This window comes from Lissotriton helveticus, chromosome 11, assembly GCF_964261635.1.
Source record: "Lissotriton helveticus chromosome 11, aLisHel1.1, whole genome shotgun sequence".
Taxonomy (NCBI): domain Eukaryota; kingdom Metazoa; phylum Chordata; class Amphibia; order Caudata; family Salamandridae; genus Lissotriton; species Lissotriton helveticus.
Genome location: NC_136072.1, coordinates 845,230,586 through 845,302,674, shown reverse-complemented (window position 1 = coordinate 845,302,674; position 72,089 = coordinate 845,230,586). Strand labels below are relative to the sequence as shown.

At 45.3% G+C, this 72,089-nt stretch overlaps 1 protein-coding gene across 1 annotated transcript; it reads left to right on the top strand.

The window, feature by feature from the left end:
- Nucleotides 1-25,770: 25,770 nt before the first annotated feature.
- On the top strand, nt 25,771-26,115 carry LOC144791247 (cysteine-rich and transmembrane domain-containing protein 1-like). The gene has a single exon (XM_078665901.1). It carries the CDS (start codon nt 25,771-25,773, stop codon nt 26,113-26,115), a length of 345 nt encoding a protein of 114 aa, XP_078522027.1.
- Nucleotides 26,116-72,089: the final 45,974 nt, after the last annotated feature.

Here is a 72,089-nt window from a genome sequence, read left to right as displayed (position 1 = left end):
CACAAAGCGGTACAAAAGGGGTTGCCACCCCAGTTCATGTCTGAACTGGGGTGGCATAGTGGGCTAAAGTACGGTGATGGATTAAACCCAGATCTGTTGACTGGGTGTGAGTGTTTGATTGGTTCAGATACTCCGTCCATCACCACCCCCCTTTTGTACCGCTTCGTTCCACAAAGCGTCAGGAGTGATGCTGGCACCAGCTGTCGAAGCTTGTCTTCTTTTTCTCCGAGGTATCGGAACAACTTCTGCCTGCCTCAAGTGCAAGGTCAGTCAGGGACTACTGCCAGGTGCAGCTCGTGACTGCACGAGGAGCCGAAATCAGTGTATTATCGTCTCAAGACCCGGCTGCATTGTACATAGGGGTTGGAACGTAAAGGGGACCCGAGTGAGTTTGTTGGACTTCATTAGCACCGTGAAAACTCCATGTCATCACTGCACCTTTACCCTGAACATTGTGTTCCTTCTCCTAGTAATACTGACCAGGAGCAGTGGCTTCTGGGAGTTGAAGTTTCATCTGAGCCACTATGGAAGAATGACCATGTGACTTTGGGGTGGAACTCACTTACCTTCCAATGAGGGTTATGCAGGACACATTAAAGACGTGGGTGGAGTTAAAGCGCGGTAGCAGCGGCAACTGAGGAAGGCTACAACGCCGAAATGCATCTAGCCTTGCTGTCCTGAATAAACGGCTCCCAAAGTTCCCCTGAGTGGCCTCTTCTCCTTTCCTGCTGGAGGGGTGTTTTGCTTGGATACAATTTGCGCACTAGCCAGAGGTGTGCAGGAGGCCCCTTTCCACAAAGCGGCAAGAGTGATGCTGGCACCAACTGTAAAAGCTTGTTTTCTTTTTCTCCGAGGTATCGGAACAACTTCTGCCCGCCTCAAGTGCAAGGTCAGTCAGGGACTACTGCCAGGTGCAGCTCGTGACTGCACGAGGAGCCGAAATCACTGCATTATCGTCTCAAGACCCGGCTGCATTGTACATAGGGGCTGGAATGTAAAGGGGACCCAAATGAGTTTGTTGGACTTCATTTGCACCGTGAAAACTCCATTTCATCACTGCGCCTTTACCCTGAACATTGTGTTCCTTCTCCTAGTAGTACTGACCAGGAGCAGGGGGTTCTGGGAGTTGAAGTTTTATCTAAGCCACTATGGAAGAATGACCATGTGACTTTGGGGCAGAACTCACTTACCTTCCAATGAGGGTTATGCAGGACACATTAAAGACGTGGGTGGAGTTAAAGCGCGGTAGCAGCGGCAACTGAGGAAGGCTACAACGCCGAAATGCATCTTGCCTTGCTGTCCTGAATAAACGGCTCCCAAAGTTCCCCTGAGTGGCCTCTTCTCCTTTCCTGCTGGAGGGGTGTTTTGTTTGGATACAATTTGCGCACTAGCCAGAGGTGTGCAGGAGGCCCCGTTCCACAAAGCGGCAGGAGTGATGCTGGCACCAGCTGTCGAAGCTTGTCTTCTTTTTCTCCGAGGTATCGGAACAACTTCTGCCCGCCTCAAGTGCAAGGTCAGTCAGGGACTACTGCCAGGTGCAGCTCGTGACTGCACGAGGAGACAAAATCATTGTATTATCGTCTCAAGACCCGGCTGCATTGTACATAGGGGCTGGAACGTAAAGGGGACCCGAGTGAGTTTGTTGGACTTCATTTGCACCGTCAAAACTCCATTTCATCACTGCGCCTTTACCCTGAACATTGTGTTCCTTCTCCTAGTAATACTGACCCGGAGCAGTGGCTTCTGGGAGTTGAAGTTTCATCTGAGCCACTATGGAAGAATGACCATGTGACTTTGGGACGGAAATCACTTACCTTCCAATGAGGGTTATGCAGGACACATTAAAGACGTGGGTGGAGTTAAAGCGCGGTAGCAGCGGCTACTGAGGAAGGCTACAATGCCGAAATGCATCTTGCCTTGGTGTCCTGAATAAATGGCTCCCAAAGTTCCCCTGAGTGGCCCCTTCTCCTTTCCTGCTGGAGGGGTGTTTTGTTTGGATTATATATATATATATATATATATATATATATATATATATATTCACTGAAAAAACCATAGGTTATAGACCATATATAGTTAGGAATTAGCATTTACAAAACCTTATTTTACTCACACAAAACCATTGAAATTCCATATATAGTTAGTTGCACTAACTATATATCGCGCACCCGCAATCCACTGCTGATGATGTCACATATTACATCATTCATGACATGGTCAGTGACATCACTGATGACATCACTGATGACATCTCAAATGACATCACTGATGACATCTCACTTGACATCAATGATCACATCACTGATGATATCATTCATGTGATAATACAATGCATCTCCTCACACTCTAATATAACCTCTATTACACCCAGTGTTAAATAGAGAGTATAATTTTTGAAACCATTGACACACCAATACTAGTTACTACATACGCACTCACTGATTCCTATGTCTACACACACATTCACTCATACAATCATTCATACATACAATCACTCATCTTTACAACACTATCATATGCACTCATACACCTATACAGACACTCACACTCTGCCACTCATCCATGGAGTTACTCACACACCTAGTCAGTCCTGAAAAGAATCAATCACACTTCCATTTTCTCATCTATACAGTTAAACACAGAACACCTTACATTTTTGAAACATATACTAACACATACTTACTCTCTTATAGAATCACTGATACAAGTACACATTGATCTGCACAGAGTCACACACCTCCCAGCCAGCCATACACACACTCAGTCTCCCATACAAATACTTGTGCAACCAATCAATAACCCATATAGCTACTTATATAGCTACTGATCAACACATGCAGCAGCTTGCACAACAACAGACATACTGATGCACACTTTCAGACAGTTTAGTCACTAACCCGTGCATTCAGTAAGACGCATTTAATCACTCACTCATACAGTCAATCACGCACCTACTAAAACCTTCATTCAGACACTTATACATCCACTCATTCTTCAATATGTAAAACATATTTAAACTTTACAGAAACACATAATCACTGGATGTTGTCATCAGTGATGTCATCAGTGATGTCACTGACCATGTCATGAATGATGTAATATGTGACATCATCAGCAGTGGATTGCGGGTGCGCGATATATAGTTAGTGCAACTAACTATATATGGAATTTCAATGGTTTTGTGTGAGTAAAATAAGGTTTTGTAAATGCTAATTCCTAACTATATATGGTCTATAACCTATGGTTTTTTCAGTGAATTTTCAAGGTTTTGTAAATGCTAATTCCTAACTATATATGGTCTATAACCTATGGTTTTTTCAGTGAATTTCATTGGTTTTTTAACAGCTAATATCTGTAGCTGTAAAATGTATTCTTCTTTAAATCCAAAAATATATTTTATATGTTTATGAATAATTTCTTTTTTTTTATATTTTTTTTTCTTCGTTCCCGCTTCGCGAATCGGGAAGCTTCCCGTTAGCTGACCTTGATGCCGCGAAATAGACCGCGAGCCGGTAAACGTTTCTTTACCGCAACTGCCGCGTTACAAAACAACATCGTGACTCCTCCCGTCCGCATGACGTTTCACGTTGTCGCGTGATACGTCATATGACGTGCTACGTTAGCGAACTGGTACGCGAACCGAGTCGCAAAGCGCAGGTTTCTGGAAGCAAAACGGGAGGCCCTGCAAAGCGCTTAACGTAAACACAGCAGGTCATGTGACTTGGTAATAACACTTTTCATTGGTTCATTTCACTTTTGGTTTCCTAATGATGTAAGACTAGGTCATATAATCTAAAATGAACACTTTTCATTGGTTGAGAACTCTTGTTTTTCCCAAATGATGAAAATCCCTCCTTCTTTCCTCACTCTGACTTTCATCATTGTGAGAGAAAGACCCTTTGTGATCACTGAGCAATGGCTTCTTTAGTAGCTTCAGCTGGTGCTTCCCCACCACCTCCACCACATCCAAGGAAGAGTGGACCACCTGCTCAAGTTATAATTCAACAAGAAGAGGAAGAAGAGGAACAGGACGACGAGCACGAAGAGAGGCAGTTTTTGCCTGAGGAGCCCAGGACGTCTCACCGGAAAGAAAACTTCATTTGGCAATTTTTTAAAATTCCCAAAGGTGAGAAAAAAGTAAATGCAAGATACGTAACTTGCCTTATATGTCAAGATAGACTGTCCAGAGGAACCGAGAAAAAATACAGTTTCGGAAACTACACAATGCATCGCCATATGACTAGGTGGCATCCTAACAACTACAGTGCTGCACAGTTTCGGAACGACCTAGATAATCTCCCTATTATGGCCAGAAGATCTGTTGTACCGGAAGTAACGGGACCAGAGGGCAGGGAGATGGTGCCAAATATACAAATGAGATTTGGTGAAGTAAAACACACCTGCGTATTTTGCGATGGATTCATTTGCTACGGAGAAAGAAGCATCACTCTGATCAACAGAGCTATTGACTATCATATGCAAGTTTGTACGAAACGCCCAAAATAATAAATACTTTTTTTTTGTTTTGTTGCTCCTGTTGAGCCCTTTACAATGAATCGTTTTCATTGCCCCCTCCAAGAAAAACCCAAAAAAATATAAAACTGTTCAGAAAAATTCAAAAAAAGTAAAAAAATGTTCCGAAAAATAATAAAAAAAATATAAAACAACAAAAACAATAAAAAAAAAAGTTCTTTTCAGAACTACCTCCCCGTTATTAAAAAATTGGTACAATATTTGGAACTGTGCCAACCTCTATTTCTCTTAGTTCGCTTCCCAGTTCGCTCGCCGGTACGCGAACCGGAAGCGAACCAAAAACAGTAAGTATAAGGGAAGGAAACAGACACTTATGTTAAAAGAAAGACAGCTATAGGGGAGTAAACTAGAGATACTATTACCTGTAATCCACTGCTGATGATGTCACATATTACATCATTCATGACATGCTCAGTGACATCATCAGCAGAGGATTGCGGGTTTTTTGGCAACGTGCCTTATCCACGGTTTAATAACGCTGCCTTTTGCTTTATATAAGTTTTCAAATTGTATGAAATATATACCAATAGGTCGTTATGAACCTTTAGGTAGTGCTTTTCTTCATGAGGTCTGGTCGCTTCCATACACATACAGATGTTTCAAAGATGATCAAGAAGTTTATCTAAATGGAGAGGAATGCACTGAGACGCCAGATCATTCACTAATGTGTAGGCACATACAGTTACACGGTTCATGCAACAAACACCGACCAAATATGGCTTGCGTGTTGCAAGGCACGCCAGTTCCTGCTATCATCCCCACGTTCAAGTTGTTGGAAAATGGTAGTTATTTGATGCTCAATAATGAAGATTGATCTGGGTTAATTAAAAGTATTCCTTTTATCGTAACAGTAAGTGAACGGGTTATTTGCTGCAGAAATGTTCTATTTCCTCCCACACATGAACATAGGGAGTTTTCAATCTCGCCACAAATACCAACCTTGGGAGCAGATTTCAACGGCATGGCAAGAATAAGAGCTCTTTTGTCTCAGAGAGAGGTGGCCTTGAGTTCGGCCCGTGAAACTTTCGTGCTTCACATAGCGAACACCCGTACAGAGGTGCAGACCCTTTTCAATTCAGATTTGCCTTTCCATTTCAGCAAGATGGTTCGGACTATCTCTAACGCATCCTCCACAAAGGCCCTGGCGCACTTTTTTAAAGTTGTTACCAGTGGTCTCGTGACTTCATTTGAGAAAATCTTTCGAGTCATCCCTACTTTCTTTCATTGTATTTTTTCCACTCTGCTTCGTGGATTGCCATTTTTACTTGCATTACCAGCGGACGCTCTTGTGCTTTTTTACATTTTTAAATATGGATGTCCCTCCTATGCAACCTCCCGCCCTGCAGCTGCTGACACTGTTCCGCAATCGCATGCTAGAATATTATGGCACAATGCCGTTGGCGATATTAAGCACGGCATATGGATTATCTTTTCGATTCTCCTACTTCACCTGTGTCCAGCCTGTATTTCACTGCCTGACCTGTGATTTCGATTGGGCCATTGATTTGTGTCTCTGCGGACCGGTTTCTCCTGACGTCGACTTTAATCAGCTGATGACTCCTATCATTACTCACGAGTTGGTTTGTCCTGGCGAAAGGATTATGGCTGTGGCATTGATGCATGGACTAATTGGTCCCTGGAATTTACTGGCGGCAACACAGTCTTTCTTGGAACAGAGCTTTCTTGAAAACCCACCGAGCTGTCCTCTGATGGTGATAGAGGATCCGGTGCTGGGAGAGCACGTATGTTCTTTTCCGCTTTTAAATTGGATGGCTGAACTGTTTTCGGATGAAGACGGTGACTTCCTATTGGAGGCTGTTGCAGCTTATTTTGCATACACAGTTATGTCATAGACCTTTTTCATGTTTGATATGCTGAGTACTAGCATTTCATTGACAATTCATTGACTTATTTGTCAAGTTTTCATTATTTACCTTGCCTATTGGCTTAAGACTCGATAAAGTACTTGGCTGTTTTATTTTTCTTTAGCATTAAATTTTCCTAGTTTTTAATGCTTTACCTTGCGGACCGTCCACATATAAACTTGCAATCTGCTCTCATGAGATGGCACTTCTATTATCTTATTCAGTTCGTTTCCGGATCATGGGGAGGTGTCATCTACGTCCTGGATATCTTTACACCGTGTTAAGTTAGCATGGGCTCATTACCGGTTTAAACGCCATTTTTCCTTTTTTGCAACTTCTGCACACGACACTTAGTTGTTGCTTTAGCTTTCAACCTAGTAGTTCATCGTGGTTTACATGAGAATAATATGTTATTGCTCTACTATCTGCTTTGCTTGTTAAACTATATCTGTACAGCGAGTGCTAAAGTTTCAAGAACAACACGATACAGAATTGTTATGAGGTCTGATCTCCACGACTTCATACTCATAACATAAGTGCAACTTCTGCCAATTCTGGGCATGAGGCGGGTTTTATATTGCTTTGCCGAACACACATACACAACACTTGATGCGGTTCACATGAAGAGAGAGCTGGTGTATGCTGATGTGATTCCTTCAAATCTAAGACACTAAAGTATGGGCACGCCCTAAACCAACACAAAGAGACCTTCTTAGCAAATAATATAATATGTGTATTAGGGAGGGTGAGATATAAGCAGCCGCGGGCCGTGGAGGGAGTTACGGTGAGGCAGGGAGGTGGGGAGGGGGAGAAGCAGGGTGGAGCCCTCTCCACCCTGCCCCTCCCCCTCCCCGCCTCCCTGCCCCACCGTAACTCCCTCCACGGCCCGCGGCTGCTTATAAGTGTTGCTAACTCTTATTCATTTACAGCATGTTAACATACTGTCACCATTCGCTTTTTATGTACTAGTAACTATGCTGGTAATTTTGCTACTGATAATATGTGTACTTGTATTATCTAAGATACTACGCCTGAGAAGACGGCATTAGTAAATAAACATTTCAAATACACATGTGTTCTTCTTAACTCCATGTTCTGGTTTCTAAGAAATATATAACGACCGACTGTTCATGAGTTCCACGTATCCTGAGGTACTATAAGTTCATATTCTGGATTGTCTAAACATTGAGAGTTTGTTATATCCAATGTGACACTGTACCTAGCTTGCTAAGGGGTTTTTGATTACTAAGGTGAGTTTTGGGACACCCTAATTCGCCGAGGTTCCAATCCTCTGTCCACAGTTCTGTGTGAGAACAGAAACCCTGCGACAGGGGCACCCCCGACCCTTGCTGGAGCTTCATCACACTTGCGATACAACTCCAGCAATGCGCCACCTTTACGGCACAGATACATCACGCATCTGTGCTGTTTTTGCCCCATGATGCGCCGCATTGTAAATGCAGCACACCATAGGTGACGGAACAGCGGCACAGAATGACTAACACATCCCTGGTGATGCGCCAGTCATCATAAATCTATCCCTATGCTTCTTATCTTGTTAGAGATGAACCGCCATATGTATCATCAAAGTTTTTTGCATTTCCTAAATAGCGAACTTTAAGGAATAAATAGCGATTCTTTACCATTCCGTCTGCGCCCGTCAGCGTCCCGGAGGCGGGCGGAGCGGCGGGTGGGACTCTACCATCAGGGATGTGTCCCCCTGGGACCCCCGTTTTGCGCTATTCTTCTGGCGAACTTCGCATTTTCCATCCTCATGTTTCTGGCTGTCGCACTGTTTTTCCCGGTCGATATCATGGGAAATCCCGTTGCCCGGGTTGTGGCTGGTACCCGACCCGCTCGCTCACCTTACGGCCGAGCAATGACACCTTTAGGAGGGGCTTCGGATGCATGCTATTAAACACCAGGTCAGCATGCAAACATGCGCAGGATATCTATGAGCTTCTCGACACAGAGAAGCCACTATGCCTCATGCTTACTGAGACATGGTGGACCGACTCTTCTAATCCTGACGTCGCTATGGCAATCCCGTCTGATTATAACATCTTCAGAAAGGATAGAGCCAAGGGAAGGGGAGGTGGAGTGGCGTTAGTGGTCCGGAAAGGAACGCCTTGTGCGATCCTGCCAGCTATTGACATCCGAGGCTCCGAGACCCTAGCCTTTTCTATCACTCTATCGCCCCATCAATCTTTTAAGGGACTGCTTATATACAGGCCACCTGGTGCACCCGGCACCTTCTTTGAAGATCTGGATTTGGTGCTGATTGAGTTGGCCCTGAAAGCTGAACATTTTATCGTGGCTGGCGATCTCAATTTTCGGTTGGATGATCCATCCGATCCGGCTGCCACTAAACTTTCTGAGGCGCTAACCCCTTTGGGACTTATCCCTTACCTTCGGGAGCCTACGCATGAGAAGGGGCACACCCTTGACCAAGTTTTCTCGTCTGTCCCTCTTGAGGGTATAGAGGTTACTCCTGTCCTTTGGTCAGACCACTTCCTTGCCAAATTTGTGATCAAGGGCATAGGTAAGTCAGTGCCTACCCCGGCACATCAACAGGGTCGTGTCCACAGGGCATTCCATCGAGTAACCCCAGAGATGCTGGCGCAAGCAGTTGTGGCCCATCCTTGCCTCTTTTCAGGCGATTTAGACAGGGATTTGCAGACCATGCAGGACTGGTTTTTGGACAGGCTAAACGATCTTGCCCCGGAAGTAACATCTCGCCCGACACCGAAACGGGTCTCCGCGCCTTCGTTTACCGCTGCACTGTCGGCTACGCGGCAGCAGTGCAAGGTAGCCGAAAGAGCTTGGCGGGCACAATATGACACTGTTGCCAAGCTGACCTATAAAACGGTGGTCAAGGCTTATCACCGGGACATTCGCCTGGAAAAAAAAGCGTATCTAGCCAGGAGAATTGATGCTGCTTCCAATTCTTGCAAGGAGATATTCTCCATCGTGAGAGAATTTACCTCACCTTGGTCGAACACCTCGGACCAAAAACCATCTGGTACCTGGGCTGCGGATCTTGCTGATTTCTTTACGAGCAAGATCCAACGCATCCAGGAGTCATTCCTAGTACCAATGTCTGTGGGCCAAACTGAATGTGACATCAACACACTGCCACAGGCTGGGCCTAGGGTGACGTTGAGTGTGTTTCCTCCAATCTCTGCTCCGGACTCCCTGGCTTTAATGGGCAAATTAAAATCGGGTTCTCCCCTTGACCCATGCCCGGCTAAATTTCTAGCGAAAGTCGCGGAGGTGATCAACCCGCTGGCTAATCCGCTTTTGAATCTTTCACTGAGGCTAGGTGTGGTCCCGCAAACCTGGAAGCAGGCGATGGTGATACCCTTGCTTAAAAAATCTGGCCTAGACCCGAAGGCCCCAGTTAATTATAGGCCCATCTCCCTGCTGCCGGCCCTCACGAAGATTCTGGAAAAGCACGTTCAAGGCGTGCTTTCCAATTTTCTGGAATCTAATGAGATCTTGCACGCCACCCAATCAGGCTTTCGTCCCCATCTTAGTACGGAGACTGCGCTCCTGGAGGTTTCGGAAACCATTAAAGGGGTTCTGGACTCTGGGGGCAAAGTCATGCTGGTGATGTTAGACCTGTCGGCGGCTTTCGACACCGTTCCCCATGATGGTCTTCTCGCAAGACTCCGCGAGATAGGCATACGGGGGACGGTGTTCGACTGGTTTTCTTCCTTTCTTGCCGGCCGCCGGCAGACGATCTGGGCCCCGCCTGATTCCGCCGTGATGCCGCCTCTGGGAGTTGGGGTCCCTCAGGGCTCTGTTTTGAGCCCGACCCTCTTTAACATCATTATGACCCCGTTGGCGGCACTGGTGGAGTCGCATGGTGCCCAGATCGTATCCTATGCGGATGACACCCAGCTCCTCTTCTCGTGTACGAGAGGAGGCGACTTTGATGGGGAGAGTATTCGGGATTGCCTTGGGGCTGTTTTCCATTGGTTCCATCTAAACAGCCTCAAGTGCAATTCCGACAAGTCCGAAGTACTGTTCTTTGGGTGTGACATCGAACCCGTCTGGCAGACTTGGTGGCCACGGGATATGTTCCCTCCATCCTGTTCCTCTCAGGTTGCAAAGAATCTAGGGGTGAAGCTGGATAACAGGTTAACCTTGAAATCTCAGATCCTAGGGGTGTCGGGCATGTGCTTTGGCATCCTTAGGATGCTGCGGAGGTTTCTCCCTCTGTTATCCGTGGAACATAGGGCGCTGACAGTTCAGGCTCTGATTGGGTCCAGGTTGGATTATTCCAACATTCTCTACCTGGGCCTTCCAGAGTACTTGCTGCAGCGCCTTCAAGTGGTGCAGAACGCCGCGGCTAGGGCAATCTTCGGCCTTAGTAGGCGCTCTAGTGCCTCGGGCCTGCTGGTAACGTTACATTGGTTGCCCATCCGCAAGAGGATCGCCTTTAAGGCTCTGACCTTGGTCTATAAAGCTCTTCACAAGGGGGGAGCTAAGTACCTTCAAAAGAGACTGGTCTTTTATCATCCGACCAGATCTCTGAGGTCGGAATCCCTGCACCTTGCTGTTGTCCCTCGGGTAAAGAAAGCGCGCCTTGGTGGGCGCTCTTTTGGATTGCTGGCATCTCAGCTATGGAACTCTTTGCCGCTGGCCCTGCGGGGAGCCACTAGCTTGCTGGTTTTTAGGAAAGGCCTTAAAACGTGGCTTTTTACTCAGTAGCCGTTCTCTCTTGAATTCCTGGCTTACTGCTCTTTTAGTCTTTCTTTTGGTGTTATGTTATTGTGTTGCAGCCTCTTTGCCTTCTCCAATAAAAGCGCCGGGACACTCTTTTTGAGTAGCCGTGCGCTATAAAAATGAACTAATAACATAACATAACATAACATTCCTAGTTTGCGATGAGCTATTTGCTAATTACAAATTACCCATTAATTTCCTTCATTTCCATAGGACGGTTGGACTCACTTTTAGCTCGAACGGCTGAATGGATTTGCACGAAACTTGGCAAAATTGTAGGGACTGGTAGCCCGATGTGCCTTTGCTATGTCTCAAGATATATGCTCCAGTGGTTTTTACGAAAATTTACTTTGAAAAATATATATTGGGCTACATTGGCCTATATATATGTTGGAACCCAAATGTAGCCCAATGTAGCCCAATGAAGCCCAATGAAGCCCAATGTAGCCCAATGTAGCCCAAAGATGGCCGCCAGAGACGAAAAAAAACAAATGTAGCCCAAATATCAGCCAGATGTAGCCCAACTATAGCCCAGTGACAGAATGACCAATCAGCGTCGCAAACCTCCGTTACGCGAAGCGGAGCGCTGTTACAGATATATATCTTTTTTTGAACGTTAATTTCTCAAAATCCACTGGAGCACATATATTGAGACCTAGCAAAGGCACATCGGGCTACCAGTCCCTAATATTTTACCAAGTTTCGTGCAAATCCATTCAGCCGTTCGATTATTATTATTTATTTATTTTTTTTGCCCCGCGGGGCCCTTTTAAAACCTCCACATCAAACCTAGGGAGTCAGCGAGGATCTACTATTCCCCCTTATGGTCATTTGCCCCTTCGCTTTCGCCTCCTCTTGTCTCTCGATCCTACCGAGAGACAAGATGGCGGCCGCTACGGACTGTTTGGAATGTTGACAGACGCCGGAGAACCAATCAGCTTCGCTTCACAAAGCTCCGTTGCGCGAAAAGTACGCGTCCTAGAGCGCTGCCCGGTCCGCTGTTACAGATATATATCTTTTTTTAAACGTTAATTTCTCAAAATCCACTGTAGCACATATATTGAGACCTACAAAAGGCACATCGGGCTACCAGTCCCTACAATTTTGCCAAGTTTCATGCAAATCCATTCAGCCGTTCGGGCTAAAAGTGAGGCCAACCGCCCTATGGAAAACTCAATGTTAAAAACACGTTTTGGGACCCCCCTTTTTTCTCGGCCCCCCCTTGACGAACCCCCCCCAAATTTTCAAGGGCTGCTCAGAAACAAAATGTGCCATTTTCCTGAAAATTTCAGCCAATTCCGTCCACAAACGCCAAAGTTATTCGACATAGAATTTTCAAAAATCCCATAGAGAAAAAATCCTAACTATATATACCTACTGGCGACCGCCAGTAGGTAATATATATATATATATATATATATATATATATATATATATATATATATATATATATATATATATATATATATATATATACTATACTAATATAATAAAGAGAGAGCCCAAACCTTTGAGGCGGGTAATCTCAGGAACCACAGCACCAATCAATCACAACACCCAATACAGCATTGGAAAGGGCAGTTGCAGCAGAAGGACATAGGCTATGCGGATGCCCACCATATACATTTAAAAGGTAAAAGAACTGTGCCAGCAAAGTAGTCCCTTGTGGGCGTGTCTGCGTTGTGCTGTGAGCGTGTGCTGGGGGCGTGACAAATGCTGGGGGCATGTGGTTTGTTCCGCCCTTCATGCCATGTCTCATACCGTGTGCTGTGGGCGTGTGCTGGGGGCGTGGGCGTGTGCGGGGCGCGGGATTATGGAAAAATAAAGCGAGCGTTGTGCCCAATATTTTATCATTTTTTCTTTCCAGGTTCTGTACATGCCAGCTCCGGGTGTCCACCCTGCTTCCTTTAAATACCCCTGCACCCCATAATCATAACCCACCCTTACTCCTTAAAATACCCCAACACCCTTAAACACTAACCCATCTTAACCCTATAAATATACCCTGTACCCCAAAACCCAAACCTATCCCTAAACCCTAAAAATAACCCTGTACCCCAAAACCCAAACCTACCCCTGAACCCTAAAAATACCCCTGTATCCCAAAACCCAAACCTAGCCCTGAACCCTAAAAATACCCCTGTACCCCAAAACCCAAACCTACCCCTGAACCCTAAAATACCCCTGTACCCCAAAACCCAAACCTAGCCCTGAACCCTTAAAATACCCCTGTACCCCAAAACCAAAACCTACCCCTGAACCCTAAAAATACCCCTGTACCCCAAAACCCAAACCTAGCCCTGAACCATAAAAATAACCCTGTACCCCAAAACCCATACCTATCCCTAAACCCTAAAACTACCACTTTAACCCATAGCCCAAAGCTATATCTGAACCCTTAAAATACCCAAACACCCCAAAACATATACCTCAGTACCCCAAAACATATACCCCTATACTCATACTTACCTTATCCAAACATTTTTAAAAAACATGCTGTTACTATTCATGTATTTACAATGAATTTCGTTGTAAATGTATGCATGGTAAAAGCATATAAAATGTAATGCCATGCATTATAATGGCATTGCGGAGTCATGGTACTTTAGTAATGAAAGTATGCGGAGTGATGGTATGCGGAAAGAAAGTTGCAGGATAATGGCTGTTTACCCTCCCCCGGTAAGTACATTGGTGGCACGGCGGCCCACATCTCCAGCAACATCCTCATATTTTTTCACCACCGATTTGAAAAATGCACAGGTCTCTCTCATTGATGGCCAGCACCGACATACACTTTTAGACACACCTCCCGCCACAAGTTCTAGAATTGCGAACTTTAGAGCTGGGGAGCTACGTTCGAATCTAGGCATCAGCTCAACATTCTGTGATTCCAGGCAAATCGCTTTGTCTCCCCGTGCCTACCACAAATGAATGTGTTCTTCTGTAATGTAAATTGTGCTCATGCCATGTTGTCGAGTTTGTGCTATATAATATTACAAGGAAAAATAAAGTAGGGAAACTCGAGTTCACACACTACTGAACGCGCATTCTTAAGTCCATCAGCAGTGCACTGTGAATCAGAGCGTTTCACAGGCCTGTCACAGATAAGAAATGCTATCAAAACAAAATCCTACAAAACAATATACTACTGGCCGGCAGCAATTCATACCCGGACAACATCGGGACGGGCTGCTAGTATATATATATTCACTGAAAAAACCATAGGTTTCAGGTCTTATATAGTTAGGAATTAGCATTTAAAAAACCTTTAAAATTCACTCAAAAAACTATACATTTTAGGGGTGTTAGAGTTAGCTGGACATTTCACTCATACAAAACCACTGAAATTGCTCCTATATAGTTAGTTGTACTAACTATATTTCGCGTACCCGCAATCCACTGCTGATGATGTCACATATTACATCATTCATGACATGGTCAGTGACATCACTGATGACATCTCAAATGACATCACTGATGACATGACTGATGACATCATCCAGTGAATGTGGTTTGCTTCGTTATTTAAATATACATTATATATATATAGCAATTTGCATTGAAGAATGAGTGGATATATAAAAATAAATATTTGGATGGAGGATTTAGTAGCAGTGTAATTGACTGTTTACTTGACCAATTTATAGTGTCTCACTAAATATAGTGGATAGTGACTAAAGTGTTTGAATATCTGTATCACTTTGTCAGTTGTTGTGTAAACAGGTTCTCCAGTTGGTTACTAGCTATGTGAAAGTCTATATTAGTTATTGATCAGTTAACTGAGTATTTGTATGGGAGAGTGAATGTGTGTGTGGTTCGGTGGGGGGGTGTGTGACTGCCCAAAGATGTGTGAATAGTTGATTCACTAGATATATGAAGTTAAAACTACATGTTCTAACAGTTGTTTGGGTGAGTGAATATCTTTATGGGTGTGGTGATGAGCAAATATATTTCTCAATGGTACATGTCCAACAAACTAGAAAAATAAAAGGCAGTGTATGTGTCAGTTGTTGTATATAAATAAGTATACTATAAATAAGTATACATAAGACTCAATGATTGTGTGAGCGACTGTATGGATAACTTTATACTTGTAATAATGATTTTATAATTCACTAAGTATGACTTACTATCGAAATGAATAGATGAAGTTGTGTTTGTATAAGTGTGTAGCTAAGTAAATATGTAAGTATGATCCATTGTTTGCATAAGTGAGTAGGATGACTTCATATGTGAATAGGATGTGTGCTGGTGTGTAATGTCGATTTAGGTGTATAAGTATTTTTGATAGTGTTCTATTGTTCATTGACAGCATGTATGAGTGAATCTACAGGTAAGTGATTAGATGTGTGTATACATCTATGAATCACTGAGTGGGTTTTTAGATACTTGTATTGCTGTAACAATGGATTCAAATATGATACTCTGTATTTTACAAAGAGTGATGAAAGACTTTACTAGTGTATGAAAAGGTGTATGTGATTGTCACGGGGATGATGTCATCAGTGATGTCATCAGTGATGTCATTTGAGATGTCATCAGTGATGTCACTGACCATGTCATGAATGATGTAATATGTGACATCATCAGCAGTGGATTGCGGGTGCGCGAAATATAGTTAGTACAACTAACTATATAGGAGCAATTTCAATGGTTTTGTATGAGTGAAATGTCCAGCTAACTATAACACCCCTAAAACGTGTAGTTTTTTGAGTGAATTTTAAAGGTTTTTTAAATGCGAATTCCTAACTATATAAGGCCTGAAACCTATGGTTTTTTCAGTGAATTTCAAAGGTTTTTTAAATGCTAATTCCTAACTATCTAAGGCCTGAAACCTATGGTTTTTTCAGTGAATTTGCAAGGTTTTTTAAATGCTAATTCCTAACTATATAAGGCCTGAAACCTATGTTTTTTTCAGTGAATTTCAAATTTGTTTTAATGCTAATTCCTAACTATATAAGACCTGAAAGCCCACCAGGAATCTCCAGTATGCGCCAGGGGACTGCATTGCAGATAGGTGTAATGAAGACACGCCCCTTTTTACACCTCTCTGCAACGCAGCCCCCGTGCATGTTTGAAGAGGGGGAACTAATTCCCCTTGCATACTGGGGGCCCCTGGGGGCCAACTAGCCCACCTGGAACCTCCAGTATGCGCCAGGGGGCTGCATTGCAGAGGTGAAATGAGGCTATGCCCCTTGTTACACCTCTCTGCAACGCAGCCCCCTGCCGCATTTGCAGAGGGGGAACTAATTCCCCTTGCATACTGGGGGTCCCTGGGGGCCAACTAGCCCACCAGGAGCCTCCAGTATGCGCCAGGGGGCTGCATTGCAGAGAGGTGTAATGAGGCCACAACCTTTTTTACACCTCTCTGCAACGCAGCCCCCGTGCATGTTTGAAGAGGGGGAACTAATTCCCCTTGCATGCTAGGGGTCCCTGGGGGCCAACTAGCCCACCTGGAACCTCCAGTATGCGCCAGGGGGCTGCATTGCACAGAGGTGTAATGAGGCTATGCCCCTTTTTACACCTCTCTGCAACGCAGGCCACTGGCATGTTTGCAGAGGGGGGACTAATTCCCCTTGCATACTGGGGGTTCCTGGGTCAAATCTGCCCAAACGCCGATATTCCGAACGATTGAAAATGACTTTTCTTGAGAAACATTTGGATTTGGATTATCATGTCCTATACTTTGGAATTTATGAAAGACTGACTTTGAGGATGCTATAAATTACTCAAGTCTGCCCGAATTGTGTGGGTAAAATTGATACCTAGTCACTTTGAATAAGAATGTACTTACGTCTCGTCTAACATTTGGAAGAAATATCTAGTTATATGACAACAGGATACCGACATAACTTGAAGGAAATAAGAACGCCCTGAAGAAGTTCTGTTGTACAGAACGAAACGTGTCAGCTGGCTGTGGTACATATACTTAAGGAAAATAAAAGCATTTGAATATACACCAAGATTCAGCGCTTCAATAAAGACTCTAAGTGATATGATTTGATTGGACTTATTGTGCAAGTGGTGCTGTGCCAAACTTTGGAATATTCTCCACTACTCTCTACTACTTACTCTCTCCTACTCCACTACTCTCTAATACTCACTCTCTACTACTCATTCTCTACTACTCTAATACTCTCTACTACTCTCTCTCTACCACTCACTCCCTACTACTCACTATCTACTACTCTCTACTACTCACTCTCTACTACTCTCTACTCTCTACTACTCTCTCTCTACTACTCACTCTTTACTACTCACTCTCTACTACTCTCTACTACTCACTCTCTACTACTCTCTACTACTCACTCTCTACTACTCTCTCTCTACTACTGTCTACTACTCACTCTCTACTACTCACTCTACTACTCACTCTCTACTACTCTATACTACTCACTCTCTACTACTCTCTCTCTACTAGTCTCTACTACTCACTCTACTACTCACTCGCTACTACTCTCTACTATTTTCTCTCTCTGCTACTCACTCTCTACTACTCACTCTCTACTACTCACTCTTTACTACTCTCTACTTCTCACTCTCTACTGCTCTCTACTACTCACTCTACTACTTACTCCCTACTACTCTCTACTACTCACTCTCTACTACTCTCTACTACTCACTCTACTATTCACTCTACTACTCACTCTCTACTACTCACTCTCTACTCTCTATTACTCACTCTCTACTCTCTACCTCTCTACCTCTCTCTACTTCTCTCTCTACTAGTCTCTCCCTCTCTACCTCTACCTCTCTACCTCTACACCTCTACCTCTCTACCTCTCTCTACACGCACACATATACACATATATATATATGCATATGCATTTATATATATGTATGTGTATATATATATATATATATATACATATATATATATATATATATATATACATAGTAGTATCCTCATCAGTAGTATGTACTGAGTCTCTATCCCTGTGTGAGTTTAAGGGTGTCCTTAGCTGTTGTAGGACAGACTCTATGGTTTGATCAATACTGTCCATAAGTGATAAATGCGTGGCGTCAAGCAATAGTGATGATCTAACATTAGATGATGACCCCGGAGAAGCCAGGTGCGAGCATTTTATACCTTCAGCAATTTGCTTTTCTAACACTGTGAGCCCCTTATTTACCACTGTATTTGCCCTAACCAAAAAATTGTCCAAAGTACCTGAGACCAAGGAAGCAGCCTTGTTTCTTGTTTCTCTCGTAGCCATTGTGTTAAGTCCGATCCTCTAAGTAGCCAAGCGGGCGGGTACAGGAAGCCTAAATAGCGATTTGTTAGGGAGATGGCCCGGTCCGGTCTCTGCCGTTCTCTAACGGCCTCAAACGACCCGCCCTTTGCCCGGGCTTCGCCCCGGTCGTCGCCCCGCGCGGGGATAGGAGGAGTTAAGTAAGAAGGGGCGGGGTGGGGAATAGGCTCCAGCTGCGGCGATTGCCTGGCCGCCTGGAATGCTGGGCCTCGCAGTCCCGGCCCCGTCCTCAATGTCAAGAATGTCCGCGCTGCCCTTAGCGCTCCTCACCTCCCAATAGCGCCTCCAGTACACGCTGGTACAGTTGCTCCTTTAGGGGGGACAGACAGCTCCCAAAAATGCAGGCAAGATTGGTCCACACTTCAAAGCGGCTAGCGAGTGGCTCCCGCGGAGCGGGGGCCGCGAGCCGTTTTCAGCGCTGGAGAGGGGCGGGGCGGGGAAGAGGCTCCAGCTGCGGCGATTGCCTGGCCGCCTGGAATGCTGGGCCTCGCAGTCCCGGCCCCGTCCTCAATGTCAAGAATGTCCGCGCTGCCCTTAGCGCTCCTCGCCTCCCAATAGCGCCTCCAGTACACGCTGGTACAGTTGCTCCTTTAGGGGGGACAAACAGCTCCCAAAAATGCAGGCAAGATAGGTCCACACTTCAAAGCGGCTAGTGAGCGGCACCCCTATACATACATATATAAACATATATAATCTGTATATCTATATAAATACAAATATAAATGCATGCATACATAATCATATATGCATACATATGCATGTTATTTACATGAACGTTTAAAAAACACTAATAAAAGCAAAGCTAAAAAGCCACCTCATTACAAACAGAATGGCTTTAACTTCGGACAAGGGAACAGCACGCACGCGCGCTATGCTGCTGTAATTGTAGGCTGCAGCGCTGGTTATTTTAAAAATTACCGTTTTCTGTTTGCTTTCTTTTAAATTGTATTTAGCCCTGTTGTTATATCTGCCTGTAAGCGCCCACACACTTGCACACTAATTGTGCCCCTCACCGCGTTTTGAGCGGATTTGTGGTCTTTCTGCTGTCGTTCTGGCGCGTGGCCGCCATCTTGGGGGTGGCTAGTGGCGAGTGTGCTACTTGTTGAGCGCTCTAGCGCTTATTTCATCCACAGGTGTGCCCTACTTAATGCTCGCTCTATCCGCGCAGCGGTGACGCGCAGCGGTAGCGCCTGGTCGGCGCCTGAGTCAAGCCAGAGTCCTGCCCGTCTGCGCCCGTCAGCGACCCGGAGGTGCGCGGGGCGCCGGGGTAGGCTCGGCCACTCATTATGTGCCGGACAGGATCTTCATCGCTGCGCTACACTGCCGGGGAGCTTCACGCTCTCCACTCTGCTTCCAGTGGCTGCTGTACTGTCTTCCCTGGGCGTCACCGCGGTAAGTCCATCTGCCCCGGTTGCGGTTGGCGTCCCTCACGTGCTCTGCCATGGCCCCCTGGCAATACCAGCGCCAGTGTGCGATATCTCTGCATGCTACTAAATACTAGATCGGCATGCAGGCATGCACAAGACATCTTTGAGCTTCTGGACACGGTCAAGCCACTGTGTCTCATGCTTACCGAGACATGGTGGGGAGATTTTTCGAATCCAGACGTCGCCATGGCAATCCCGCCTGATTACAATGTCTTCAGGAAGGACAGAGCTAAGGGTAGGGGCGGTGGAGTGGCACTGGTGGTGAGGAAAGGCACGGCTTGTACTATCTTGCCAGTGGAGGATATTCGTGGTTCGGAGGCCCTCGCTTTTTCCATCGCTTTGGCTCCGCATCAATCTGTCAAGGGGCTATTGGTCTATAGACCACCTGGCCCACCCGGAATGTTTTTTGAAGATCTTGACTCCGTCTTACTGAGATTGGCCCTGAAAGCAGAACACTGCATTGTGGCAGGGGATTTTAACTTCCGGATGGATGATCCTTCGGACGCGGCCGCAATTAAAATCTTAGAGGCTACGGCACCATTGGGATTGCTTCCCTATTTACATGGGCCGACGCACGACAAGGGTCACACTCTAGACCAGGTTTTCTCGACTTCCCCTTTAGAGGTGTTGGAGATTATCCCGGTACTATGGTCAGACCATCTGCTGGCTAAATTTTCGATCAAAGGCACAGTCAAATCGGCTACTGCCGCCCCACAGCAGTATGGTCGAACCCATAGGGCGTACCATCGAGTGACCCCTGAGATGCTAGCTCAGGCTGCTCTGGATCATCCCTGCCCTCTTTCTGGAGACCTGACGAAGGATTTGGAGTCCCTGCAGGTGTGGCTGGCTGATAGGATTAACGATCTTGCCCCGGAATTAGCCCCCCGTCTTACTCCCAAACGAGTTTCCGCCCCTTGGTTTACCGTAGCACTGTCGGCTAAGCGGCAGCAGTGCAAGGTAGCTGAAAGAGCTTGGCGGATAAAATATGATGCGGAGGCTAAGGTGACTTTTAAGAGCGTGGTGAAGGAGTATCACCGGGACATTCGCCTGGGTAAGAAAGCCTACCTGGCAGGGAGGATATAAGCTGCCTCCAACTCCTGCAAGGAGATTTTCGCTATAGTCAGGGAATTTACATCTCCACGGATAAACATTGCTGAGGAGAGGCCCTCTGACTCTTGGGCTGTGGATCTTGCCGGTTTTTTCACTAGCAAGATCCAACTTATACAGGCTTCCTTTCCATCGGCTACACCCGCGGAGCGGACTGTTACTGAGGCTAATCAATCGCCCCCGGCTTCGCCTGGCCTGACACTGGGCGCATTTCCACCCATATCGGCGCCCGCCTCCTTAGCACTCATGGGCAATTTGAAATCTGGTTCGCCCTTGGACCCTTGCCCTGCTAAAATTCTGGCGAAATTGGCTGAGGTGATTAATCCATTGGCCAACCCGTTGCTGAATCTCTCGCTGAGCCAGGGAGTGGTCCCGCAGGCTTGGAAGCAGGCAATGGTCATCCCGCTGCTCAAGAAGCCTGGTCTGGACCCCAAGGCCCCTGTTAACTATCGGCCTATCTCTCTGCTGCCGGCTCTTTCGAAAATTGTTGAAAAGCACGTGCAGACAGTGCTTTCCAATTTTCTAGAGTCGAATGAGATTCTCCATGCCACCCAGTCAGGTTTCCGCCCTAATCTTAGCACGGAGACAGCGCTCCTCGAGGTCTCCGAAACAATCAAGGGGATTTTGGATTCAGGGGGCAAAGCCATGCTGGTGATGTTGGACTTGTCGGCGGCTTTCGACACCGTCCCCCATGAGGGCCTTCTCGCAAGACTCTATGAGATAGGACTTCGGGGGACGGTGCTCAGCTGGTTTTCCTCTTTTCTAGCTGGCCGCCGGCAAACGGTCTGGGCCTCGCCAGATTCCGCCGTGATGCCGCCTCTGGGAGTCGGGGTCCCTCAGGGCTCTATTTTGAGCCCGACCCTCTTTAATATCTTCATGACCCCTTTGGCGGCGTTGGCGGAGTCGTTTGGGGCCCGGATCGTATCCTATGCCGACGACACCCAGCTCCTCTTCTCTTGTAAGAGAGGTGGAGATTTTGAGGGGGAGAGTATCCGGGATTGCCTTGCGGCTGTGTTTCAATGGTTCCAACTGCACAGCCTCAAGTGCAATTCCGATAAGTCCGAGGTACTCTTCTTTGGGTGCGATTCGGAGCCAGACTGGCAGACTTGGTGGCCTACTAACATGTTCCCCCCAACCTGTCCATCCCAAATGGCTAAGAACTTGGGTGTTAAGCTGGACACAGGGTTGACAATGAAGGCCCAGATCCTGGGGGTGTCGGGCATATGTTTTGGCCTCCTCAGGATGCTGCGGAGGTTTCTTCCCCTATTATCGGAGGAGCACAGGAAGCTGACTGTGCAGGCCCTGATAGGCTCCAGGTTGGATTATTCAAACGTTCTATACCTGGGCCTGCCAGAGTACCTGTTACAGCGGCTCCAAGTTGTGCAGAATGCTGCGGCGAGAGCAATCTATGGACTGAACAGACGCGCCAGTGCTGCGGGCTTGCTCCAGACTCTGCACTGGCTTCCAATCCGTAAGCGGATCGTCTTTAAGGCTCTGACCCTGACATACAAGGCCCTCCATGCGACGGGAGCTAAGTACCTCCAAAGGAGATTGGCCTTTTACCAACCGACTCGCTCCCTGAGGTCAGAATCCTTATTTTTGGCGACTGTCCCACGAGTGAAGAGAGCGCGCCTGGGAGGTCGCTCCTTTGGATTACTGGCGCCCCAATTGTGGAACTCTCTGCCTCTTTCACTTCGGGCAGCCACTTGCTTACTAGCTTTTAGAAAGGACCTTAAGACTTGGTTGTTCAGCCAGTAGGCCTTCTCTGTTTGTTGTCTTTCGTCTGTGTTACTTTCTCTTTTAATGTGTTATGTTAGTTTACTGCAGCCTGTTTCAATTAAAAGCGCCGGGACACTCTTTTTGAGTAGCCGTGCGCTCTACAAAAACCATTTTAACATAACATAACATAACATAACTTAAACAAGGGCGAGATCTTTTGCATTTTCAATGCTTGTTTACTTTGGTTCCATCAAGAAGGCATTCAGATGTGTCACACATTTGCCATAAATTCTGAATGTTAGCACTCTAGTTGCTCATTAGATCACTGTAGTAAAGCTACTGCTCACCAAGGAAGTCTGCTGCTGGTATTCAAAGTGCATGTTTCAGTCTGCATGTCAGAATTTTTTTAATGAAATAGAAGAGGATTTGAGAAGTCACTCAAAATGTGCCCTAATTTTTCTTTCTGAAGCACTAATCATACTTTCTATGGCAAAATGAACCCCCTCATTTTGTTCCTTTTTAAATTAAATGTTTTCAGACTTACCACTTCATTCCAATCAAGATGGCTTCAGGTGTGCCATACCTTTGTAATAAGTAGGACTGTTAGCGCTCTAGTTGTTCTTTAGAACACTCTGGGACATTCTGTCATTGGGTTATACTTGGGCTACATCTGGGTGATATTTGGGCTACATTTGGGCTCTTGCGTCTCTGGTGGCCATCTTGGGAGACTGCATGTCAGAATTTTTTAATGAAATAGAAGAGGATTTGAGAAGTCACTCAAAATGTGCCCTCATTTTTCTTTCTGCAGCACTAATCATACTTTCTACAGCAAAATATACCCCCTCATTTTGTTCCTTTTTAAATTAAATGTTTTAAGAGTTACCACTTTATTCCAATCAAGATGGCTTCAGGTGTGCCATACCTTTGTAATAAGTAGGACTGTTAGCGCTCTAGTTGTTCTTTAGAACACTCTAGGAGGCTGCAGTAGAACACAAAGGAATCAACTGACAGTCTCTGTCCTTGTTGGATGTACATGTTTTACTGAGAATGTCAGACTTCATTCTCACATGATTGAGAAAGATAATATGAATTTACAGAAAACATGCTTTCAGTTTAGCTTATAGATCCCCTTACAAACCACTGTGGGAAAAAGCATGAGATAATAGTTTTCTTTCAAACATGATTCATGATATCACAGCAGAAGGCTTTTTCACATGGTAAAATCACCTTAGAACACACCACAATTCCTAAAATGAGTATGGTACCATCAATAAATGATTTATAATGTAACTAAAGTCCTAAAACCTTCTATTAACTACAATGCTTTTTAATGAGGTGCTATCATGTATATTGGTCCCAAGATGGCTGCCAACACTTCTTGGATGAAGTGCTGACAGCCAATCAGATCAGATGTGTGGTTAGGCTCCGCCCAGATATATATGTGTTTTTGAAGTTAATTTTCATAAAAACCACTGGAGCAATTTTCACCAAATATAGCAAAGGCACTTCTGCGTACCAGTCCCTACAATTTTGCCAAGTTTGGTATAATTCCGTTCAGCGGTTCGGGCTGTAGACTTGTCAGAACGTCCAATGGAAATTAACATGGGTAAAACACGTTTTGGGACCCCCCTTTTTTCTTAGCCCCCACTTCACGAATCCCCCCGAAACTTTCAGGGAAGGAGCGCAGCGGAGCTGGCCAAACTTTTGGAAAATTACACACAAATTCCTCAACCGGCGACAAAGTTATTCCCAATAGAATGTTGAGGATTTCCTATGGTAGCTAGGTCCTAACTATATATACCTACTGGCTATCGCCATTAGGTAATATATATATATATATATATATATATATATATATATATATATATATATATATATAAATATATATATATATTGTTGTCACTGACTGTTATGCACACATGGAGGAAACAAGCTCCAAGGTGCGACACTAAGAACAAGATCGAAGGCAGGCCTCCTAGCTGAGTAGTCTGAGAACCCAGAGAAGAACCCCAGCATTGCATCCCAGAACCTGAGGGACAGACATCTGAGACTAGTTCATCCATCTGTCTACTTCTCTCATCCAAAACCCCTTTTCTCTTGGGTGCTGTAACCCTTCAACACTAATTTATTCAAAGTTGTCTGTTTAGGGGGGCTCTCTTCGCTGGCAATTTAGGTGAGTGGACCCTCACATTTTTGGCTCATTACTGCTCTGCCTATACCTTAACTGGCTACAATGTTTAAGACAAACAAGCATTGGTAAATGCATTAGGTTTAGCCAATGCGGTTAATAAGAAGCTGTTTTATGTTCTAATTTGTAGCTCACTGAGTAGTTGTACAATTTAAGTTACAGAAAGTCTGTTAAAGTGTTATGACTTGTTTATGTACAAAAAGGCAGTACATTGTGCTGTTACTAGTGGTATAGTGCCAGAAAGTAATAGCAAAAATGTTAAAAATAAAATGAAACAGACTTAATTGATATAATGTTAATATTTTGTATTTAGAAGAGTTCTGACAACTTTGGGCCCAGTTCCATGGCCCCTGCTGCACCATTCAAATAATGCCCGAGTGCTTGCAAGATAACTTTCAGTGACTGCCTGTTTAGTAGTAAACTATCGTAATATTTGGTGTTTCGAGGAGTTCCTACTACTTTGGGCCCCGGTGTCACTGCACCTGCTGCACCATTGAAATCATGACCCGGGTGCCTGCAAGGTAACTACACTTGTGAGTGCTTATTTAGTAGTTAATATAGCAACATTTGGTGTTTAGAGGAGTTCTGACAACTTTTGGCCCGGTTCCACTGCACCTGCAGCAGCATTGAAACCATGGCCCTAGGGCCCCTAGGAAGAGTGTGTCAGGAGGACCCTGGCTTCTACCCCGCCTTCATCTCGTGCCATGTCCCAGAGATCCCTGGCACTCCAAGGATCTCGCACACGGCCTCAGCGCCTCCTTGGTTACACGTGATCAGGTGACGTTGGAACCTTGGAGTCTGTGATGTCAGCACCTGCTGATTCTGAAGACAGCTGCATCGGGCTTCATTGAGCAGAATGTCTGGAGCTGGGAAGGAGCAGCAGCAGCCATAGGAACCAAAGAGAAAAAAAGCATCTGCTGTCTGGGTGGAAACAGTTTTAATTCCCCATGAGCTACAAAAATCCACCGCCTTATATGGGTCCTGGCCCTTCTGCACCATACCCACCGTACACAATCCAGCCAGGTGGTCCAGTCCCTAATGCATACCCTGGTTACCCACCTGGACAAGGGGGACCTGGTTATCCTCCAGGACCTGGCTATGGAGGTCAGCCGAACTATCAAGGATATCCTCAATACGGTTGGCAGAATACTCCTCCAGGGTATGGACAACCTCCCAAAAACACAGTATATGTTGTAGAAGAGCGCAGAAGAGATGACACCGCAGGAGCTGCCTGTCTAACCGCCTGCTGGACAGCGGTCTGTTGCTGCTGCTTCTGTGACATTCTAACATAAGTACTGACCGAGCCCTGCACGCCAATACCTCATAAATCTACAGCCCTATGCATCCAGATCTGATTTTGTTAATGTTGTCTTTCTACTACTGTTAATTAGAGCTTTTTGCCAAGACAAGATCACTTGTATTGGTTATCTTTAAATGTGTGATGATACATGCCTCTCCTAATTGGGGCCATCACTTTTTTAAAGTATGTTTCATAACTTTGTGTTGTAAGAGAATGTGCTGAATAATTTATGATGAAAGGTTTCAGAAGAAAAAAAGTCTTTATCCTTCTAATGTACTTTCTTAAACTTAAATTTGCAGTAATACTTTGTTTATTGGCCAATGCTTAGATAAAAAAGTAGACACAGTATTTGTAACTGTTTTCTTTTATTTATTAAGCTTCCTTAAGATGAATAAAATTCGAAATGTGTAAACAAAACAAAAAAGAAACCAAGGGCCTAGCTAGTGCCTGTTGGATAACTGCACTTGTGGCTGCCTGTTTAGTAGTAACGGTTAGCAAAATTCTGCATTTAGTGAATCCCCTAGAGCTTTTGGCCCCGGTGCCACTGCACCTACTGCACCATTATTCAAATGAAGCCCCTTTTAGATAACTGCAATTGTGTCTGCCTATATAGTAGTAAAATGTAGCAATATTAGGTGTTTTGAGGGGTGATGTCAAATGTTGGGCCCTGTGCCACGACACCTGCTGAACCATTCAAATCATGACCCTGTTGTCTGCAAGATAACTGAACTTGTGACTACCTGTTTAAAAGTAAAATATAGCAATATTAGGTGTTTAGTGGGTTGCCTAGAGCTTTTGGCCCCATGCAGTGCCACTGCCCTTGCTGCAACATTCAAATCAAGTCCCTTTTAACTGCAAGGTTACTGCAATAGTGACTGCCTGTTTAGTAGTCAAATATAGCAATAGTATGTGTTCTGACAATGTTTGGGCCTGGTGCTACTGCACCTGCTGCACCATTCATAAATTGATCCTGTTGTCTGCAAGGTAACTGCACTTAGGGCTGCCTATTTAGTAGTAAAATATAGCATAGCTCTTGTATATTAACTTTATTTTCAATGTGCAATGTGTATTACAACTTTTAGACCAAATAGATTAAGTGGAGAAAATCACTCCAATAATGTTTACAAAGTGCAAAGAAAGGTACTGAGGCATGGATAGGAAATGCCACAAAAGTTTTAAAGATGAAGTATATGCTTTACACAACTAAGTAATAACAAGCATTGGCATAGGCAATAGGTCTCGCTTTTGAGACCTTATAAGTATTTAGTGATGCAGCACAATATCCTTGGTGCAACAACATCAACCGTTGCATAGCTAAACACTTATAAGGTCCCCCAAGGCGAGACCTATTGGCTATGCCAATGCTTGTTTTGATAGGTGCTTCTTAGTACTTTGAGCACCGGTGACCGGATGCTGGAGCACCATTTGGAAAGGCAAGATTACGTCACTAAAGCCCACATAGACCCTACAAGGCATATCTTTATGCGAAGGGCAGAGGACCGTGCTTGGAAAAGCAATAGAGCTACAACTATAATTTCTTTGCAGCCTGGCTCCGTAAAGATGGGGAAAAAGTATAAACTAAATTAAAGCATAGAACACCGCTCTTATTGGCGATGCATGAGAGTCTTGCAACTTCTCACTGCTCCCACCAGCCCCAACTGCTCATACGTATGGAGCAACTTTTATTTGCTGGCATGCTTCCCTCCATGCCTTACAAACAACAAGATTATCTTAACCAGGATGGCGCAAACAATGAACCATATAGTCCGCGGCATACCCTGGGAGCAGTCGGGTTGGAGCTTATGAGCTCAAAGCAACGCTTTGTTAATTCTGAAAGCTAACGCTCTGACAGGGAGACAAACTGTACCACTCTGATCTCAGCGCCATGCTCCTAGTGGGGCATGCATGTTAAAGCGAACTACTGCTTCATTCTACCCCCCAGTGGTATGCATAGCTAGTGTGGATTTTTTTTTTCTAAGTGTCCCAACAAGATGTCCAGGAGATGAAGTTCCAGATACTGTGAGGTGTGGCTCGTCCACACCTTGAATTTAAGGTGGGCCCTCTGGTTCCACACAAGCGAACCAAAGGATATTATTAGCCTTTCACCTTGGAAATTCAGATCACCTTCTCTGCAAATGCCGCTCCTAAAGGATTGCTTCACTGTGTGCTGTATAAAAGTTTTTATTCATTAATCACTGGGTTCTTGTTTGCCTGCCCTTCTCGGAAGTAATATACTTGTTAAATATTCCCAGTAAATTGCCCTTTGAATGCCTGCCTGCAGGCACAAGCGTGTTCATTCAAGAAGTAATGTGCTCCGAGCCTGTATGTGGGGCAGGGCGGGGAGCCCTGTAGTGTGTCTGCTGCAGAGTGCAGGCAGGGGATGGCCTTACGGAAACCTGCATGGATTTCAGCGTGGAGCAGGAAGTGATGAAACGTGCCCGTAAAGCACCCTGCTGCTTAAACTGGAGGCCACGCGCACTTCACCAGCTGTGCGAGGGAATTAGGTAAACCATTCTTTTCGGTCACCCGTAGATAGCGACTGCCAGCCCGCTCCATGTGGTGACAGTGCGCTTGTTCTGCAGGCTGTAATGCAAAATACAGCTCGCCTTTCAATGTCCCAAGCGGGGTTAATGTAAGTGACTGATTAGAAAGACATGTCATCACCTGTACTCCTACCTTGATTTTCTTTCTCTGTAAACATATTATATTGGCACTTGATAGAAGAAAAATGTAATTGCACTACTTAGTTGTGGTATGTATTTTAAACGTGCACACTTTTTATTGGTATGTATTTGAAACGTGCACACACTTTATTTTCTTTTAAAGCATGACTGCTGATGCGGCTGCGCATGGCCCCATCGTGCCAGGTGCCCTTGGGGTCCTGCGGCACGTGGCCAGCGGCTAAGCCCTTACAAGCAAGAGTGTGAGTGCCAGATAAGTGGAGCAGCGGGCAAACAGCGAGGTGCCGAGCAACTAAAAGAACAAGCGCGCGTGAAAAAGAAAATAGCAAGCTATGAGACGTGCTCTGTGGTGGGAGGGACATTGAAGTGAGGCGCACGCGATTGGCTGAGCGAGAGGAAAGCCATATGACGCCTCTGCTCATGCCTGTGCGCGTAACCGCACATTGTATGCCACATAAAGCTGTGGTCGGACTTTTAAAACTCCACTCCTAAATGTCTCGCAGAGCTGCGCATGCGCTGGCTCAGGTGAGACCTAAAAAACAAGCTGTTAAAATCTGCCTGCCTTTTCCATGGAAACAGAGCTTATCCCGGCATCCTGACAGTGAATGGGGCTTAAACAGTGTGACAGCTTTAGTAGAAGTATCATAAATGCATGCATCCAGGTGAAGTTAACAAAAAGAAAGTTCCACACAAAAGTGAAGCAACACAACAATTCGGCATTGCGAACTGATAAGAGCACACTTTTAAAATATATTACATACAAGAGATTTTACAAGCACAGTGCACTGTGCAGGCGAAACCTAAAAATGGAGTTGAGTATGAATTGAAGGAATATCTGAACCTGCACATTTCTTTCAAAAGGTGAACTGCATTTGGATGGTTTTATTTTGAAACAAGGTTAGGATGGAGCAATTAGAAAGAATTAGGCGTCCTTCTTGCTCCTAAGAAGTTTGATTCTGTCATACCAGTGGCCATATAATGAAGTGGTTTTGGTATTTGTGATGAGGTCCCAGATGTGTTCTCAGAAAAATAAGTGGGTTTCTATAAAATTGAGAACACCAGATAAAGGTAAAGGTGAATACTACTCATGTTATACACTAAGTGCATCCAATATCACACCTAATGAAACAAGCATTGGCATGGCCAATAGGTCTCGCCTTTGGGACCTTATAAGTGTTTAGCCATGCAACAGTTGATGTTGTTGCTCTAAAGCCATTGTGCTGCATAAAGGTCCCAAAAGCAAGACCTATTGGCTATGCCAATGCTTGTTCCTCGGGGGACCAGTCTGTACAACGATGACCTATGCCAGATCCTTCGGGGCACCTGTCTGTACAACGATGACCTATGCCAGAGTGAAACAGCCAAAATATAAAATATAAAAATGGAAAAATCAACAACATTACCACATTTGCATTAAAACTATTAACAAAACGTGCCCGGTTGATATATTAAGAAGAACAAAAATCTTTCCAAAGTTGGACGACCAGGTTAACTATTTCCATATCTCCTCAAAAGAGAAACGGGATCATGCAGTAGACATGGAATTTATGGTTTAAATGTGCATATCAGCCCTGTGAAGAAAAAAAATACAAAAGCCAGTTTCCCTCGGTGGGTTATGGGAGCGTGCCTTTCAAACAAGGATGTGTGGTTTGTTTTTTCAAAATGATGTGTTTAAATAAATGCCAGGCTGGTCTTTTCACCCAGCTTCACCTCTTCTCCCCAGGGTTTGCATCTTCTTTCCAAAAGCCATTGCTCTGCGTGAATGGTGAGCAGGGGGAGGCTGGCAGGCAATACAACCACAATGCTCTACTGGCACATTTCAAAGAGAAGACGCATTGCGAAAAGAAACACCTTTTCCGAGGTTGGCACTTCAGCCAAATGAACCCTAATTAACCTTAACGAGATATCTGATTTCAAGCCTTCTGCTCCCACCACCAAACAGGGGTGTTTGATGTGATAAAGCGCCATGTTGTTTGAAAGATTGTAGGGCTGAATCATATCCGTCCGTTGTCAGCACCCACATATTTAGAGGATTATATTAACACGTGATTTTAGAAATGTAGGACTAATCAAGAGTGTTGCAATGTGTAGAATTATGCTCATATCATTTGAAGAAAAATGTAGTGCTTAGTTGAGAGAATAATGCCTTAAGTAACTTAGAATTAATTGCTTTATGTGTAAAATGTGCATTGAGATTGAACGTGCCATATTAAAGTTGCATGTGTAGACTGCTTAAGAAGAATCGTGATGTTTTAACTTGAGAATAATGTTTGCTAATGTGAAATGTAATCTTAGGATTGATTAATGAAATGCTTATGTTGTCGTATTAGAAATTCATTTAAAAGAGTAAAGGCCTGAGACATGAAAACGCCAGCAGAGGCCTAACTGTGGTTTTCTAAGCGTAACTAGAATTGTAGAGTTGGAAATATACCTTGGGAAAGAAGCTCATGTTTGCAGTTGAATTTTGAATTGTAACTTAGAGCGTGCAGGGGAGTTGTTTCTCATGCATTTCTTTTGCAGGTGCAAGGCCATGTAGCTCGTTAGGTAGAATGAGCCATTGTTTAGAAGTTAGACTGGTAGGAGAAGGGACGAAGGGAGTCTACAGGAATGTGCAGTTGCAACTCTTGGCGGAGAAGGTGCCTGGGACCCAAGGACACAGCAACGGTTTCTGGAAGAAGAAGGTTCGATGCTGGAAAAATACGAGGGGCTGCACCTGCTGAAGGAGGAGTGTCATGGGCGTATCCATTATTTTGGGGATTTTGTATTAGGGAAAGTGCCCCGAGGGTGGAGAGTCCGTTTGGTTGCTATTGAAGCTAGGGTTAAGGTCACTTGGGTTTAGACTGGGTCCTGTCTAGGGGAATCCAATTGGATTTGCAGTTAGACATGGGTCTTAGTTTAGACTAGGCAGGGGAAACTAAGGAGCATCTTAGAACGAGCGCTGTAGTTTAGGATACTTACCTGGAAAAGTGAATGTGCTTCTTAAGGAGCCTTCACAGATGACACATTTTTCTCTTGCCTGGGAGGTATGTTGAGTAGGAATGTCACTTTAGAATTAGTGTAGGAACAGACTAATCTTTTCTTTCCCATTGGAACAGATGCAGTCGAGTTTTTCAGTGGGCACAGTTATCGCATGCCTGATGCTTCTTGAATTAACTTTGCTCTTTATATTGAGTCGTCTGAGACTTCTGCGTAGGATTATGTTTGTATTAGTGGCAGTTTATTTCTTGAACCTCTTGCTGAGGTGCTTGTATGTCCAGTTGTTTTTGGCTTTGTAATACATTTTTAAATTTTTCTTCGGAGTCAGTGGTCCTTCAGATTAAATGCGTTGGCTTAGGAAATCTGTCAAAAAGGTCCAAAATGTAAAGAATTTCCTTCACACTTCCATGCAGACTAAAGAGACCCGTCGACCGGGCATTCCTCAGAGTGGTAAGGTGAAAATCTAGGTGGGAATCCCAGCGTCATCAGTTGGTAGCCAGAGGACGGTTAGTCTCTGGAAGTAAGGGAGTTCTAGATAAGGATAAGAGTTTCCCCAAGTCCCATAGAAGTCAGGTGATGACCGTTCAGTGGATTACCGGTGGAAGACGGCGTTTCATGGAAACTGACGGAGAGTGAAGGTGCGGCGAAAAGCAGTAAGATAACTGAAGGAAATAAGGAGTTGACCTTTCCCAGATATGGAACTTTTAGATTAGAAGTGTTATACCAATTGAAATCGATTATGGATTCTTTGCAACCTTTGCCTAGACCAACACAGTTCGAAGCATTAAATGGGTGGATTAGGGCGGCACACGAGAGAAACAGGGACAGGAGACAGGGGCAAGTGAAGAGGTCAGTCAGGGCGTTTCAAGATGCGAGATGGAACACATTGTAAAAGACATGGAGAGTACAGACGATTGAGGGGGATAAGTTGTATCCATTGTTGGTCAAATCATAGGACCGATGGTTCTGAGGGGACCAAGACCAAAATCCCTGGGAGAGTTGAGGCCAGATCTGAGGACATGGGAGTCATTTGAAGGGACTCAGGGAACCGGTCAAGAGAGGACTGGGATCATGGGAGTGCCGACAATAGAGTGGCTTTAAGGGACACCTTTGAAGTGAATAGGTGCAGAGAACAGGACAGTGACTGCAGAGAGTCGAGTGGTGCATCTAGTCGAGGTATCCTTAGGACAGCAATAAGGGCAAAGAGGTTAGATGTGATGCGATTGAAAGGAGAAGTGGACGAGATTGTTGAAGGTAACTTGCCTGTAGAAAGAGTGGAACAAGTTGAGCCAGACAAGTTGTTGTTTGTAGCACAGGATATAACTCGAAAAGCAAGATCGGCCCATGAGAAACTAACTGAATTGGCAAACAGATACGATGTGGATTTGTCTAAAACAAAAATGTTGCAGGGTGGTCACCAGTTGCTGTATACTGATCAGGATTTGGACGAAAAGAGGGTGATTGGACTGAAGACCCACATCAGAGAACTGATTATAGGTATATGAGCATGGAGTAGGCTTGACAAGTGGGAAGAAAGATGATCCAAGAAAAAGAGCGTTAAGAGAAATGCAGCAGAACCACTGCCTCCGGGAGGGGGCATATCAGGAATTGGGAACTACCCTTTACGAGAGGTAGCTAGTAGAGGGTATGTGCATGTGCCTTGGAGTAGAGGAGATCTGGCGGCATTCACAAATTATTTCCCAAAACTGAGAGTCCAGTTGAATGGTACAAGCAGGTTGAGAGGTTCGTCAAGATTTCAAAGGTGTTGTGGATCGATCTGAATACACTGTTTGACATTGTAGTTCCGAGTGACTTGTGGGTAGCTTGTAAGGATGCAGTCGAATGGCCCACATCTGAACCGGACAGGGAGGTTCTCACTAAATGGCTCATAACCTCTTGTCATGAAGAAGTATGAACAGGTGATTACGTGGTTGAAAGTTAAGGTACCCCAACAGGACATTGATTGGGTGAAAATAGATCGAATAGTTTAGGAGCCAAAGGAGACAGTGCATGAGTACTACGAAAGGTAGTTGCAAGTCTTCAAGCAGTTCTGTGGGTTGGATGTAATGGATCCTAGGGATATGGGACAGTTTGTGTCGAAGTTTGTCCTGGGATTGAGACCTGAGATTTGCCTTATGATCCAGCAGCATTTAATATGCTGGCAGAACAAGCCGCTGGACAAAATATTGAGGTATGCCAGATATTGTAGTGATGAGATTGATTCGAAGCATAAGAAACTCAAGGATAATCTGAGCTGGTCCAGATGCAAGCTGCTGATAAGGGAGGCCAAGTACAGTCAGGAGGTGGTACCCTGGGAAGGAAACAGAATGGTCAGAATAAGGCAAAGGGAAGCACAGACCATTTAAGGCCAAGGGTGGATTTGGCAACTCTGGAAAGGACCACTGAGTGTCATCAGTGTCATCAGATTGGACACTGGAGATGCAAGTGTCCCTTGAATCCTGGAAATCAGGTACAACAGGAGGAGGAAGTAGTGCAGGTACCCGAGCCCGAAGTGACAAAGTCGGTGGCAAGGTCAAAGTTGACCAAAGGGGGGACTTCGGCTCCGCGAGTACAGGTTCCCCTGCCCTCGAAGATCCTGAAAGGGACTCGGACTTACCAGCAGATGCCTCTTTTTGATGAGGGTGACAACTGTTATCTAGACCCGTTGGCATGACGGTGCCTGAGGGGGGAGGAAGAACCCTGTGTGTTTACTAGGGAGGGATCTCCTGTGTAAACTCAATTGCACCATCTATTGTACCCCTAAAGGAGTGGAACTGCAAACCAATGATGATGATGATGCTGCTTTTAAGGTTACAAATCAACATTTGTGTATCGAGATGTATCCTGTCGTGACAGTGAAAGAGCTTCCACTGGATTTGAGAGATTCGGTCTCACAGGAAGTGTGGGATTTCACTGGTGAGGACATAGGCTTGATCAAAGGAGTTGAGCCTGTCAAGATTCAGGTTAAGCAGAACATTGACTTTCCGAGAACACCCCAGTACAATTTGACCCCAGAGATGATTTCAGGGATAAGACCTGTGGTTGGGTCCATGATCAAGCAAGGGATCCTGAAGGAGATAATGGGCAGTCCATGTAACTCGCCTATTATGGCATTGCAGAAACCGAGTGGGAAGTTTAGAATCGTGCAGGATTTGTGCCGGGTAAACAACATAGTTGTTCCCTGCTGTCCAGTGGTACCGAATCCATCTGGGGAGAGGGGTTGGCCTAACGGCTAGGGCGCTCGACCTCGGACCTGGGGATCTGAGCTCGAGTCTCGGTAACGACGCCAAAAACCTCCTGTGATTCTGGGCAAATCACTTAATCTCCCCGTGCCTAAAAAATGAATGCGTGTCCTCATGTAACGTAACTGGTGCTATGTAAAGCGCTCTGATACCTGATTCAGCTCGGGTCTAGTTCGCGCTATAAAAAACTCTGCAAAAAAAAAAAATCTGTAATATTGTTTCAGATTCCATGTCAAGCGGAATGGTTCACTGTGATTGACCTTTGTCAGGCTTTCTTCTCAATTCCATTGCATGAGGAGAGGCAATTTATTTTTGCATTTAAGCTGGAAAACCGTGTTTTAACATGGTGTCGTATCCCACAGGGGTATACAGAGAGTCCATCGATCTTTAATCAGATCTTGAAAAAGAAACTTGAGAGTCTTGTACTGCCACAGAATTCTGTTCTCGTACAGTACATTGACGGCCTCCTTGTTGTATCAGAAACTGAAGATGCGTGCAGGGTTGATACCATCGCCTTACTGAACCATTTGTCAGAGAATGGACATAAAGTGTCACCATATAAGCTACAATACTGCTTGAATGAGGAGCAGTAATTGGGTCACCGGATAGAAAGAGGCAAGAGGAAGGTGTCACCAGACAGGATAGAGACAATAATGGGAATGATGGTGCCTTCTACTCAGAGAGAATTCAGGATGTTCTTAGGGATGGTTGGCTACTGTCGTCAGTGGATTGCCAACTTTTCATTGAAAGCGAAGCCCTTGCAGAAACTGACGCACAAGGATGTAAGTGATCCGGTACCATGGGACGATGACTGTATGAAGGCATTCTAAGAGTTGTGAGAGGACCTTTGTCGTGCTCCGGCATTGGGAATGCCTGACTAAAAACAAACCTTTTTCACTATTCTGTTGTGAGCGAGAAGGGTGTGCATTGGCAGTTTTAGTCCAGGATCATGGAGGTGTCCGTAGACCAGTTGCCTACTTTTCAGCTACTTTAGATCCAGTAGCTTCAGCGTTGCCCAGATGTCCTAAATCTGTAAATCTGTTGCTGCAATGGGTGTCAGCATTGAAAGGTGTGAAAGTATTGTCATGGGTCATCAATTGATGGTTTATGTTTTACATTCTGTTGAACTGTTAATGACCAGGACCAAGACTCAGAACCTGACCAATAATAGGCTCACACACTACGAGCAAGTTATACTTGCTGCGGAGAATGTGACACTCAAGAGGTGTTCTGTTTTGAATCCTGCGACATTGATGCCGTTGCCAAATACACTTGATGAAGATTGTGTGGACCATGATTGACTTGATGTGACTGAGCTTTGCGCCAAACCGAGACCTGAGATTGTTGATGAACCATTGCTTGACCCTGATGAGATTTTCTTTGTCGATGGTTCATGTTTAAGAGACAGTGTTGGTCGTTTGAGAGCAGCTTTTGCTGTATGTACCATTACAGGAGTAGTTGAAGCTGCATGCCTGGAAGTAGTATACTCTGCTCAGGTGGCTGAGATCATTGCTTTGACTCGTGCTTGCATAGCAGCAGACGAAATTCGAATTACCATTCACACTGACAGCCAGTACTTGTTTGGTTTGGTTCACGACTTCGGACAGCTCTGGTCCCAGAGAGGTTACATGACATCAACGGGATCACCCATCCGAAATGGGGAGTTTGTGAGGTTGCTTCTAGAGGCCTTGCAGCGCCCCAAAGAAATGGCTGCTGTAAAGTGCACGGCTCATGGAAAGGGGACAGATTTTGTGTTACTTGGACACCGCTATGCGGACTAAGTTGCACGTTTCTGTGCCGAACAAGGTTGTTCATTCACTGAGAAACATGTAGATGGGAGTCAAGAAACAACCGAGTTCAACACAATGTTGGTCATGGCAGATACTTGGGATGAGCTCAAGTGTCTGCAGGAACAGGTTTCAGATCAGGAAAAGAATGTGTGGATCAATGCAGGCTGCGTGAAAGGAGATGTGGATATTTGGGTCTCAAGTGATGGAAGGGCAGCATTTCCGGATGAGTTGCTGAGCCTGATGGCAAGACAGATCCATGTTGCAGTACACCTGGGAAGAGATGCTATGGTGCGAGTGTTCAGACAAACGTGGCACAATCCACAATTTCGTTCTGTGGCAGAAGGTGTGTGTCAGAGATGTGTTACTTGTCAACAAATGAACGCTGGAAAGAAAACTGTGGTCACATTGGGTGGTCAGGGGGACCTTTCAACAGGATGCAATTGGATTTCATTGAGATGCCTAGGTGTAACGGGCTGAGGTACATCTTGGTTGTGGTGTGTGTATTCTCAAGGTGGGTGGAGGCGTACCCTACTCGTAGATGTGATACACTCACAGTAGCAAAGTTGTTGTTGAGGGAACTCGTGCCTAGGTGTGGGATTCCGACCTCTTTGGAATCGGACAGAGGAACGCACTTCCATAGCGAAATAATGAAGATGCTTTGTGCAGCATTGCAAGTTGATCAAAGACTCCATTGTAGTTATTGTTCAGAGGCTTCTGGAATAGTGGAGCAAGTCAATGGGACTCTGAAAGCCTTAATGGGAAGAGTGTGTTCATCTACGTCTCTGAAGTGGCCTGATGCTTTGCCGTTTGTGTTGATGAGTATGCGCAGTACCCCAGACAGAAGAACAGGTCTTTCACCTCATGAGATACTGATGGGGAGGGCTATGAGGTTACCAGCAGTTCCATCGACAGCCTTGCTTAGCATCACCGATAATCTGATCCTTGATTATTGCAAGGTACTAGCTGACGTCATCGGTTCTGTGTCCCATCAAGTGCAGGCTGCTGTGGTCCCGGCTGCAAGCGATCTCTGTCACGACCTGAGTCCTGGGTATTGGGTGCTGGTTCGGAAGCACGTGAAAAAGAGCTGCTTGGATGTTCGCTGGAGAAGTCTATACCAAGTTATTTTAGTGACGAACACTGCAGTGAAGTGTGGAGGTTTGCCGAACTGGGTGCATGCTTTGCACACACGTCGAGTTTCAGCACCCTTGGAAGAAACAGCCCTCTCCCTAATGAAAATCCAGTTGAAGTGGCAGGGCCACAGGAGCGGACAAGCCAAGCTGTGAGGGTGTCTGAAGAAGCTGGTTGCTCACTTGACCAAGCTGAGGAGGGTCACAACAACAGCGACACTGAAATTGCCTCCGAAAGACTCAGCTGAGAGAAGTTGTGAGCAGAGTGAGCAAAGAGAAAGCCAGACTACAAGTAGAGCTGAAGAGTAGTGGCCAGAGAGGCAGAGGCGCTTGAACTGCAGACTGGTCTCCAAAAGAGATCATGCCCCAGTGTCTGATGAGTCAGAGTCAGATGAAGGTGAAGAAGAGCAAGCCTGTGGAGGGCTGAGGAGATGAAGACGAAAGAGAGTGCCTTGCCGAAAGTACGCAGCTCCAGAGTGGGCAAACATTGTGACTGATGCCAGGAGTGCTGAGATCGGGGAGGGTAAGGGCAGTGACAGTGATTAGTACCAGCCCTAACATGAAGTTTGATGTGGTTTTGTACCAGGACTGGAAATTGAAGGGGTGCTGATCATCACAGTTCCAAACCCTCTGATTCTGAGCAAAATTCGCAATTTGATCTTGAATAGACTGATATTTCCTACGTTTGGAGTTGAAATTCCATCTCATGAGTCAATTGTTCTTCGTCTTGAACTTTTGCAGCATGTTCTAGAAGCTGTTGGAGCAAATCTTATTTTGGATTAAAGAGACTTTGTTGTAAATAAGCTCAATTAACCTAGGTCCGAGTGGAAGAAGGAGAAATTTAGGGACTTTCCACAGAGGACGGAGAAGGGTTAAGGTTGTCTTTTGCTTGCTGTAAATAGGGAACTGAAACAAAAAGGGGGACTTCCAGCTTTCTGAGGTGTGGTTCGCGTTGACTCACAAGTGTCTGAAGAAGAAGAGATCATTTCTGAGCGTTTCTCGTTGGACAAAGAAGCTGAAAATATTTCTGAGACCATGGAGGCTGGAAACCCAAACCATAGGTCTAGGTGCATAGTAGGCACACTTGTAGGAGGAGTGATACTCTTCATAATTTTGGTAGTTGTAGTCTCATATTTAGCACCACATGAGCAGGCAGTGGAGGTGGAGGGAACCCCTACATCTACTACTCCTAGCAAGGAAGAGGTCAAGGTAGGAAACAAAAGAGCTTTGCTAGTAGAAGAAAGTCGTAGGTGACATGCAGATCTGTCCAGAGGTAATTTCAAGCTTAATGCGTATGCAAAATTGTTGTATGAGTATAGTGATGCAATGGATGCGAAATATTGTTATGTGTGTATGCAGTTGGCAGCTTCAGTGGATGAGGGTATCAGATACCATCATCTTCCTGTGACATATGACATTTCATGTAGTTTGCTGCTTAGCATTTTTTATGGACAAAATCAATTTGAGTATTTTTTTTAGAATTATGATGCAGTTCTTCCTGAAGTGCCAGCTTATAAACATTTGAATAAGTATGAATATTATAAATCTGAAGATAGACTTCGGACTTATTTCATTCCGACTCAAGAGTTGGACACAGATTATGCTCATCGTCATAACTTGACGTGTTTGTTGTCAGATACAGAGAAGACATTTGTAGATCAAGTAGAAGATAGATACAGGAAACAAAAGCAGTTGCGAGATTCAGGGCAAGGTAAAGTAGATTGGACAGATGAAGTGAAGTTGCACAAGTCGAAAGGGAGTTATGGTCCGATAGCTCTAGATGAGGTGCAGAATGGGAAGTTGTGTATAAGTCGTCCACAGACATACTATGAGAATGTGTATGTGGGGCAGACCACATGTGAGCATACCTTTACATCGGAGTATTATGCGAAGGACGTTTTGCAAGGTGTAGTGCAGGTAATTTCAACTGTGTATTTTGTGTGTGGAAGGAATGCCTATTTGGGAATGCCTGAGAAATGGTATGGTACGTGTTATTTAGCGATCATCTTTCCTAACATTTACCATACAGAAGATTTTGAGCACCTAGAAGGAGGACAGCATGCAAGGGTGTAAAGAGGTGCAGCAGCTGTGGTTGGAGATATTTCTGGAGCGATGATACCAACTTTGGGAGTGATTTTGAATAACGTGAAGATCAGAAGGTTGGCGACTGTTGTCAATGAACACAGCTAAGTCATTGGTGTTGGTGGGTCCAAGAGTGCTGTACTTATATACCAGACAATAGCAAAGATCTGGAGAAATATATAAGTAACAGACTGGTAGGAGTAGGGACGAAGGGAATCTACAGGAATGTGCAGTTGCAACTTTTGGCGGAGAAGGTGCCTGGGACCCAAGGACACAGCAACGGTTTCTGGAAGAAGAAGGTTAGACGCTGGAAAAATACAAGGAGCTGCACCTGCTGAAGGAGGAGTGTCATGGGCGTATCCATTGTTTTTGGGATTTTGTATTAGGGAAAGTGCCCTGAGGGTGGAGAGTCAGTTCGGTTGCTATTGAAGCTAGGGTTAGGGTCAGTTGGGTTTAGACTGGGTCCTGTCTAAGGCAGTCCAATTGGATTTGCAGTTAGACATGGGTCTTAGTTTGGACTAGGCAGGGGAAACTAAGGAGCATCTTAGAACGAGCTCGGTAGTTTAGGCTACCTACCTGGAAAAGTGAATGTGCTTCTTAGGGAGCCTTCACAGCTGACACCTTTTTCTCTTGCCTGGGAGGTATGTTGAGTAGGATTGTCACTTTAGAATTAGTGTAAGGAAGGACTAATCTTTTCTTTCCCATTGCAACAGATGCAGTTGAGTTTTCCAGTGGCACAGTTATCGCATGCCTAATGCTTCTTGAATTAACTTTGCTCTTTATTTTGAGTCGTCTGAGACTCCTGCGTAGGATTATGTTTGTATTAGTGCTAGTTTATTTCTTGAACCTCTTGCTGAGGTGCTTGTATGTTAAGTTGTTTTTGGCTTTGTAAAACATTTTTTAATTTTTCTTCGGAGTCAGTGGTCCTTCAGATTAAATGCGTTGGTTTAGGAAATCTGTCAAAAAGGTACAAAATTTAAAGAACTTCCTTCACACTTCGATGCAGACTACAGAGACCCGTCGACCGGGGATTCCTCAGAGTGGTAAGGTGAAAATCTAGGTGGGAATCCCAACGTCATCAGATGTGAAGTGTGGAGCCTGTCCCTTTAACTCATGCACCCCCGCCCTCTCACTGCGACTTTTCAGCGGGCAGGAAACATTCCCCAGGAACAATAAGGCTAAACAAAAATAGACCATTCCGTCCTCAAAAGGAATCGCAGTTTAGTGTGCTACAGGGATCTCGCCGTTTGCTTCTGGGGTCATCCAACTATTTAGATGCAGAGACAGGGCATGTGGGGTTCACGGGGTGTCACACCGACCCCTATACCCTGCAAGGTAAAGAATAAAAAGAACTAGCTCGTGCGGCATAACACTTAATCAACACCCCCAAGAAACCAAATCACTTAAATAATATCGATTTCAAAAATATAGACTTACAAAAATATCGAGGATAAAATATCGAATACCAAAACATCGAATTCCTATCTACAAACAGGTAAGTACAAAAATATCGAATCAAAAATATCGTTAAAAAAATATACTTAGTCAAAATATCGAATTTTTGTCAATGTCTTAAAAGTAATTTAAAATAAATGAAATATTAAAAATAATTAACTAACCCATACTTAAAAATACTTAAATAACCTTAAAATTATAAAATATTTAATTTAAGCTATAAAAAACATACAATTTTATTTTTTGAAACATATATATATAAACATAATATTAATAGGAAACATACAATATTTTTACCGTAGGATAGCGGGAGGGTAAAATTTACTATTACCACTCTAGTGAGTGCAACAGTAGGGAAAGCGTTTGATAGCGTAGGGGTAAAAATTACTATTCCCACTCCAGTGAATGCAACACTAGGGAAAGCGTTGGATAGCGTAGGGGTAAAAATTGCTATTCCCACTCCAGTGAGTGCAACAGTAGGGAAAGCGTTGGATAGCGTAGGGGTAAAAATTACTATTCCCACTCCAGAGTGTGCAACAGTAGGGAAAGCGTTGGATAGCGTAGGGGTAAACATTACTATTCCCTCTCCAGTGAGTGCAACAGTAGGGAAAGCATTGGATAGCGTAGGGTTAAAAATTACTATTCCCACTCCAGAGAGTGCAACAGTAGGGAAAGCGTTGGATTGCATAGGGGTAAAAATTACGATTCCCACTCCAGAGAGTGCAACAGTAGGGAAAGCATTGGATAGCGTAGGGGTAAAAATTACTATTCCCATTTCAGTGAGTGCAACAGTAGGGAAAGTGTTGGATAGCATAGGGGTAAAAATTACTATTCCCACTCCAGAGAGCGCAACAGTAGGATAAGCGTTGGATGGTGTAGGGGTAAAAATTACTATTCCCACTCCATTATTTAAATTAATTAACTATTAATACACATTAATTACCAATTAACAATTAATTAATTAACAATTGAAAATTACCAATTAATTCAAAATAAATACCAATAAATAAATTAAAATATTTAATTAATTACAATTAAGTAACTTCCCACCCTATTCCCCTATACACCCACAACTCGCTACGGAGAATACATTAATAAAATTCACATAATTATCAATTAATCATTTAATAAAAATTAATTACCAATTAAAATTTAATTAATTACCAATTACAAATTAATTAACAATTAATTCAAAATAAATACCAATAAATAAATTAAAATATTTAATTAATTACAATTAAATTACTTCCCACCCTATTCCCCTATAAACACACAACCCGCCACATAACTAAAACGCAAAATTAAATTAAAAATAATTAATCATTTCTAAAAATTAATATAATTAAATTACTTCCTAACCTATTCCCTTATAAACCCACAACCGGCTACAGAATTAAACTACGCAAAAATTAAATAACATAAAATTCATTACTTAAAATAAACTACAAAAAAAATACACTTTTCACACATATACTAACATAGAAAACACTTTAAAAAAATCGATATTATTAAAAATTCGATATATTTTAATAAACTATATTATATACTTCGATATTTTGACTTTCTATATTTATAAAAATCGATATTACATTACTTACCTTAAATTCGATATTTTTGTTGACTAAATTCAGTCCATTCGATATTTTGTCCATTCTATATTTTGAAGTCGATATTTATGTAATTCGATATTTTTAACTCGATATTTTGTGTAGTTACCCACGAAACCACAACTCTCTTTACTTAGGGCAGAAACTCGGTTGTCGTTTAGTCTGAAATTTATGATACTTCACAATTTGTATAGTTTCTACTTCGTAAAATACCCATCAAACGATGCAAGTAAATGGACAGATAATACATGAAAAGCATTTCTGCAGTGAAACCAGTCGCTCGTGAGCTCCCTGACATTGGCATTTACCCTTCCTGGCACTCTGAGTTATGCCTTAGCTCCTGTATCAGGACAACACCTATAAACAGGGCACAAGTCCTAAAAAAAGAAGTGGGGGGACGCTGTCACCGGGAGTGACGTCACAACAGGAAGGGACATCACGAAAGGTGGCTTACACCATCGGGCTCATTGCCTCCTCTCGCTCACCCCTTAGATGCAATTGCATCTGAGAAGCCAGCGCGTGAGCAGCGTGCTGTGAGCTCGATTTTGTCCCAGAGAGGCCAAAGAGTGAAGTCCAGCTGTTTGGCAGGGGAGACGGTGTCCACCCGGTACAATAAGTGGGGGGACGCCGTCCACCCGCGTGGTACCCCGACACGAGCCCTGCCTATAAACACTTTGGGGTTTCATTTACGATGAGGTGCAGACAAAAAGCATACCCGGGTACAAAATGCAAAGACCCTCAAAAAATGAAACTTAGAGAAGCATGGGTAATCTCAGATAATTTTTTGAGAGCAGGTCACCCAGTGGTGGTTGTACTCTTGCATCATGGGACTTGTAGTCCTTACTTGACCCTGGGGACAGCACAATGACAAGAGTCAGGGCAAAGTAACAGATGTGGACGGTCTTAAAACAATGTGAAGGGGGTTGTAGGTACACGTAGGTTAGTAGTGCAGCCAGGACCAAAGAAGGTCCAGGGTGGCCGGAACCAGGTCTGCCTTTGTTGATAGCCATTATATATGTAAACTTCAAAATCTAATCTTGAACCTACTTTGAACTCCCCAGTTGTAGGGGAAACTAAATGACAAAGCAATAAAGGTTGAGTCCACGTCCTGGGAGCACAGCAAGACCTTTCTTGTCACTGTGTCTTGGGTATCATCTCTCACAAGCCCCATTGTCCTCCCTTCCGGTTTGTGGTGCATTTCACCAGACTCTTTGCCTCCCTACTGCTGAATTACAGAGTGTGTGCCATGCCCCTGTCTGGGGTGCAGGTCACCCTGTGTAGGCTGGGATAGAGAATCAGATTGTGCATCAAATATGAGCTGCGTCAGTGCAGCTGCAGTCTCACCCCTGCGGTGGCACAGGTGCACAGACTGCACTCACAGTTGGCTTTTTCTCAGGGAGCGCCCTGGGCGAAAACAAATGTAGCACCCCTGTGGTGAGCTGAAGTCTGGGAGGGTGGGCACCCCACTGGATCTTGCAGCTAAGGGCTAATAACACGCAGCACTCAGTTTTGGTTCTTAACGTGCTCTGACCACGAGCAGTCTAAACACCTGTATTTAAGCCCTCAGGCCATGCCCGGCCCTCTGGAAGCATGTGTGCAACTTTTTTCTGTACTGTTCGGGTGCCTCACTGCACCGCCACACACTCTTCTTTGGACCTCAGTCATATGGAGACTGCTGGAGGGAGCACCAGCACCCCTATGGCGGTCAGCACCCTGGGGTGCTTTGGAAGCCTTTAAGAGCACCCTTTCATGGAGCGGGGCTGATAATGAGATGAGGGGAGGGGAAAGTGGCGGGGGAATGACACGAGGTGTCATTCATCGTCTGCATCCATGTGAAACGTGACCAGGGCTCGTACGACGCTACTGAAGTCACATCAAACCAGTAAGAAGCTAGAGTTACCCCGAAATCCAGAGGGAACTCCCAAAATATACTGAACCACATTTACACGACAGGAGAACGTGAAACACTAAATGTAATTGCCATTGAAATGTTCTGGTGAAGTGGAAGAATGAAACGTGTTAAGATAATTACAAACCTTTCCAGCCGCGGTCGGTAGTGGGAGTACCTGCAGGGCGGTGGCGTGGGGAGGGGGTGGTGGGTAGTAATGTATGGATTACAGAGCTTTACAGGTAAGTAAACATATAAATAAATAAAACGAATTTTGTTGTGTGCACTGCATTCCCAAATGCGATGCAGTGCGCGCAACGAAATCATTCAGAAAATCCCGAACATATCTTAACCACTTCAAATTCATTACATCCGCCATTTCCATTACATCCTTAAAAACATCTTGATTTTCATGGGTTTCCTCATTTATCCACAACCTGTGCCACAGCATCACTGGCTCTGTTTTAATGATGTCTGTTAGAAATGGGACACCCAATTCTGCATGGCAGACATACGTTGATGTACTGCTGGGGAGTGCCAGTATATATCTTAAGAATTGATTTTCTATCAACTGAAGCGGTTGAACATTACAGTTCCCCCATAAGCCAGAGCCATACGTAGCCGTAGATAAACATTTAGCTCTGTAAATTTGTAACAATATTTGCGGGGGCCTTATACCTAGTTTCTTCGAGAAGTTATATAGAGCAGTGATTGTTTTTAAAAAGGCGAGTCTTCTCATTTGGACCGCTTAGACACATGTAGAATTGTGGTCGATTAAGATACCTAGATAGCTAAAAGTGTTAACACAATTGAATTTGTGGTTATCTATAAAGATATCTCTGCATTTTTTACTCCCTCTACCACACCTCATAATAAAAGTTTTTGATGTATTTACCCTTAACCCCAGCCCATGCATAAATACCACATAACCGTCTAATAGTCTTTGTAACCCCACTTGAGTTCGGCACATTAAGCCGCGTCATCCGCGAACATTAAAGATGGAATGGCCCGACCATTAATTACTGAGAAGTCTTGACCTGATTGGAGCAAAGCTTTTTCTAAACCGTTTGTGTAAAGATTAAAAAGATAGGGGGCCAGGACGCCACCTTGCCTGACCCCCTACCTTATTGGAGAAAATCTTGTACACTCTCCGTCTTTGCCATAACGTACTTTAGCCTTTGCATTCTGATACATTTCTTTCAGAAAGTCTATGATGTTATCATTCACACCTATTTCATGGAGGATCCCCACACATCCTCTCATGCACCATGCAGTCAAAGGCTGCGCTTAGGTCTACGAAGGTTAAATATAGCCTTCCTTTCTTTAGGTTAACATACTTCCCGGTTAAAATACTCAGATTTAGGCTTTGTTCTACGGTTCCCAAACCTTTACGGAAACCATATTGCAAACCTGACAGGATTCAATTTTCCTCACCCCACTCTTGTAGTCTTCCCAGTATAATACGCCCAATAATCTTTGCGGAGAAATCTAATAAAGATATTGGGCAATAACATGCCGGGTCATGTCTGTTACCCTTTTTAAATATTGGGACTAAGATTGATTCGGTCCAGGTCTCAATATGCTTTGAGGAGCAACTAGCCTTTAGTATTTGCGTCAGTATAGGGCCCCTTAACTCTACATTTGCCCTATACAGATCTAGGGGGATCCTGTCAGGGCCTGGTGCGCCGTTCCCCCTTGCTTGCCAGTATGGCCATGTTGACTTCTTCTATAGTAATTTGAAGGTTATTTATAAGTGCACGCTGTAAGGGGTTGGGCTTGTCCCTTTCTTTGTATATAGTTTCTATCAAATTACCAGAATTGTGGTTATTAAAGATTAAGGTAAAGTGATCTACCCATTGATCTTCTGTTATGGTTATTTCTATTTTGGGAGTGTCCACTGGGTCCAAAAAGGGTGCCCGGACAGCCCTCCAGAAAGCCGCCCAGTCCTGATTTTGCCCCTTCCTGTAGGATCTGCCAGTGCTCCTCCTTGAGTTCCCTTTGCATTCTTTTAAAGCATGTATATAGCCCTTCCTTGCCTCCCTCAATGTAATTCGATTACTAGGGATGTTGTGGGTCTCTTTTTTCAGTTTCAAATATGCTTTAGTGCACTTTGTGTCAAACCAGCCTTTGGCTTTTTTCTCAGAGTTATCTAGTTACTAGTTCTCAATAACACTTCATTTATTACTCTGGTAACCTCTTGGAATGATGCCAGAACTGACTCATTCATTGCATTTTCCTTTAATATGACTTCTATAGTTGAAATGCTTTTTACCACTACTTTTTGTGTTATTTCTAGTGGATCCACCAGCTGCCATTTTAATGCTTATCTATTTTTTCTGATCATTGCCAATTGATCAGGGGGCTAGACGTTATTAAGATCATGGTTAGCTTTACTAGTCCGCAGGTTCAGCGATAAGCTCAAAGGAAAATGGTCACTCAAAGTAACATCATGAGTAGCAAATTGATATGTTTTTGATGCCAAATTAGAAGAGAGTAAAATATAATCTATCACAGTAGAACACCCTCTCCCGTGGAATGTACTTTTAAAAGGCACCCAGTTTTTTTTACTCAATTCATTTGCATAGCTTAAATCAAGCTTACACACCACTTCATTTAAAACATTCCCATATTGAGTGTCTGTGAAATGGGTTTCTCAATAACTCAATAAGCAACTATCTTGCAGGCCTGCCATGCACCGTCAGTCACTGGGTGTATATGGCACCAAAATAAAGCACAGGTAATGAGCCCAGCCAGCGCCTTAGGAAGGCTGCTGCTCAAGCAGTGAGACACCTGGTGTGAGTCCACGCTGCAATGAAGTCTTTATAAAAGTTTGAGACGGCCTGCTTTCTTTCACACCAGTCCCTGAATATGGCTTGTGGATAAACTTCTTCAGGGCCACAAGGAGTCAAGCGAAGAAATGTTTAGACAAAAGACAAGATGCTGGGTAGCAAAAGAGCGAATGAGGAGAGAATCTGTGTGAAAGGAGAAGAGGAAAGACCTATCTGCCTGCACTGGAAAGGCAGAGAGAACCCATGATGGACCAAGGGGGCCTGGGGAAGTCACGTTCAGAGGTGAAGCAATTTGAAGCTTTCCTTAACAAGCATTTACAATGCAATAGGTCTCGCATTAGGAAAGTTTGAGCTATTGGTATTGTAAATGACAATTTTTTTATTTATGTTTTGTTTTTGAAAATAGCTAAATTAATAGCTATGTCATTTACAATGCTAATAGTTATAACTTTCGCAAATGCGACACCTTTAGCATTTCTAATGCAATATGTGTTGTATTTACGCGACTTAGATGTATTGATATTACAAATAACAATGGCTGTTAATTTTTACAAATAATTAATACTTAAATAAGGAATAGAGGGGGCCTGCTGATGTTGGTCTCGGTGAATGTAAAGGGTAAAATTATACAAGTTGAGTGCGACTCCGATAACTGTCTAGTTATAGAGGCAACTTTGGTTGATGGTAACAAAATACTCTTTGTGAATTGTTATAATTCACCGAATGGCTACCCCGTAAACGAACATTTAGTGTGGCTAACAGACTTTTTAACTACTTATAAAGAAAAGCAAACCACTTACTGTCATTTTATATTGTTGGGTCATTTTAATGTACATTTATGTGTAAATTGTGACCTTATCGATTCAGATGCCCCTAACAGTATTTCCCCCTCGCATTTTGAACATAATCAGAAGGGGATGGTTATGGAAAATCTATTAACTACCAATGATTTATATGAGGCAGAATTTTTCGACAAAAATACTAGGGTAGCTACGTATACTGGAAAGGACTGTGATTCAATAATCGATTATATATTTCTCTTGTTAGGCCTTCTTAAATTCGTGATTTTTTATAATGCTGTACCGATGCCTGGGAGCGATCATAACCCCGTGGGGATGGAGCTAGTAAATGGCTTCTCCCTCTTAAGTTTCACTGCTACATCCCAGGTTGTTTTACCAATTAAGACTAAAGATCAGGGGGAGGAGGCTCAAGTGGGGACAGGTAGTACCGGATGATTTTTTTCTCACTATAACCACTGCGGCTACAGAACAATTGAATATCTGTGTTAATCCCCTCTCAAAAAGCGAGGAGGTTTTAACCTCTTTTGAAGGCATTTGCCATATAATATCACAGAATCTGACATCCAAAGGTCAGGGAGGGAAAACCAGTCAGGCATTAGGCTGGTTTGACACTACCTGCAGTAAAGCCCACAACCGCTTAAAAAAGCACTTAATAGAAGACCTTCACCTCTTCCTGAATTTTTAGATGCGTTGGGCATTGTAGATATATGGCGACATTTGCACCCCGCAGCGACCCAGTACACCTTTTACTCCGCAGTCCACAATAGCCTATCTCGCATTGACTACTTTCTGTTCTTGGGGGGGGGATTGGGCACGGTTGACACGATCGACATTCTACCCAGGGGCATATCTGACCACTCGCCAGTCACTCTCACCCTTACTACTGGAGAACAGAAATGCGCAAGGATCTACCCCATTTATCCGAATTATTTGAAGGTCTCTAAATTAAGACGGAAATTGAAACTAACGACGGCACAATACTTTGCAGAGAATAGTGGCTCGGTGACCTCCCCGTTGATTCTGTGGAAGGCCTACAAGGCCGTCCTGCGGGGGGCGGCGATTGCGGCCATTACGGGACACAAGCGTGATTCCCGGAAGGAGCTCACAGAACTGGAATTGGCTCTCCACGATGCCAACACGGCGCACATGGCGGACCCTTCCCCGGCTAAGACACACGCGCTAAAGTTACGACAGCAGCGGTACCAGTCCCACCTGAGAACGACCGAGAAGGGCTATATAGCAAACACTAAACATAGAATCTATGAGGTGGGCGACAAGGCGGGGAAAATGCTGGCTTGGTTAGATAGGAGGGAGGGAGGCGCGAGAGGCATTCAGAGACTCATTAATACTGCCGGCCGAGTAATCACACACCCAGAGGACATAGTGCACGCTTTGGCACGTCATTTTCACACCATATATACACCAGAGCATGTCATCACTGCTCAAATGGCGGCGGCATCGCTGGCGGACATTGTCCTCCCCGGCATACTGCCGGAGGCTGCGCAAGAGTTAGAGGCGGACCCTTCAGAAGAGGAAATCCAATTAGCGATACATTCACTACAATCGGGCAAAGCACTGGGACCTAATGGGCTTCTGGTGGAATGGTATAAATCGATGGCCTCAGAACTTAGTGGTCCCTTGCTGGACATGTATCTGGACAGTAGGGAACGGGCTGAACTGCCACTGGATCAGCGTACGGCCACGATCGTAGCTATACCTAAACCAGGTAAACCCCCAGAAGACAGTACCTCATATCGCCCGATATCGTTATTAAATGTGGAAGCCAAAGTACTGGCTAAACTTCTGGCCAACCGCCTGATGCCACACCTAAGTACCCTGATCCACCCCGACCAATCAGGCTTTCTGCCCCATAGGAGCACGGCACTGAACCTCAGGAGAGTTCATGGGGTGATGGCGAGATCGCACCTTCTCACCGAGAGGGCGGTGATCCTTTCCCTAGATGCGAAAATGGCTTTCGACCTAGTGGAATGGGAGTACCTCTTCGAGGTGCTCGCACGTATGGGCTTTGGGTCGAAATATATCTCCTGGGTGCGGCTACTTTATAATAATCCAGTGGCGCAAGTGGTGTCTAATGGCCACATCTCACCGACGTTCCCGTTGAGCAGAGGTACCAGACAGGGATGCCCTCTATCGCCCCTGCTTTTCGCATTAGTGCTCGAACCTTTAGCTATCCTGATCAGACGCACGCCCTTGTTTAGAGGCATTCAGTGGGAGGAGGGATGGGAAGACAAGGTCTCCCTATATGCTGACGATATGCTCATTTACATGGTCGACCCTGATAACGGCATCCCAGCCCTTCTGGACATTTGCAACACGCATGGGGCGACTTCGGGCTTCACCCTTAACTGGTCAAAATCGATAATCTACACGTTGAAGGGTCCGGCGCCACAACTGCCGGTCGATTGCCCTCTAGCGGAGCCGGTGACCTCCTTCAGATACCTGGGCATTATCATTGTGCTTTCTGAAACAGATTTCTTCACTAACAACCTAAAACCACCTCTGGACCGCCTGCGAGCTGATGTTAAGCACTGGGCGACCCTGCCCCTCACCCTCTTGGGGCGCGCAGCCTTATTCAAGATGATGGCACTCCCCAGATTTCTGTATGTACTGGAAAACACCCCGCATCTTGTCCCTTCGCGATACTTCACACAGATTGCGGCGTTGGTCTCCAATCTCCTCTGGGGCAATGGTACAACGCGAATAGCATACGACAAATTGGTAAAAAGCTGGTATGAGGGGGGAATCGCGCTTCCCAACATTCAGATGTATTACTGGGCGGCTCAGCTTAAAATAATTAACCAATGGGTTCACGCCCCGAGAAACGACCCAGCGTACAGGGCTGACTGGGCGCAATTAGGAACAGACTCCATGCTGTCGGTACTGTATAATAAACCGCGGCTTAAACATCTGCACGGCCCGACACGACACACCGTAACCCTTTGGCATACAGCACAGGCACGATTGGGCTGGGCAGGCAGGATTACCAAAATGACGCCACTGTGGGACACGAAGTCACTGGGAAACCTTAGAACATGCAAGGGATTCACACAATGGGACCTAATAGGTATCTCCACGGTGGGGGACCTTTGGGACAGTGACACAGTGATACCATTCTCGCAACTTCAACAGCAATATAACCTCAGACCCACTGAAACGTTTCGTTATGTCCAAATTAGACACGCACTGCTACAAGCGGTCCCGCAGGGCACTGTTCTGCCGGAATCCTCGCCGCTTGAGGACAGGCTCTTAACGGAATATATACAGCAGAGCGCCACGTCCCTCACTTACAAAAAACTAATCAACAACTTAAAAGACCCCACGACAAAACTTAAGGAACGATGGGAGGGGGAGATAGGTATGATGGATGAATCGGAATGGAATGAGGCCTTGGCATCTCCAAAGGAAATAGGCATTTCGGCCAAATTTAGACTGGTGCAACTAAAAATCTTACATCGCATCTACTACACCAGGACACTACTCCACAAAATACACAGAGCGCCCACTCCCTTCTGCTTGAGAGGTTGCGGGGAGGAGGGAACACTGTTCCACACACTCTGGGACTGCCCAAAAATACGGGGATTCTGGACACGGGTAATGCGCACCATATCCCAGACACTTAAGGTTTCCACTATGCCAGACCCGCGTAAATGCCTTCTGAACATTTGGGGCCCAAATGACCTGAACAGATATGGTATCATCTGGGCCACACTTGCCATGACAGTAGCGAAACGTGATATTGCACAGAAATGGGGGGCTCCGGATGTGCCCACTGTGGACAGATGGGCTGAACACATGGACATCCTAATGGTCACGGAAAGGGCTGTGTATGTCCTTCGAGCTGCCCCCAGGAAATGGAACAAGGTGTGGACAGACTGGAATGTTTACAGGGGGGAAATTTGTGAGCCCTTGCCGGAAGGTGATGACCTAGATTCTGAGGAGGAGGAGGAGTGATGGATGAGACTGGGGGTTATGCTTTTCAGTACTAATTGTGCCAGAGTGATGAGGTGATGGCAATAAGTACAGACACAGGGGCAAGGAAGCATGGTTGGGTGAGGAGAAGTATGCGACCTAATTAGAAGTGATGACACCAAGTTGGGTTATGGGGGGGGAATGTTTATTACAAGCTACAAGACAGTTTCACAGGTTGGGCATCGTGGCACTGCTACTTGACATGTTAAACACTATTGGTAATATATATTTGATGTACGAAACTGCATACGCAGGGTTTAGACAGGCAACTTAAGATTGTGTAATAACGAGATTGCTACCGCTTATGATTCTAGCTTAATGGTATGTAAATATAAATGTGAAAAGTGTATGTATCATTCTCACTGATTGCACCACCTTTATATTAATAAAAGAAATTTAAAAAAAAAAAAAAGCACTTAATACCCGCCCGAGGGATTTACCCTTAGTGCGGCAGCTGAGAAAGGATTATTCCAGGGCAACTCAAGAACGCAAACATGCTTTAAAAAGGGAAGCTTGGTTTGAGCTTATGGATAAAGCTACCTTAAAAAATAGCTCGAAGTTCTGGTCAATAATAAATACCCCATTGTTTGCTCGTGATCAAAACGAGGAACTGGAACTTAATATCCCTGAGGTTGACTGGCTCAATCATTTCAAAAAAATTTATGGAAGTAATATGGAGCAGGAGCTCTTTGAGCTTCCTGCATCTGAACTTCCGTCAGCGGCAGTAAATTTCAACATAATTGAAGTCATTGAAGCAATTGAGAGTTGCGCAGGCCAAAAGGCTCCCGGTCCTGATGGGGTTCCATCGGATTTGTTTAAGGCTAACTCATTATACTGGGCAGATATTTTATCCAAAGTTTTTAATGCCTCGTCTGTTGTGGGATTCCCGAAATCCTGGTCCAGAGCTACCATAATCCCCGTGTTTAAAAAAGGCCAGAGGGGAGATCCAAGATGCTATAGGCCCATATCATTATTGGACTCCTCTGTCAAGATCCTAGGAAAAGTAGTACTAGCCAGAATAACTTCTTGGGCTACCAGGAATAATATCCTGACGGATGCACAATATGGCTTCAGAGCGGGGAGGAGCACAGAAGACCAATGTCTCAACCTTCACCTGATAATAGCAAAGTACACGAGGGCAAAAAGGGGATCCATATTCCTAGGCTTTACGGACTTATCCACAGCTTTTGATCTAGTTAATAGATCAAAGCTGTGGATTATGCTACTGAATATGGGCCTTGATTCCTCTTTGGTACACTTCTTGGCGGAGCTGCATAAAGATCTAAATGCCTCCATTAGGATGACTACCGACGGGAAGTGTACAGCAAGCTTTAGGTCCCGACGAGGGGTACGCCAGGGCTGGATTTTGGCCCCCATGCTGTTCACGCTGTATGTGAATTCGTTGGAGGCCAATCTAACAGCTGTAACTCAGGACATTCCGTGCATGGGGGGGAGGCCAACTACGGTGCTCCTCTATGCCGATGATGCGGTCCTGATAGCCAGGACCCCGATTGCCCTACAAAAACTCTTAGATGCTTTTGGATCCTTTATGTCCAATCTGGACCTGGTCATTAATAGTGCCAAATCGCATACAATGTCAGTGGGTTGTTCTAAAAGCAAAGAAAAAACGTTTTTTTGTGACAGTGAGGTTATTTCTGGAGTAAAGGTTTTTACTTACTATTTAGGTGTAGTGTTTGACCAAAGGGGAACATGGGTACCGCAGTTAACCTTTAAGGCAAATGCAGTCAGAAGCTCTGCTTCCGCAGTCTTGGGGTTCGCAAAAAGACTAGGGGGGAAACCTACAGAGGCTATCCTGGCCATTTATAAAGCCAAATCTGTTGCTATAGCACGTTATGGGGCAGCTATTTGGGGATACACAAAAATAGACCGCATCCAAGTGGAAGAAAACAAATTCCTAAGATCATTGCTTGGTTTGCCCCAGCAAACAGCGTCTTATCCCGTACACCTTGAATTAGGGGTGGGATTTATCGCTGATATGCTAAAATTAGCACCCATTGTGCTATGGATAAAACTTTGGCTAAACCAGAACCTTAGTCTGAACCATAAAATCATCAAAGACTGTATGAAACTAGATCATGTGAGGGATATTGAATGGTTGTCATATGTAGAGAATGTGGCTAAAAAGCTAGGACACCCTGAGATTTTTGGAAGTCCAGAATCCCTATGCAAAGAAGATCTAGCATGGGTGAAAACCAATTTCATCAAGCTCTGTGACGCGGAGCGAGAGTCGGAGGAATTGGGCAAACTCTCAGTGAGGAGTCATGTAATGATAACCACCACTCGTGAAATGGCGTCTTATTTGTCAGTGGTAACAAACTTTTTCCATAGATGGTTACTGACAACATTTCGTTTCAATCAAATTCATACGGTCTTATGGGACATGAAAAATTGGTGTAAGCTAGAGGATTCTACCCCATGTAAATGCGATGACAAGTCTGTTCAGAATACTGCGCATTTTCTATTTTTTTGCCCTTGGTATAGTGAACCCCGGAAGCGGTATGTCAAACCTCTGCTGAAAGAGATGAGTTTTACTCAGTATAAACCTGCACTGTTATTTTTGTTAATGTTGGAAACCCCTGTCATTATGTATTGTATTGCTAGCTTTTTGACAGCTGCTGTAAGAATCAGGAGAACAAGATTGGACTTTTAATGCTGTAAAACATCCTTTTTAAAACTGTATTTTGTATATGAATTAGTGTTGGAGGGTTTTTGAGTGGAAAGGGATTCGTGCAATAGTTTTCCTCTTAATAGGGGGGAAAAATTGTTTTTTTAACTTTTTTTCTGAATTTAACTGTATTAACTTGACTTTTTATCATGTTTTTAATTATGTACCTAACATTGTTTTAGTATACTTTCATGATTTTAATTAATCGAATAAAGTGGTTTTGACTGACTGAAAAATACTTAAATAAGTTATTGTAATTTATAATGGCAATAGCTTAAACTTTTGTAAATAACTTTTGTGAAGATTATGTTCAGAGTATTTTATTGTGACGAAAATCCAAGAACAGAAGTGAAAATTTAACATCTTTTTTTTACATTTGTAATAAAGCTTGAAACATTGACAGAACATATTTGAACCAGTTGTTGAATGGTTGCACAGAGGGTGTGAGGGTGAGGGGGTGTGAGGGTTAGGGGGTGTGAGGGTTAGGGGGTGTGCAGATGAGACGCTGTGTGTTTTACTTGGTAGGGCTGCTTCTCTTTTGAGTAATGTAAGAAGGGCAAGTCCAAATGTTCTTTCTAGGACATGCAAGATCCTCATGCCCCCATGGCCCTTGCTGGCTCATTTGTCACATTCATCCGCACCGGATGCACTGCCTCATCTTTGGGACTAGATACCTTAAGACACTGAAATCTGATGTTCAGTGGTGGGGCAGGTGGAGCGCAGGCGGTGTGTGGCGGCAGCGGGGGATTTAAACATTAAAATAAACAAGTGCATGGGTGGGGAGAGGAGGCAGGGGAGGACGCGTGTGCATGTGTTGGTTTTGTTAATGCTAGAAAAAAACAGCTAGTCCCTTTATATTGCTTAGGAGGCAGAGGGGGGGTTAAAAGGCCAATAAAGATGATAACGGACGAGAGGGGAAATGTGCTGGAAGGGGTGGAAGAGACGGAGGAGAAAGGAGGACACGAAGGGGTCTAACGTGAGAGGGGGAAGCAGACAAGGAGGAGGTGTAAGAGGACTGAATTAGCACATGGACTGGAAAACACGAGCACACGGACGTACCCTGCGCTCTGACCTTGCTGCTGTGCCCCTGTTTGGCGGAGTCGGTGCAGGAGCTGAGGGCGTCCAACAGCAGGATGTTGGTGGCTGCATGGCCGTGGCGGGAGCTGCCCTGCTGCAGCCCGCCCGCCATGCTGCATCTTCCCCCTCCGCCTTCCTCCAACAGTCCTCAGCGCCGGCGTATTTTTAGCTTCCTCAGCTGGCTTCCTCGCTCCCCGCGGGCAGCTGCTCGTATGCTGGCTGACTAAATTACATAAGCCATTTACCTGGCGCAAATAAACTAGCACAGAGACCCTGAAGCAGGCGCCGCACTGAGTCTTAAAGTTGCAAAAAATAAATAAATGCTAGCGGTGTCCCTGAAACGGGCGACGCGCTCATTAATAAAGTTTAAAAAAATTTATAAACCGAGTGCGGTGTCCCTGAAGTGGGAGCCGCGCTCAGCACGAACATACAACTAATAACAAGCTGTCACCATTGCTAGAATGAGAAAAAAATAATAAAAACTCACCGCCGCAGCCCGGCTTGAACAGGAAGCCAGGCAACCTGTGTTGGGACGGGGCCGCAAAAAGACAGGAAGCAGACGGGAGCCTACCCCGCGCTCCTGTGCTGAAGCGCTCCTGTGCCCGTCAGCCGGAAGATTTGTGTGTCGGCTAGCGGGGCTCCCGTGCTCGTGGAGAGCCCCGCCTGCTGCTGAGGATGACCCTCTGCCTGCCGAGGGAGAGAGGGACACACGAAAAGAACTCGGTGAGTGGGGTGTGAGGGGGAGGGGGGATGTGTGCGCGCGCTCGCACGTGTGTGTGTGTGTGTGCGCGAGTGTGTCTGTGTCTGTGTGTGTGTGTGTGCCTGTGTGTGCGCGTGTGTCTGTGTGTGTGTGTGTATGTATGCATGCATGCATGCATGCGTGCGTGTGTAAAAAGAGCCGATGACTGGTGGGGGGATGGAAAGTGAAAGTAACCAGCGCGCGTGTGTTTCAGTGTGTGTGGTGGCTGGCTGTGTGCGCACGCGTGGACGGAGCCGACGTGCGCGTTCGCGCACCCAAATCCTGGAGAAAAGCTCGTAACACCCTCTTGTCCCTCCTTCCCCCCAGACTGATCACTAAAGATGTCGAGACTGGACGCATCCTTCGGATGCTAACTCCAGCTCGACCTAAAAAGGACAGTGCTGAACTGCAGATTAGTATAGGTGCATGAATGTTGTTTCACCAAAAGACCAGGGATAGCAGACGTGACCCTGAATGGCCTTTACCTCAAGTTCATCACATGAAATTAAATTTGATGCAGTTGGACCTTGTATCTCTCCAAGACATTATCACATGACCTTTGACCCTGATGACAAATTGACAATTAACTTATAAAAAGTGAAGTTGTAGAACAGTTAATGACAGAAAATAGGTCTATTTTTAGATACCATCTGTAGTTTAACTCGGGTGCTACCACCATATGTCAGGAGACCATTAAGTATTATTCTTTGTTAAAAAAAATAAATGAGTTCACAGACGTGGATGTACTTTAACACAAGAACAATGACTGAAAATATTCTTATCACAAATATCCATGATTGCAGTTGTATGGGCCTCATGGAAATTGCAATGATAAACAGGGAGATGCACAGACAAACTAAAATGTAGTAATGCCTCCCTGAACTACCCTGCTGTACTGCTAGATTTGTCTTAAAATACCTTAGGCCAACGAATACACATGCTGGTTTATGCTGAGCGCTTATCAGGGGCCAGTGTGCCTACCGCAATAGTGACCCCCTGACTGCTCAGGCTGTCCAGGATGTGGCTACCTTTCTGGAGTCTGATCTCTCTTTGAAGACCCGGGACTCCAAAGTCTAAAACACACGCTTTCTTCAGCGGAAGGTACTTCCTAGATCCACAATAGTGCCGTAGCCAATCACGGCTGGACTCTCTTGGTTCTGTTTATCTCGGTGGCTAAATACTATCTTATAATATAATAACCATAGTTATTATTATTATTATTATTATTATTATTAATATTGACATTTATAAAGCGCAAACAATGGCCCATGGGTGTCTCGGCGCTGAAGTATCTGCAGTATTAGACCCAGGGGGGAAGATCAAGGTTCACTGATTGAAAAGCCAGGTCTTAAGTTGTCTGCGGAAGGACCATAGCGAAGGGCTTGTTTTAATCGAGTGAGGCAGAGTGTTCCAAAGCTTGGGGGCTGAGACCAGGAATCTTCTGTCACCCCATGAGACAGATTTAGTACGAGGAATCACGAGGTCATTTAAACTAGAGGAGCGTAGTGTTCTGGAAGGGCAGTAGGGGGTAAGATTTTGGGCAAGGAAAGCTGGTCCCAAGTTGTGCAAAGCCTTGTAGACTATACAGAGAGATTTAAATGTTATCCTATTTCTAATAGGTAGCCAGTGTAAGTCTCTGATGGTATTCGAGGCAGATTGATAATTGGGAAGTCTTCCCAGTAGCCTAGCAGCAGAGTTTTGAACAATTTGCATTTTGTTCAAAACTCCTTCTTGTCCATTTAAGAACAGTGCGTTGCAGTAATCAAGGGTGGATAATACCAAAGAAGAAACCAAGGTTTTGCCAGCTGTATCGGGAAGGAAGGGAAGGATTTTCTTGATAAGTCTCAGTTTAAAGAAGGCCGAGGAGGTGATCTGGTTGGCATGTGAAAGAAAAGTGAGGCGGTCATCGAAAATGACTCCCAAATTCCTGACCTTGCTAACAGGCTCAGGAGGGGGGCCAAATGACGAAGGCCACCAACGTGGAGACCATTCCGGGGTCAGATGTCCAAAGATAACTACTTCCGTCTTTTCGGAATTCAATTTTAGGCAATTGGAAGCCATCCAGGTCCCAATTGCCCGCATGCCCAGGTTAAGATCATCTGCTCTTTTGTGGCCGTCATTCTTGATGGCAAGGACTAACTGGGTGTCATCTGCATAGGACGTAAGGCTCATCCATTGAGCACGAATGATGTTGGCTAGGTCCGACACATAAATGTTAAAAAGTGTCGGACTTAGGGATGAGCCTTGAGGTACTCCACATGGCAGAGACAGGGTAGGAGAATGGAAAGATCCTATTGTGACCACCTGAGTCCTATCAGCCAGAAAAGAGGCCAGAAGTTTCTTCGCATTATGAAGAACACCCATGTTCTCGACACGGTCGATCAGAATAGCATGATCGACCGTGTAGAAAGCTGCCGATAAATCAAGCAGTATTAAAACTGCTGTCCCCCCGGCATCACGGATGGTTCTGATATCATCCGCGGCTTTTATCAAAGCCGTCTCCGTCCCATGGCATTGGCGAAAGCCAAACTGGGATTCGTCCAGAAGATGATGTTCCTCTATGAAAGCTGTGAGTTGTTGATTCAGTGCTTTTTCGGCTATTTTCGCCAGAACTGGAAGGCTGGCAATAGGGCGGTAGTTCTTTAAATCTTCCATATCAAGATGTGGCTTCTTTAGCAATGGTTTAATGAGAGTTTTTTTTAAAGTGGCTGGATAAATGCCAGTACTGAACATGGAGTTACAAATCAGAGTGATGGCAGGAAGAACAGCCTCAATGACAGGTAGTAGAACTTTAACCGGACATGGGTCCAGAGCGGAACCCGGTCTAATGGTGGATATAATAACAGCAATCTGGGAGCTGGAGATATCTTCAAACTGAGAGAAAGTTGGGCCAGTAAGGGATGTGGTGGGTAGCTTGGAGGGAGTATTAATATTGTTGGCAAAAGCCGAGTAAATGTCATTGACCTTGCTGAAGAAAAAGTTGGCCAAGGCATCGCAGAGAGATTGGGAGGGAGGGGGAGTGAAATTTTGGGAGAGACCGGCTAACTGTTTGGTGGTTTCATATAGTGCCTTGTTGGAGTTTTTGGCTTGTTCAATTCTGTCACTGTAAAAGCTTTTCTTGGCATTACTAATCATAATTTTATTTTTAACCGCCGTTTCTTTATATTTTATTTTGGCCTCTCCTGAGTAATCTTTCCGCCAGTGCCTCTCCTTGTTTCTACACTGCTGCTTCTGTAGTCTTAAGGCCTCAGAGAACCAGGGAGCTGAGGGGGCGGACCTATTACGAGAGTGTTGTTTGACCGGGGCCAGAGAAGTGGCCGCAGAGCCCACCCACTTATTAAATTGCATAATGGCAATATTTGGGTCGGCTGATAGGAGGGGATTTGATTTAATCAAAAGTGATTCGAGGCTGGAATGATCAATGTCATTCCACGCCTGAAAGGACTGGCTAGAAGTAGAAGACGTAATAGAGGCCCGAAAGGCCCCGGAGTCTTTAATGGTCAGAGTAACCAGGATAGCATGGTGGTCTGACCATGTAAGGGGGAAGATTTGTAGAACATGTAGATCCATCAAATTAGTGAAAATACCATCCAATGTGTTGCCCCCATCGTGTGTGGGTGCTTTAATTAACAGTGGGAGACCAAAAGTTGTCATATCCGCTAAAAAGGTGGCGGTGTCTTTATCCTCGGTTTTGTCAAAGTGAAAGTTAAAATCACCGAGGACAGTGAAGGAGCTATCAAGGGCTGATGATTCTAGGATGGTCCTAAAATCAGAGATGAATCCAGTCCTTGACCCCGGTGGTCGATACAAGAGAATCCCTTTAAAGTTGTAAGAGGGAGTCAGCTTAATGGAAAATTGTAGGGCTTCGCAGGACAATAGTGTAATAATGTTGGTTCTAACGGTGAAAGCGTCACGTAAAATGATAGCAATACCACCGCCTTTCTTACGCTGTCTATCTAATCTGTGGATAGTAAAGCCACTAGGCACTGCAATCACTAAATCCGGGTCGGACGAATTGTCCATCCAAGTTTCTGTCATAAATAGGATGTCTAATTTTTTATCCTCTATCAGATCAACTATGTCCTGTCGGTGTTTGCCGAGCGAGCGGACATTGGTGAGAGCCATAGAGTAGGTTTTAGTTGGTTTGGCCTTGGTAATAAAGGGGTGTTTTAAGACGATTGGAAGCGAGGTTTTACAGTGGGGACAGAGTAAGGCAGCGCTTCCTACAAGGAGCAGAGGATCGAGTGTAGAACATGACTGGTGAAGAGGGGGACGCAGCTCCCGGAGCATGCCCGATGTGTAAATTCTTCGTAGAGCCGAGGGATCAGAACCAGGGGGAGTGGCCCTTGGCCCGGTCCAGGCGGCGCGCCGCCGGTGCGCCCGCTGCGCGGACGGGCAGAACTGTTGTTTTTATCCATGGTTGGAGTGGGCGGGAGGAGGGTGGGAGGAACGATAACCTGAACCGCCAACCTTCCCCTGCCCAAGATGGCGGCTGAGGTGGGTGGAGTGAGTGACCAGCGCCTCGCAAGGGCGGCACTGTGTCAGGCCGGTCGTGAGGCTACCTCGGGCGAAGCAATCTCGCACCAGGTGGGGACAAGCGTTTTTTTTAAAAACTGCCAGCTAAAATATATACAATCCTTAAAAAATGTTATTCGTCAATCAATAACGCGCGCTCTCAGGAAAAGGCACACGTGAGCACAGAATACACTAGTAAAGGATGTTATTGTTAGTCAATAACACGCGTTATCAGTAAAAAGGCGCAAGAGAGCGCAGAGGTCCCCCGGCTTCCGCCTCAAGGGTGAGAATAAACAAATACCACGTGAAAAGTCAAAAGCACCCTTAAGTAACCTGGGAGGGCGGGAGGAACGATAATCTGAACCGCCAACCTTCCCCTGCCCAAGATGGAGGCTGAGGTGGGTGGAGTGAGTGACCAGCGCCTCGCAAAGGCGCTGTGTCAGGCCGGTCGTGAGGCTACCTCGGGCGAAGCAATCTCGCACCAGGTGGGGACAAGCGTTTTTTTTAAAAACTGCCAGCTAAAATATATACAATCCTTAAAAAATGTTATTCGTCAATCAATAACGGCGCTCTCAGGAAAAGGCACACGTGAGCACAGAATACACTAGTAAAGGATGTTATTATTAGTCAATAACACGCGCTATCAGTAAAAAGGCGCAAGAGAGCGCAGAGGTCCCCCGGCTTCCGCCTCAAGGGTGAGAATAAACAAATATGATGTATGGGCTTCAGGAGATGCAATGCCGATCACTCTCATACCATGCACCAATGCAGACAAGTAAGAGACTCAGAGGTGTCATTTATGAGTGAGGCTTGTTGAATAGACGGAAGAATGAGAGCTCAGCAGAGGACAGGATTTCAGTGATGCGCTAGGGTTGATCGATTGGGCCGGGGAAGCGCCACTGAATTTATTCAATTCTATGGCTACTGAATTTCCTGCATACACATTTACAGTGCTTGCCAAGTTGCCATATCATCCACTACCAACTGCATAATTAGAACATGTAATCTAAAGAAAGGTTGTTTGCACTTCAAACGGATCAACAGTTAATTAAAAATAAGCCTCGTGGTTTCGCGAATTGGTGGTGACATTACACTTGCTGTTTAGGTTATGAACTGGTACTAATGACGGTGCAGCGTAGTTAGCGGACGATATACAGAGCATGATTGATTCTTTCGTTTGCACCTTTAGAGTGTGCGTTGACCACTCACATTATTCACGATGTGTCTTTATAATCCTGCTTGTTCACACTGAAAAGGAGCTGAAGTACTTTTCAGCAGTAACATTTGCAAATCGTGCTGGGCAAGGTGATCTGCTCTTGGCGAGCACTTCATTAGTTTAATGTATTCATCAGCAGAAGTCTGAGGTAATCAGATTCCCAACACCTGTGTGGCCTCGCTGTTTTGCAGGTTTTGGACAAGTGCATTACTGTTTTAACAGTAGACCCTTGGAAGTCCTGGTGAATTAAACTCTCTCTTTTGAGTTCTCTTCTTTTTATCCTTACAAGTGAAGCACAGCAAAAATCAAAAAATGAAATTGTATTTGTTGGTTGGACTAAGCACAGTCTATCTATCTGGGTATTGTGAAATGGTACATGCATCGACTATGTAAAGATATCCTAAAAATAGACATAACTTTACAAATTCCTACATAGTTAAAAGAACCCAAACAAAGCTTAAAGAGGTGCATGCAGCCCATTGGCACTGTTTTTACACGCTGGCTCATCTGCACGTTGCCCTTTGTTTATCGAGCTGAAAGCTGCTTGACCAATTTGGAGAGTAGCGGAGAAGCGAATTTAGATGGCATTGATTAGGTTACAAAAAGAATCCTTCTGAATAAGTCAAACATTTCCTCTGGCAGCGTTAATGTGTGTTAAAATATCAAAATACTGTAATAATATTGCCATATAATGTGCCACATTATACTATATAATCTGGCTTTTCTTGCCACATAATTTAGTTAAACAACCTACTTAACCGCTTCCGTGCTCATGCCGAGCTCAGCTCATCATGAGTCACGGTGCCGCTGTGCTCATGACGAGCTGAGCTCATCAAGACACGCGCGGCGATAATTCCCCTGCTATGCTGAGCGTTCTATGAAAACAGGAGTGGTCATGACGAGCTCAGCTCATCATGAGCACAGCGCCACCGTGCTGCGTGACTAGCTGAGCTCGTCACGAGCACCGCGGCGCTGTGCGCACCCCCCACCCCCAGCACAGCGGGGGATAAAGCCCCGCGGGGAAGCGCTTAAAGCGGTCCTCCAAGACGAGCCCTGACATCAGCAATACCTGTGCTTTGGGTGCACTTTAGATTGCAGTGACTACATCCCGCTGCACGAGCCATTTAAATGAAAGGGCAAACAGGGACAACCGGTTCCAGAGTGCAGAGGGGAGCCCAGGAGGAGCTCTGTCATGTGCAACATCTGTAATTGGACAGCGCTATAAAGTGCGATGACTGCATCCAGCTATGCGGGCGAACAGAAACTAACTGTCTCAGAGCGCAGCAGAGTGTCTAGGAGGAGCCCTGTCATCAAGCAACATGCTGGCTTGGAAAGCGATATAAAGCAAGCTGACAACATTGAAAAACAGCGCTGCTCGCCTCTCAGCCTGACCGCTCAGGTAAGCGCTGCGTTTTACATCTACATGCAAGCAGGGAGGACAGAGCTAGAGGTTTTAGTTTGAGTGCTTAAAGCACCAATAGGAGCATGATAATTAGATTGTTGACTGTGCGTGGGACTGAAGCAAGAGGATGGGTTTTTGGAAGTATTCTGATTTTTAAGGGTACACCCAAATTGCTTGAATTACATTGTTAGTTGCCGCAGCAGAAGGTAGTTGCGGATATGGGATATAGTTTAGGACAGCACGGAGGGAGCTGGGAAGCTGTTTCCTTTTAGAGTTGGATTTGGATGCAACAAAGGAGAGGGATGGAGGGATACTGATCAGAATTTGTATGAATGCATGGCCAAATATGTATTAAAATGTCAAAATAATACTACAATAGAATGTGCTGCATTATGAGGCATAATTTGTCATTTCTGGCTGCTTAATTTAGTCAACACTTCTGCATACTGTGGTCCTCCTATGACACACAATTCCAGTGACCATGATTGAATCACACAGATTGTGACACAGACAATAGCAAGACACATAATCGGAAACACAAACACCAGCCCTCCTCACATAAATACACTTGCACTAATATCACACACGTCAGTATCTCACGACACGGCAGTCACGCAGTCTGTTAGACCTGGCATCATTGGCGTGAGTCTTCCTTCCATTTTGATGGATTGCCTCCTCTGTTTTGATATGTTTTTGCTGGTTGTATGCTTTGGGCACTGTGCCACTGCTATTCAGTGCCACAGTGCAAGTGCTCCCTATGTTAAATTGTTGTACTAATTGGTGATTCCATGATTGGGTTATTTGATTTACCTGTCAGCCCCTAGTACAGTGCACCATGTGTGCCCAGGGTATGTAAATCAAATGCTGCTGGTGGGCTTGCAGCACTGGTTGTGCCACCCACAGACGCAGCTTGTAAAGTGTGTCTCAGGCCTGCCATTGCAAGGCCTGTGTGCAGTCCAGTACTGCCATGTCGACTTGGCAAGTGCACCCACTTGCCAGTCAATAAACCTTCCCTTTGCTTCATATTAGACACCCCTATGGTAGGCCCAAGGGCAGGGTGCATTGTAAGTATAAGGTAGGGCATGCTCTGGTGTGTGTAGCATGTCCTAATAGTGAACTACTGCCATTTTCATTGTTCACTATTGCAAGGCTACCTGTTCTCCATAGGCTAGAATGGGTAGTTAGATTATTACATTCTTAAACCCTAACTGACTCAGGGAACATGGTAGAAATTCGAATTTAGTATGCCTAAACTCAGAATAATAAAATACATCTTTTAGTAAAGTGGGTTTTACTATTCTGTGTTTGAAAATATCACTTTAAGAAAGTAGGTATTTTCTTGCCTAACTGTCCAGGCCTGCCTCTGCTAGGTTGTGTATTCCTTGTCTGGGTTTGTGAGTGACAGGGCTAGGAGATTCCAGGAGACATGCTGGGGCAGCCCAGTGGTGAATAGAGAGATCTGCATCCAGATGGGAGGGAGGATTTGCACCTGGGGCCTGAACAGGGCTGGGCCTTCCCTCTACAATGCTGGCTCCACCTCCTGTGGCTTGTCAGATGTCTCTGCCCTGCGCTGTGAAAGGAGAGAAGGAATCTTGTCAACAAAGTGCTCCAGAGCTGTGCCTTACCTCCCCTGTGCTTGCTCTACGTCCTGTGGGGCAGCTGATATCTCTGCCCTGCACAGTGAAAGGAAGGAGAGAGTCATATAAAGAAAGTGCTCAGGAACTGGAATTGGACTAGGCAGAGGCCTCCCTGCCTTCAGAGAACAAAGGATTTTGGGGTATAAATATTGGGACCCTGATCCCAAGAAATTATATCACTTCTGGAACAAGAAACCTTTTGCCAAGGAGAAGAACCAAGGAAGCTGCAGGAGTTTTACTGCCCCTCTGCCAATGTGCTATTTTCTGGGTTGGCCTGCAGTGGTTGCGTCATTGCCAAGGAAAGGAGAAGGAACTTTTTAAGGACTTTCATTATCTACAGAATATTCTCCAAGGGCTTGAACTGTGCTTGCCTCCTGCTGAAGTCTCAGGGACAAAAGACTTCATCTCCAGCTCCCCTCTGAATTTCCTTGCTGGGAATTCTATCTCTAGACATTTGCGTGTCGCTGGGAGCTGGAAGTGCGACGCATCGAGAGGAAGAGTGTCGCCGCAGCAGCTGAAATAGTCGCATCGCCAGAGAATCGAGACTTTGCCGCATCTCCCTGGAAGCGTGTGTTCATCGAAGCTGCCTGCTGTCGCGTCACCAGAGAAGCGTGACGCCATCGAGAGGGTCGCCATCGCATCACCGGAGAAGCGTGTCGCAGGGCCTGTCGCGGCTCCAAAGTACAGAGTGGTCGCAAGGCTACCAGGGCGCATATGCATCATCATCGCAGCATCATCACATCTTCGCATCAAGGGCGCCATCTTCTCGCATCGCAACCGGATCATCGCATCGCATCTAGGCACTATCTTGCACCCCGCAACGGGCCCGCAGGCCGAGAATCTACGCATCACCTCCACACAGGTAAGGATCACGACGCGCCCCCTACTCTGCGCAAGCATTGAGGCACGATGAATCATTTCCCCCGGATCATGGAACCGACGCATCTCCCCTTTTGCAAGCCTTTTGTTTACTTTGCGTTACGCATCAAGGTACTTTGTTGAGAACTTTGTTGCATTTACCATCAACTTGAACTAAGTAACTTTTATAATCTTTAAAGCAATCTTAAGTGTAGTATTGTGGATTTTTGTCGTTTGTGGTATTGCGTTAAGCCTATATAAAGAATACTTATTTTTATAAAACCTGTGTTGTGTCAATCTGTAGTGTTTCCACTGTATTACTGTGTATATTCACAAATGCTTAACGCACTGCCTCTGAGATAAGCCTGTCTACTCGTGCCAAGCTACCAAGGTGGTATTAAGGAGTGTAATCCCCTTATCCTGACTTAGAAGTAAGGGTCCCTATTTGGACAAAGGTGAATACCCTTGCCAACTAGAGACCCCCAGATCTAACATTGGTGGTCAGCGGTGAGGATTTGGACTTTGCATTTGTGTTTCATATACAGTGATTGGTGTACACTACTAGTGAGTGCAGACCAAACATGACCACATCCTTTTTTTTAGATCTTTTTTTCCTTGGACTGTTAGTTTTTCCTGAAAACTCCCAATTCTTACTACCATGGGTAAACCAGCATCTGTTGCATCTATGGATCTTGAATTTGAGGAAGAGAGGTTGGAAACCTACACTTTGAAACAGCTCAAGCACCTCTGCAAGAAATTGTAAGTTGCTAGATCAGGCATTTCTTATAAAGGATGACTACCAAAAGGCACTGAGTGCCTAGGTGTAAGCAAGAAATGCCCCTGATCTTGTGGTGGAGCCAGTTGGGGATGCAAATGGGCCAATTGATAGGCCAGTGTTTTCAGCCTGGGAAGGGGGGCTCTCTCCACCTGACAGCAGTATCTCTTCCAAAGACCTGTCACCCAGAGAGTTGGAAGACAGGGAGAGAAATAGGGCACTCAAGCTGGAGTTGGCTAAGCTTAAGATGGAGAGACAGAGGGAAACAGAGAATAACAGGTTGTCTTTGGAAAGAGAGAGAATGAGAATGGAACATGAGAGGATGTTGAGGGATTTAGAAATCAAGGCCAAGGGCTTAGAAATCAATTCCTCTGAAGGCAGCGCACCATCTGTGTCTTCAGAAGGCAGGGTACATATTCCCAAGGATGTCATCAAAGATTTCCACAAAAGTGAACATATTGGGCAGTGGTTTGCAACCTATGAGATAGCAATGTTGGCCCACCGGGTCCCTGAGAAGGACTAGAGAGCAGGGTTGTGGGGCCACTTTTTAGCTGAAGGTAGGGATACTTTGTTAGGCCTGCCCAGTGATAATAGGATGTCTTATGCCCACATGAAAGAAGCACTGATGACAAGGTATGGTATAACTCCAAAACTCAGGAAATGTAAGAAGTTGAAGGGAACCACTTGGGTAGAATATGTGTGTTTCTTTTGCAAAGCTATGGATGGCTGGGTGAGGGGTAGCAATGTGGATAATTTTGAAGCGCTCTATGATTTGATTGCTAGGGAGCACTTGTCTGCTAATTGTTTTCCAGAGCTACGCCAGCACCTTATTGATAGCAAGTTGACTAACCCTAGAAAGCTTGTTGAAGAGGCGGACCGCTGGATCAGTACCAGGGTCCACAAGGGTCTTGTGGGAGACTACGCCAAAGGTGGGCAGAGTCCCCAGCAGAAGAGTGGGGGGGGACAAGGGTAAACAGAGGGAGTTCCAGAAAGGGCCCCAATGTAATTCCCAAGGGAACCAAGGTAAGGGTTCCCAGCCTCCCCCTGAGAAGAAGTCTGGACCCCTGACAGGTAAACCTGTTCATAGGGGGCCTGTTTCCTGCTTTCAGTGTAAGCAGGTGGGACATCGTTGGTATGATTCCCAGTGTCCCCAAAAGGGTCAGTATGTGCCGCCCCGTGCACCACCCCGTCAGATGGCCAGTGTAGCCCTGTGTGGGGAGGAGATGGGTGCCCAAGGTGGGTGGGGTCCCGCAAAAATGTCCCTTGTCTCATTAGGAGACTTTGAGAAGGTCCCTAGAACTCAGCTGCCTGATAACACTAAAAAATACAGGCAGTGGGTGACCATCAATGGCCATAGAGTGGAGGCTCTGAGAGACACCGGAGCCAGTGTGACAGCTGTCAAGTGTTACTTGGTGTCTGAAGAGCAGGTGGTCCCCAATGCATTTTATCCAATTGTTGCAGCTGACAACATAGAGAGGGCATTGCAAAGTGGCTCAAGTTTCCTTTGAGTGGGGTGGGGTCTCTGGTACTCTTCAAGTAGCTGTGAGGCCAGCCATGTCTGTTGATTGTCTGTTAGGCAATGATTTGGAAAGCTCCCCTTGGGTTAAGGTGGAGAAGAAGGCTCATTTGGAGATGTTGGATCTGCCTGAGTGGGCATGTATGACCACTCTGTCTATGGCAGCTAAGGGTGTTCAAGAGACCCTGGAGCCTGAAAGTATGGCCCAGGGACCTGCCTTAAAGAGAAGCGGTAGGGGGCATGGGAAAGCAGCCTGCATTGTTCCCACGGCCCAGGAGGAGGCAGACCTTGAGAGGGATGCCCTGGAACCTACAGGGGAGCAAGTTTCTGAACTAGGGAACCTACCTGAGCTGACCCATTGAGTTCATATACTCATTGTAGGACCTGTCAAACTTGCCAGGCAAGTGGGAAAAGTGGGAGGAGGCACACGGCATCTCTCCAACCTTTCCCTGTAGTCAGTATCCCCTATGATTTGGTGGGCATTGACATTGTGGGGCCACTGGACCCCAAGACAGCCATGGACAACACGCTTATCCTGGTCTTGGTGGACCATGCTACCCGGTACCCGGAAGCCATTCCGCTCAGAACAGTGACGGTCCCTGTGGTGTGTTGTGAACTGATGGGGATTTACTCCCGTGTGGGGTTCCCCAGAGAGGTGGTGTCTGACCGAGGTACAAACTTAATTTCTAATTATATGAAGTCTCTGTGGAAGGAGTTTGCTGTTACCTACAAGTTTACCACTCCTTACCACCCACAAGGTAATGAGCTGGTTGAAAGATTCAACTGGATCCTTAAAGGCATGATCATGGGTCTTGAGGAACCAAGGAGTCATAAGTGGGACGTCCTCTTGCCATGCCTTCTGTTTGCCTACCGTGAGGTGCCACAAAAGTCCCTAGGGTTCAGCCCCTTTGAACTTTTGTATGGATACCCGGTAAGAGGACCTTTGAGTCTGGTCAAAGAAGGCTGGGAGCAATCTCCCAGGAAAAATCCCCAGGATGTATATAGTTACATGATGGCCTTCAGGAACCAGACTCGGCGATTCAGAGATCTCGCTCAGGCAAATCTGGAAGCCAGCCAGGAGGAGATGAAGCGGTGGTACGATCAGAATACCACTCTGATTGAGCTTCAACCTGGACAGAAAGTTTGGGTCATGGCCCCTGTAGAGCTTTGTGCGCTCCAGGACAGGTGGACCAGTCCATATGAGGTGGTGGAGTGCAAAAGCGATGTCACCTATCTGGTTAACTTGCAGTCTCCCAGGAATCCCTTGAGGGTCCTACATGTTAACCACCTGAAGTACCACTTAGAAAGGTCCGAAGTGGGCATGCCCTCAGCGATGGATGATGGAACGGAGGAGGAGACCAAGCCTCTTCCCGACCTCCTGTCTGCAACAGAGCAAGATGGGTCAGTGGATGGTGTCAGCCTCTCTGCCATACTGACTCCTGATCAGCAGCAAGATTGTCGCCAACTGTTGGGGCAATTCTCTGATATCTTTTCCTTGGTTTCTGGTGTCACAGAGTGGTGTGTCCATGATGTGGACACTGGAGACAGTCCTCCTGTGAAGCACAAAGCTTACGGAGTGACGGACAAGGTCAGGGCTTACATTAAGGAGGAAATATCCAAGATGTTTGCTTTAAGGGTAATTGAGTCCTCAAACAGTCCGTGGGCCAGCCCAGTGGTCTTGGTCCCCAAGGCTGCTGCGCCAGGTGCCACACCTGAACTCCGGTTCTCTGTGGACTACAGAGGGCTCAATTCAGTCACCAGGACTGACGCACACCCCATCCCCATAGCTGCTGAGCTCGTTGATCGGTTAGGGGCTGCACGGTACCTCAGCACGTTTGATTTGATGTCTGGGTACTGGCAAATCGCCTTGACTGATGGGGCTAAGGAGAGGTCAGCATTCTCCACACCAGATGGGCACTACCAATTCCGGGTTATACCCTTTGGGATGAAGAATGCCCCTGCCACCAAATCGGAGCAGAAATCAGCTGATGACTCGGTCGACTGCAACACGTTTCAATCCTTCTTCTTGCAGAAAGTGAGGGACATTCTCTAAGACGTAGATCAATTATAACCTCCCACTCCTATCCCAAGTTCCCCCTCCTGACCAAGTGCTCACCAGCTTCCCCAAACTGGATACAGCTGCCCTTACGTCACTCATGAATCGGATAAAAACAGGATCCCCTGCAACCCCCTGCCCCCCAGAATCTTCAAATGGCCCTTCCTGGTCTAGAAAGACAAATTATCACCATGCTAAACCACTCTCTGGAGACCGGGTATCTGCTATCGAACCTAAAGGACTAGAGAGTCATACCCCACCTGAAGAAGCCAGGGGCAGACGCGGCCAACCCCAAAAACTATAGGCCTATCTCCCAGCTACCCTTCTTGGCTAAGATCCTACAACAACATGTTCCCAACAACACCCTAAGCACGGCTTAACTCTGTTCCATGCTTGATTTCGGTTGTCGTCTATGCAGCTACGCCCTCCCCCCTCCCTTCCCCCCCCACCCCCGAGCGCTAAGAGACCTGAGGGTGATGAAGCGTTATATAAATACCAATTAACATAACTTAACATAACATCACACTTTTCAGAGGTTCGTCAATCAGGTGTTGACTGGACTGGAGGATTTCAGTGCCACCTACCTGGATGACATTGCAGTGTTCAGCGCCAGTTGGGAAGAACATCTGCACCACCTCTGGGAAGTGTTGATGGCACTGCGCAAGGCAGGCCTCACGATCAAGGCGAGTAGGTGCCAGATCGAGCAGGGTTCCGTGGTGTACTTGGGTCACCAGGTAGGGAGCGGCCAGGTGGCGCCCCTGCAACCCAAGATTGATACCATTGGAACCCCCAAAGACTCAGACACAGGTGAGAGCCTTTTTAGGACTCACGGGGTACTACAGGAGGTTTGTCAAGGGGTATGGCAACATTGTTGCACCCTTGACTGAGCTGACTTCCAGGAAGCAGCCCAAGAAAGTGAACTGGACTGACACCTGTCAGAAGACTTTTGATCCCCAGAAGACTGCCATGTGCACAGCACCTGTGTTTCAGGTGCCCAACTTCTCAAAGGAATTAATTGTTCAGACAGACGCTTCAGAGCATGGTGTGGGGGCTGTTCTATCG

What these genes read in the sequence shown, in the direction of transcription:
- LOC144791247 (XM_078665901.1), top strand. Translation starts at nt 25,771, where the DNA reads ATGAGCTACAAAAATCCACCGCCTTATATGGGTCCTGGCCCTTCTGCA.